Raw genomic sequence first — 72,089 nt, forward strand, 5'->3', positions numbered from 1 at the left:
ACATCCTGGCACATGGATGGACGTTGGAAATTTTGAAGACACTGTTGAAACAAGGATACTAAAAGTCTGGGTTTTCAGTCTTCCACAAGGATGTGTTGGGTGGCTTAAGTCACTTTTAATTCTGGTAATTTGCAAATGGGGTGTGTGCATATCGCTGTTGCACATGGAGCATCTGCTTGCTTCTCTGTGTAGAGTGGTTTTTATCTTAACTTTAAGCGATCCCCTCCCCCCCTCAACTGGGCATTAATGTGGTGTTAGACAAGGAGTCTCTTGGATTGCAATCCTAAATGTGTCTACTCAGAAGTCTCATAGAGTTCAATGACACTTCCAGGCAAATGAGCAAAGGATTGCAGGTGCATATCCTGACAAAACTCCTGTTCAGCTGTGATAAAAATCCATAAATATAGCATGTGAGTGCCACCCTGTCTCTGTCTCCCTCTGTAAATTGAAGGGCAGGTGTGCAAAGCGAGGAGCCCACTTCTACGGGTGAATATTTCCTGTGCATTTTAGAATCCAGGTTTAACAAGATTCTGCATCACTCAAGGAGCCTCCATTCAGGCGCCCCCCTTTCTTGCATTATATTTTCAGATAGTCCCACCTGAAGAGGGCTAAAGTTGGTAGGAAATGGCAAAACTACCATCCTTACTAGTAAATAAAGAAGCTTATTTACAGATGTGTTTACTAAAGCTGGAATTGGTGGTGGTGAGAGGACAAATTCTGAGCTGTTCCAGTCTTCTGGGTATAAATAATGCTTTTGCTTTTAATTTTAAAATAGGGACATTGTCATGAGAAAGACCCCTCTTTCCTTGTTTGAACTTGAGAAAAGTCCTAGTTATGGACCATCTGTCTTCACAAAACGGGCATAGTATCACTACCAAATGCATGAAACCGAAATGCACAAATGACACTCATTGTTCCAGCACAGGAAAAAAAAAGTATCTACTGTTCCAATTAGACATTTACTTTTGTGAAACATGTTTATGGTGTGACATTGTGCAAAAAAAGGTATGCTTTTGTGTATATTTGTACCACCACGTTTCTTGCATCACTATCCAGTAACTTCAACAACAAGCTATTGTTAGCAAGAGTTGACTTCTCTATTTTTAAATATCATGGTTATGCTTTTTCTTTTCTCTTTACTGTTTACCCTCAGGCATCTTGCTTGTACTGAGTCCTCCTTCACTGTTACTGGCCGCTATGTATTTTGTAAGCATGGAGCAGAATGCTTATTCAGCCCTGGGATTAGACTTCTCCTAGAATTGACCAAATTTGGTGAGGGTCCCACATCCTCCCTGCCTTTTGAAGCTTCTGGGGTTGGCGCAATGGTAGCTGTAGTGCTAGACCTGTTGCTTGATGGGAAAATGGCTCTGGCTCAACTTCCCTCAGGGTCGTCTTCCACCTTTGAAATGTGTCTCCCCTGCTTGAGCTGCCAGGGCAGACGGGAATATAAGCAATTGAGACCACTCGCATTTTAGCCTACTGAAAACTGTCTATACCAGATTGGCATTAAATATGGCTTCTAGATGAGAAAGTTACCTTCTTGATGTGGGAGGCAGCATCACCTGAAGCACAAACTATCTACTAGTTTATGTTTGCATACTCCTGCCTCCTTGAAATATGTTGGTTTGTGACAGGCTAGGAGTACCAAAACGCTGGTGTAATACAAAGAGCAACATACAGCCTAAAGCCATAAAGTGCGAGTAACCAGACCAAGCATGGCAGTCTTTTGAGCACGACTGTTTAAGGCCCAGATACTTGAACAGGTGGGGGCTATAAACTCTTGACTCTGTTCCTGTATGTAATTCCTATAATGTAAAGTTAAAGGTACAGGGAAGCTGCCACACTTAGCTTTTGTGAGCACTGAAATCACTTTAGATAAAAGCTTGGGGGAAAATAAGCTTGAAGCAATATGTGACTTAGAATGTGTTTTTAAATAGTGTGGGGTTTTTTTCTAATGTTCTTGTGTTATTTATATTTAATTGTACTTGCCATGACTTTGTACATGTGAATAAAATCACTTTGGGGGGAAAAACATTTTGAAAAAGCAGTTGTTGTGCTTTCTTGATAATGGTGAAATAAGTCTTATGACTCTTATGTAAGTTTTAGGGGCCTCGTGCCTCTGAGTCCTCAGTGGGTTGCCACCTTAAGGCTAGGAACTGCAAAAGACTATAGCAGGAATAGGGAACCTCTGACCTAGAGCCCAAATACAGCCCCCAAGGACACTATTTGGCCTCTGACCAGACCTGCTTGCACCTTCCTTGAGTAGTTTTTGGCTGGTTGTAATGTGTCATTCCACTTTGACAATCCCTCTCGGTTGCCTGTAAGATAGAGAGGGATGCATAAGAATGTGTAGAAATTAACCGCCTCTCAATCTTTTTTCTCTCTGCACCATGCATAATTTTATTCATCATGTCTCCTCTTTCCCTTTTTGCAAGCTAAAAACTCCCAATTGGCTTTTTGGAACACAAAAACTTTTCTTCATAGGGGAATTGCTGCACCCTTCCTTGATCATTTTGGCTGCCCTTTCCTGAACCTTCCACCATAGGTTTAGAAAACTATAGTATTTATTCCCACAAAATGCACCATCTTGGATGGCTTTTAAAGATTAGTCAAATTTGTGGTGAATAAGGCTATGTTTTACCTCAGGCCTATGGGTTGAATGTGGCCCTCCAGGCCTCTCTCCCTTTGGCATTCAGAATTCTTCTCAGGCCAGACCCCTCACTGGAACCACAAGTCATTTTGTGTGGCTGAAATGTGTTCTTAAATTCCACTAATTTCTCTTGTTTCGTCTGGATGGGTGATACGGGTTTTGTGTGTGTTGAAAACTAGCCTGCTGTACAAAGGCAAAAGTTACATTGACTCTGGCCACTTTTGCCTCTGGCTCCATCTACCACTGCAGCATGGGCCCTAAAGGTTGCGCAAACTGGAATGTGGCCATTGGGTTGAAAAATATTCCTCACTATGGACACTAATTTTAAGCTGCTTTCAGACACAACTGAGCGACACTAGACATCTAGGCACCTCCCTCATACACTTTATCTTTAGTGGTAGGCCCCTTTCCAGTCAGCAAAACCGTAAAAGATTGGATGGGCTAAGAAACTCCAAACATACTGGGAAATGCTTAAATGATTACTACATGTAAATAAGAGGTTTTTAGCGTGTCTATGGGTTTTGAAAATCTTAGGAATAAATTGGACTAAGGGGAATGATCCAAGTACTGCTTCAAACAAGTGATCAAGTTAGTAGACTCTTACCTTTGTTTTGGCATAGAATACCAGCTGTCTGAATAAACATGCCCAATAGGTTGTGGTTGCCAAGGCTTTGTCCCCTAAGTGAGCAGAGAACTGTAGCCCTGATGTAACACTGTGGAAAGATCTGACCATATATTAATCACCAAGTCTATCCTAACTTACTACTAAGTAGATACAATAGCTTTGAACACCATTTACACTAAGGGCTTATTCACCCTTCTGTTTGGTGCGTGACTTCTAGGCATTGGTCCGAGAGATTTTTCTTTTCTCCCACTGCTTTCCCAGGCAAAACCCGATGTTTACTGCTGAATCAGAGGAAACCTCAAATTGGGTTTTCTGCGGCTTAGTGCAGTAAACAGCAGGTTTTCCTCGAGAAAGTGGCAGGACAAAAGGAAAACCTGTCATGGGCTAGATAGAAGAAATCACAAGACAAAGCGAAGTATGTGGATGAGTCCTAAACTTTAGATCGTATGGATTTTTGGTCTGCACTTTATGAGGGAGGTAACACTTCCTTGAAAAAATAAAAAGACCTGGGTTGCAATACATAATTTTTACGATTTCCTTTCCACCTTAACTACTCATGTTTCCTAAAAAATAGATATTTTATTTTTAATGTTACTTCTCTCCCCAAGATGATAAACGGGTGTCTCATAATGTTGTATTCATTACCTAAAAACAGGGTAAGAACACATTAAAATTTGGGAAACTGGTGATATTTTTCAGTTCTCCATAGAGTATAGCTGGGTCAGCTTTGTAATATTAACAGGAAACATGCACTGGGCAGTTGGCTGCTGGATTATTCAGTAAGAAACATAGAAAATCCAATTATTACTGTCCAGAAATAACCTAAGTAAGACCAAAGCTTAAAATCAGGCATTGCACATGAAACCATTTAAAATCACATAAGCTACCTTATTGTGTGCTTGTTTCCACGGCAATCATGACACTTTGTTTTAGCAAGTCATGATTAAGATTCTGAGCATTTAATGTATGGGGGTGTCGAATGTATGCAGATAAATAAGATTATTGATATTGTTAAAATTCTGAACATCTACCCTTGGCAGGATTGAGATTTCATAGAGATGCAACAGTGCACACTGGAGACGTTAACAATGCAGGAAATGGTGGATGCATGAAAAGGCTGATCAGCCAGGGAGCACAGCTTTCCACCCCTTCCACCCACACCCTCCCCAAGCCTGCCATGACTGAAAAGAAACCTACAGTAAATACATTTAAATAAAACCTTTTATTTAGTAACATTTCTCTGGTGACATTAAGCAGCATAGTAAATTCTTTATACAGTATAGAAGTCATGCATTTAAAGTTTAATGTATACTAACACTGTGTAAAAGCACTTTTATTTTTAGAAGCAATTAAATGCCAAGAGCATTTGTCTTGAGGCTCAACTGTAATAATACTCCTTAAGCTCTTGCAGTTCCAACTTGTGGAACCAAGCCAATACAGGTAGCAACCTAGCACATTTCAACTGCATGAACTACAGTTCCTCCAACTCATGTTAACAAGGGTGTACAAGAGTACAGCTACAATTTTCAGAGTCTTGAAGTGTGACACTACACACTGCAAGGGATCCCTTAGAAACAGTAATATAGTGAAGGCAAGCCTTTATAGACAACAATCAATGACCTGGGTGTCTCTAATCATTTCCTGAACCAACTTTCCTCCTCGCAAAGCCTAGCTCTAATATTTAAATAAACCCAGTTTTGGGAAACAACCAGGAAGAAGTGTTGGGGGCAATCTGGGCACAGGAGGTATGAACTCTCATGAAATTTTCTGCAAAAACAAAAACTCATTCATGCTAATTTGCAGACACAAAATTTGGAAAGGAGCTTACAAAGATTAGTTTAGAACTGAAGCCACAGTACAGTTCTGCCTAAAGTAATTTTAGCCCCATAGAAATTTTAAGTTCCAATTGTCTTTCCCTTTATCAAAGATAAGCAAGTTTGTGAAGTGACATTTATTAGCTAAATCTGGAAACAAACAGCAAGACAGAGAGTTTATCGTGCCTGCATTTGCATTGATGTTAAAAACAAAACAAAACAAAACAGATCACTGGAGGGAAGTAGAGGAAACAGAACTCCCTCAGAACACACACAACCCAAACTACCTAAATACAAACAGTAAGGCACAAGGCCTTGAGTTCCCCAACCAACTATAAAGGAGGCTAGCAATAGAGACAGACCGGTTTTTGTGCTGTAGTACTAACTACCAACCATTTACATCAGTCTATGCTAACCTGGCACCTTCCACATATTTTGGACTACAAGTCCCGCTGGTTAAGGCTGATGGAAGGCCTAATCCAAAACGTCAGTCAGGCACCAGGTTGGCCCAGGGTGATCCATGTGTGGAAGATGAAAAGGGATTGTGGGAAAGAACTAAATGCAACAGGAAGATGTACAAAGACCTATGGAGTAAATACCTGAGTTTTCACTACATCATTAATCGGTTCACAATTAATAGTAGCATGGCACCTCCTTTTTTCTGCTATTCCCTCCAGTTTGAGAGAGGGCAGCAGTACAGTAGTTACTGGGTAGGGGGTGGGAGGGAGGAGAAAGGGGAGCTTCAAGTATTATGTAGAAGACTAGGAACAAGTTACAAGTTGGACTTTAGGACTTACTGACTAAACTTCTTTGGAATTGTTGACATTAATATATGTAATATTAGAAAAAATACATAATAAAAACACACACACACCAAATAATATTCTTTGAAAGTACGTCTGAACATTATAAGACATCCATGCAGTGCACCTCATAAACCCATGCTGTGAACCAAAAACGTTAATGGATACTGCATGCTAATCACTTTCTTTACTTTGAGTGGATGTTTAACTAGACTTCAAATTGACTTTTTTCCAGTACAATGCATGGAGGCATGTTATTTTGTTTACACCAGTCTACTTTATTTTTGGGAATTAACTTTTTTATGAATCAACCCCTTTTAAGTTAAAGGTTCTCATTTACCTCAAAGGATTACAGTATCCATTTTGTATACTAATGAGTAACGTGCTTGCAATCTGGGTCAATATTACTTTCCCTGAATGGTGGGGGGGGGGGAGGGGAGGGGAGGATGAAAAATGTACTCAAATGCCAACATTAAAATGTGTTTTTCATCTTGGATTCAAATGAATGAGCTGTCTCCCAACCATTATTTATTTACTGAAATGCAGCAACAGGCCTGCAGAGCTGGAGGACCGCCAGTTCCTGGATGAACTTGCCCATCAGTTAAGAGTCGTAGTCATGGGCCCTGCTCTGGGCACCCCTGCCACTGGAGCCTGACCTGTTTATCTAGGCTTATGGCATTCAGTTTACTTTGCTGACCTGTTCAGTTTTTGTCATTCAATGTGATGAGCTTTGACTTGGCACAGGACTGCTAAAGTCTTATTTGCATTATTTTAACTATTTTACCTGCACTGTAATGAAGCTTTGTTACTTTTATTTGCCATTTTGTATTTATTGCAATTGTTTTTTCGAGTTGTTCTAGACCACTTATTAAATTGCCTTAAATGCAATTTATGAGAGAAAAGCAGCATAGAAACATCAGAGCAGCTATGTTCTAGAAAGGGTGCTTAAACCATGTCTTGTAGATCCTACCCCCAGTTGCTCTGTATAGTTTCTCCTCAAGGATGTGAAACTAGCTGAGACAGGAGGAGCTGGAAGCAGTGATTTTATCAGAAAAATGTCTCACAGTTCCAATCAAATTCAGCCTCTCCTGCTGCCTGCATTTTGAGTAAATAAACATTCAAAAAAGAGACTGCTCATGTGTCTTGCCAACTTAGGCTCAAATACTTATTTGACAATAATGTCAATGTTTGCCCTCACTGTGTAACATCCTCAGATATGACCAACCAAAATGTTTTAAGCAATGTACATCCTTAGTTAAAACTAACACAATCTAGCTCAAATAGCTATATTTACACCTCCCATATACCGCTTCAATGTTTCCATATTTCAGAATTATCTGTGTATCAACAGTCATAAATGTTCATGTTCTGGAGTTTTTAGGTGTCAAGAACATTTAAAGAGGCTAATTCATTTTACTTTTACATACGCACACCTGTCTCTCTTAAGCAGTCAAGGTTTCATATTTCCAAGTGTCTCTATAGAACTCTCAGTTAGATACCATGAAGGCAGAGGGCAGTGTAGATCTTTCACTAGTTGCTGCCATTTACTGTATTGTGTTTCTAAATTACAGAGTAAAAGAAGCTGACTGCAATGCATTACTACAGATTTTGAAGCAGTCTATACAACATATGCTACTTTTCATAACAAATTGCTTCTTTTTAAGGAGGATAACCTGAACAGAGTCTTAGGTATAGAAATTACTTTAATTTTAAAAAAAGAAGTTAGATAACGATGATTCACAACTTCAAACACTGTTCTAGAATGGCAAAACAAGTAGGCATTATCTTTTCCCCAAAACATAAATTTTCAGTTACAATTTCAGATGTAGAAAACAAGGATTTCCCAAGGCAAGATCAGACAGCAGTAAGCTCTTAAGATCACAAATGAATTGTATAGCCTACAGTTGTCAAAGTGATTGAAATACATTTAAGAATTGTCAGGAAACAGTTCAGTTATGCTTCAATAAAAAACCCACAACATATTAGTAAACTTATGGCCTGTTTTTCAAAAAAATAAATCATATACCTTGTAGAATGTGGCAAATAAAACACTGACAATCAATGCCAGTAGCTTTCAATATCAAATCATAAATAAAAGCTATTGTACAAAAAAACAAAATAAAAACAAACCACCAAACATGATAAAGCCTACCAGTTACATTTCAGTTCTTATTTATAAAACAAACAAATGTTAGTGCAACAATATGTCAGTATATCATGCTTTGGAAATTTAATGACCACATTTTATGTACACAGGATACAGCAATGTCTTAAACTGGAAGAAATGAGCAAAAATATGCAACAGAAAAATTTTTACATACTGATATTTTACTCTTGTCCACTGAATTACCAAATTTTATTTTTTGCAATCTTGCTGTGCCAAGTGCACGCTTCTGGAAGCCATTTCACAGTACTTTTAAAAAATACCAGATGTGGTATGCTTTACTGAATAAAAAGCAGTTCTAAAACTGCAGTCTTGAAGCCATGGCAGTTGTTTCATTAATCGTCATTTTCAAGGACAGCTGAAAAAATAAGCAGCATTTCGTGTTAAACAACGTAGGCATTCTATGCACACTTCAGGAACAAACTCCATGCAATTTAGTGTGAAACCACAGAATTAATCTATTTTGTTTTTTGAGACAGAAACACAATTAAGCAGTCCTTCACAAGGTCATACAACATACACAGATTCTCCACCTTAGTGGATTTTTGTTATGCACTAAGGAAATGTTCTTGAGGAAAGGAGGGCTATAAATGAAATAAAACAATATTTCTCAAATTAAGAGGTTCGATATAGATTTGAATTTTCATTTCAGTGTAAATCGTTACTTGCAACAGGACTGACTTCTGAGTAGGAATCATGGTTATAGTTATGCTGTTACAGATTTACATTGTTTTTACAAGGTGGATATCAAAAACATAAATCCTGACAGTAAAATGAACAAACAAACAAGCCCTTGGGACACACAGAAAATTTGAGGAAAACCACCCCACCTGTGGAGCTGGTGTATGGATTTTCCTTCCCTCAATAATCAGTGTCTAAACAACGATGCTGATCTCCAACTGCTAACACTTACCTCTTTCCTTGCTCAAATGAATGTTTCAGTTGTCTGTTCCTAACAGCCACATTCTTGAACACTTTGAGCTTGTGCTCTTCGTGGAGATCTCAGCTGTCTCAGGGCAGCATCTCCATACTGAATACCTGAGCCCATCCTTTCTGGATCCAGTTCACCTGATAAAACAAAACACCATTTGTTCTTACAGATGTTGTAATTACATTTAAATTCAAGGCTGTTCTCTTCACGAACATGTAATGTTAAAATTTAACTTTTGCTGAATGTAACAATAACAGTAGTCATGAAAAGTTGAGAGTGCTTTACACACAAACACATGTACATATGCACACAAATATAATTTGTACTTTTTTTCTTTTACAGAGGGGTGCCTGTTTTATAAGTATTGGTAAGCAAACTTTTAATGGCCCTATCCATTATACAAGCTGCTGTGTCCTCCCCTTCCTACTAGTTGGAAGATGTACAGCAGATTGGAAGCTAGATGTCAGAGGCTGAGAGGCTTCACACCCAAGAAGCCAGTTCAGAGTTACAATATTATTAATAATCTAAATGTCAGACATCTCTTTCAATAATCACACATTTAGAAACATTTTACATTTTTACAGCAACCTGTAAAAAAATGCTTTGACAGCATCCCCTATCATTGGGTGATTATCCAATGATATACTCAAGCCAATCAATTTCAACGCGTCTACCCCACTGAAACTGCTGTTAAAAGGGTGCTAGTGGGGTGTTCAATGAAAACCAGTTACACCTCCTTTTGGATTGTGTTCTTCAGGGTCATTTGTACTTGCATTAAGGTATTTGACAAGTTAAGACACAGGTGAGAATTAGGTGACACTTTATGACAATAGAAGAACACATCTAGTTTGAGCGCAGTTTATCACATGTCAACATTTCACATACTCTAAAGTGTCTAATACTATAGAGGTGAAAATATTTTGAGATCACAAACATGAACTGTGATTACCTGACTCAATTTTATTAAGTATTTTTCTGGCACACTGTACAAAGGCCTCTTCAACATTCTCCCCTGTCAATGCACTTGTTTCCAAGAACATAAGTTCTGAAACAAATATGAACAAAAAAAAATATTTGCAATCATTATTATTATTTATTGAAATTATGTATCGCCCTATACTTGCAAGTCTCAGGGTGGTTCACAGGATAAAATCAGAATATAAAACCACAAAATACAGAATCAAAATAAAAACAACAACCCAATAATAACCCCTAACACATTTTAAAAGGGCATAGGATCGATCGATCAATCAATCAATCAATCAATCCATCAGTTTGAAGCGATATCCTGATTCAGTCTTCCCTGATTAGCTGCCCTCCAGATGTTTCAGCAGAACACAACTCCCATCATTCCCAACCACTGGCTCTACTGGCTAAGGCTGAAGGGTGCTATAGCCCAAAATATATGTAGGGCACAGAGTTGAGAAAGGCTACCCCAAAGAACAGTCAGGGAAAGCTGGTCCAAAGAATGGTCAAAAAGCACCTGTTCCACTTCTGAAGCTAATAAGCACATTCTGCCCTGTTTTTGCCACCCGTCCCCTACTGTACTCCTCCCCTAAGCACCTATTCCAAGCAAGAGAAGGGTTCCCAAACCACAGGAGTGTCTTTTCAGCTAACAACAAACCAAGATAAAAAACAATTAAACAAAATATTATCTATATCAAACAAAAATATGCAATGCATTCCTAGTTGTATCTGCCCAGAAGCAAGTGCTGTCAAGTTGAATGGTGCTTACTCCTAGATATAGGACTGCAGTCTAAATTAAGCAACAGTAAACAGATAAGATGTAGCAGAATAACTTCAACCAGAAGAATACCCAAAGCACTGAACAATTCTAAAACAATGCAGTCATAAACTGGTTTCAAGACACCAACAAAGAGGCGTGCGGAAGTTCTCAGATAATTGGTATATGCCCAATGGACATATTACCCAATTACAACCACACCAAAATTGGGGGATGTTTCATAAAGAGTTGTCTTCCAACTTCTTCGTCCCATTTTTGGAGACTGAGGGGGTTGCAGAATGGGGCAAAAATATTCACCCACTCAGAATGACAGAAGCACTGACCTCACTCTGACTTGACCTTACCCTCCATACTAGTAGCTTCCAATACCTGCGTGGGAGGTCATAATTCCAAATGATGGGGAGTTGTGGTCCAAAATATCTAGAGGGAACCAGGATGGGGAAGGCTGATACAGACTATCACCAGACTAAGATAGGTCATGAAAAATACTTACCATTTTCTTGAGCAAACCTGGATGCTTCCAAGAAAGTGACTTCCCGATCTCCATCAAGATCCTTTTTGTTCCCACACAGTATTATAACAATATTCTGACTTGCTAGCATCCTCGCATCTGTTAGCCAGTTAGTAAGCGCATTGTAGGTTTCTCGACTGCATCACAAAAGGACAAATTATTAGATGTTAATAATTATGCTTCCCCCCTTAAAATTATGTTTTAATTATCCTAGCTAACTAGATGATTTACACAACGATAGTTCATGTTCACTTTGATAGAAGATCAACAAAAACAACAACATTGCTGTGCTTTCTTTTGTCCACTGTAAAATACTACAGAGAAGTTATTGCCCAGCAATAATGGATTCAGAACACCTGCTGTCCGGACAGGTGGTAGGGTGCAGAGCAGGCAGGCAACACCAAAGAGCATGCAGTGTTAGTCCTACATTTGGACCTGTGCCAGTGCACTGTGGACACTGAAAGCAAGGGCAAGTGTAACCAGTGAAACTTGCCCCTTATACAGTTGACCGGAACATTACAACAGACTTGCTTTTTTTGTAGTGTGTGTGTATTTAAGTCTCCAGGAAAATCAGTTTTGAGTTAAAGGAACACCACTCTGTTTCTGAGGCATGGACTCTAAGACAACTGAAAGTAAGGGGGCCATTTCTATGAAGGAGTCATTGGTATCCAAGAATGCTGACAGAAAACACTCTCAGGAGTAAACGAAGCATGGTCCCCAGTGTTTCTTCATCCAGAAAAAAAATGATTCCCAAGATGGCTAATGGTGATGGTCTCTCACAATTTCAAAAAGTCCTTGATGTGCAAGACTCCGCACAGGACTTAGAAGAGTCCAAGTTTGGCATCATGGCCTACTGTATGTATATACTGCAATCAACTGCTAGTACCAGATATAAAAGCTTGGGCATAAATAAATTTTAAGGAAACATGGCTTCTGCATGTTGGGGATGGAGAGGAGAGAGATGAACTAGGAAAGAGGCTAGTCTGGCTCCTAAGCCACTGAAGTCAGATTTTGTACTAGATTGAACTTAAAATATTTTTATATGTAGGATGGTTTGAAAGGGGTTCTTTACTGTAAAATTAGACCCTCGTTTAAGATACAGCAGCTCAAATGAAATAGGGCTGGGAGCACACTTGTGTGAATTTTGTGTGCGTAACATCAAGAAGCTATGAAAGCTGAACTTATCCCATGATAATTGCTCTTATGTGATTAATTTATCTTGGCTGTAAAGGATTACATGTCTACCTAAGGATAACCACAGGAAGAGCAGAATAGTTTATCTGTACTTATATTTATAGCAGTTTTTCCTTTTACCTGGTGATGTCATAAACAAGTAAGGCACCCGCTGCACCTCTGTAGTAGCTTCGGGTTACAGACCTGTGAAGGAAAACATATACCACTATAAGATGACAATAAGCTATGCTCTACACAGTGCTACAATTACGAACAATACAGAAGCTACTGTGTCTGCTTAACAAGGCAGTACAGTCATGATTGAGCCAAAGTTGAGCAGCTTTAAGCCTCATCAGTTTTGAGGGGGCATATATTAAAACTCTCCAGAAGAAATGAATGATTTAACAATACTTACTTTTGCCTACAAGTTCTCCTATAGTCACAATACAACTGGATGTCACAGAACTAGTGAAACAGTAGCCAGTATCCAACAAACTTGCTAACAAAAAAGTCACATGCCACTTTCTTCAACTAACATGCCAACAAATTTCTGTGCTATGAAAATATACCTGAATCGCTCTTGTCCAGCTGTATCCCATATTTGTAGTTTTACATATTTGCCTCCAACATTTATTATCTTTGAACCAAACTCCACTCCTATAGTATGATTTGAGTCATCTTTGACTAGAATAGAAAAGGTGCCTATTAGTATTCAAGTACAATTTAAAGTACACAAGGATATTATATTAACAGTGACATTTTTATTATTTATCGATAATTTGTTCTGTACAGGCAGCAGTGTATTTGTTAACTTAACCAAGGGGAATTTTTATGGTAAATTCATACACACACACACACACACACACACAGTACTTTTCAACACATATTCAGGGGTATTAGAATATGCTTCTGTGAACACTTTGTGAATATGCTAGACAAGATATGTCAAAATGAAATGCATTATATAGTTGTGTGAATTCATCCAACATTGGATGGTGGGCTACGTGCATATACATATATATATACATATATGCATGCACAAATGTGACAATTCCCAAAATTTACTAGTGGCACCAGTCAAGGAAATTTCCTTATTCAAAGGTTGCTTTGTGACAAAACAAATGCCTCCTTCTCACCCACTTTTGTTAACTAAGATTTATGAGAACATGCTATCAATACCCATGCTTGAAGTTGTGGCTACCATGTTTTCATTTTGTGTAGGATCAAAATTTGTTATCACAGTGTCACATAAATGGAACGTGTGAACTGACCAGAAGAGCCTGGAATCTGCCTTGATGGAGTGCCATTGTACTGGCAAGGGGTATTATGTAGAATGGTAATCTATCAAGTCAGCTCTTAGGGCTATCCTGGGCAGTTCACACACCCCATTTATGTATCACTGTGATAGCAAATTTTGATCCTACACACAATGAAAACATGGTAGCCATGGTATCAAGGAAGATATTGATAGCATGTTCTCTCAAGCCTACATAGAAAGTGATTTGGGTAGATAATACATACCGAGGAGTAAGCTACACTGAGTACAATGGGATTTACTTCCAAGGAAATACATGGATTGCATTGCACATGTCCCTACTTATTCATACTACTGTCTAAGATCACTTCTGTCCAAAAAATGCTGTTAGCCAGGACCAATGTGGACCAGAGTTCTGTTGAGCAACCCCCACAAAAACTCCACCCCTAAGAACCCCACAACATCTGCATTCTACTTACATTTCTTCTCAATAAATTGATGAAGCAAACAGGATTTGCCAGTGCCTGCATTTCCAATTACCAAAAACTTAAACAGGAAATCTGAAAATGATAAGACAATCAAATGAGCATCTTCAAATGCAAAAGAAGCATGCTATTACTGCTTTTTCCCTTTGTCATAAAAAGAAATCACAAGGACAGATAAACTGTCTGCTTGCTATTCAGTGCCTGGCTTAGCAAGATATTGCAACAGAACAAAGGAATAAGTATGGCTATTTGTATTCTACACATGACATATGAATCTGTCTAAGACAAAATTCAGCATTTCAGATTTGAATTTTTCTCCCAGCCTTTGTAGTACTATTTTGGTAATAAAACAAGAGCTGATTTATTCCAACAATCTAGATTCTACAAAGTGTTGAATCAAACATTAAAAAAAACAGGACAGGTTTTCTGTGAGGCATAAGTAGCAAAGGACAAATAATAATAATAATATAATATAATAATAATAATTTATTATTTATACCCCGCATCTGGCTGGGCCTCCCCAGCCACTCTGGGCGGCTTCCATAGAAACCAAAAATACAGTAAAATATCACACGTTAAAAACTTCCCTGAACAGGCAGAAGATGTCTTCTGAATGTCAGGTAGTTGTTTACCACTTTGACATCTGCTGGAAGGGCGTTCCACAGGGCGGGCGCCACTACCGAGAAGGCCCTCTGCCTGGTTCCCTGTAGCTTTGCTTCTCGCAATGAGGGAACCGCCAGAAGGCCCTCGGCGCTGGGCCTCAGCTTTAAAGGTCAGCACCAACACTTTGAATTGTGCTTGGAAACGTACTGGGAGCTGCCACATTCTGGATTAGTTGTAGTTTCCGAGTCACCTTCAAAGGTAGCCCCACGTAGAGTGCATTGCAGTAGTCCAAGCGGGAGATAACCAGAGCATGCACCACTCTGGCGAGACAGTCTGCAGGCAGATAGGGTCTCAGCCTACGTACCAGATGGAGCTGGTAAACAGCTGCCCTGGACACAGATTTGACCTGTGCCTCCATGGACAGCTGTGAGTCCAAAATGACTCCCAGGCTGCGCACCTGGTCCTTCAGGGGCACAGTTACCCCATTCAGGACCAGGGAATCCTCCACACCTGCCCGCCTCCTGTCCCCCAAAAACAGTACTTCTGTCTTGTCAGGATTCAACCTCAATCTGTTAGCCGCCATCCATCCTCCAACCGCCTCCAGACACTCACACAGGACCTTCACCGCCCTCACTGGTTCTGATTTAAAAGAGAGGTAGAGCTGGGTATCATCCGCATACTGATGAACACCCAGCCCAAACCTCCTGATGATCTCTCCCAGTGGCTGCATGTAAATGTTGAAAAGCATGGGGGAGAGGACAGAACCCTGAGGCACCCCACAAGTGAGAGCCCAGGGGTCTGAACACTCATTCCCCCCCCACCACTTTCTGAACACGGCCCAGGAGGAAGGAGCGGAACCACTGTATGACAGTGCCTCCAGCTCCCAGCCCCTCCAGACGGTCCAGAAGGATGTTATGGTCGATGGTATCAAACGCCGCTGAGAGATCCAGCAGAACTAGGAAACAGCTCTCGCCTTTGTCCCTAGCCCGCCAGAGATCATCAACCAGTGTGACCAAGGCAGTTTCAGTCCCATGATGAGGCCTGAATCCCGACTGGAAGGGATCCAAATAGTCCGCTTCTTCCAGGCGTGCCTGAAGTTGTTCGGCAACCGCTCGCTCAATCACCTTGCCCAAGAATGGAAGATTTGAGACTGGGCGATAGTTGGCCATCGTGGCCGCATCTAAAGATGGTTTTTTAAGAAGCGGTTTAATAACCGCCTCTTTCAGCGGGTCTGGGAAGGCTCCCTCATGGAGGGAAGCATTCACCACCCCACAAAGCCCATCGCCCAGTCCTTCCCGGCTAGCTTTTATAAGCCAGGATGGGCAAGGATCCAGGAGACAGGTGGTTGGTTTCACTCGTCCAAGCAGCCTGTCCACATCCTCGGAGGTAACAGATTGGAATTGATCCCACTCAACTTGACTAGACAGAACTCTAGCACTCTCCCGCCCCGGCCCTGCTCCCACGGTGGAGTCTACTTCTTCCTGAATCTAAGCAATTTTATCTGCAAAAAACTTTGCAAAATCATTGCAGGAGAACATGTGGCCCGTACTGGGCCCCGATGTTGTAGGTGGTTCCGCTAAATTATGAACCACCTGAAAAAGTCTCCTGCTGCTGTTTTCTGCAGATGCAATAGAGGCGGTGAAGAAATTCTTCTTCGCCGTCGCTATCGCCACTTGGTAGGCTCGACGTTGAGCTCTAACCTGTGTCCGGTCAGATTCGGAATGAGTTATCCGCCACCGGCGCTCTAGCCGTCTCAACGATTGTTTCATTGCCCTCAGATCCGTGGAAAACCACGGGGCTGTCCGGGCTCCATGCAATCGGAGAGGGCGCTTCGGAGCCAAACAGTCAATAGCCCTGGTTAACTCCACATTCCAGCGGGCCACCAGGGAATCAGCTGAAAGGCCATCAACATGGGATAAAGCATCCCCTACCACTCTCTGGAAACCATTTGGATCCATTAAGTGGCGGGGGCGGACCATCCGAATTGGTCCCACCTCCCTGCAGAGGGGATGGGTCGCAGAGAAGTCCAATTGCACCAGGAAGTGATCTGACCATGGCACTTCTTTCGTTTCGCTTTTACTTAGTGTCAGATCACCAACATCCATAGAGGTAAACACCAGGTCCAATGCATGTCCGCGGCTATGGGTTGGGCCAGACTTATTCAGGGACAGCCCCATGGAGGCCATGCTTTCCACGAAGTCCCGAGCGGCCCCTTGTAAGGTCGTGTCGGCATGGATATTAAAATCCCCTAGGAAGACCAAGCTAGGTGTCTCCAGGAGAACATCCGCCACAACCTGAAGCAGCTCGGGCAGGGAATCCTTGGTGCAGCGGGGAGGTCGGTACACCAAAAGGAATCCTGTACTGCCCCTATTACCCAACTTCCAGAACATGCACTCAGAGAATTGGGTCTTCCCAATAGGACGCCTGGTGCAAACTAATGACTTCCTAAAAATCACTGCAACCCCGCCCACATGACCTGGGTTGCTGTGCGTAAGAGAAACCTGGCGGACAAGCAGCGGCAAGGACAGGCCCATCTGCTTCATCCAACCAAGTCTCTGTTACACATGCCAGGTCAAGTCCTCCATCCATGATCAAGTCATGGGTGGCAGTGGTCTTATGAATCATTGACCTGGCATTGCACAGCAACACTTTCAGGTCATGTGGGTATCCCTTGCTGATTCTAGTATCCATCCAGTCAGGACCAGACCCGGAGGCAGGGATAGTCCTCAGACAACGACTAAACCTGCCTCCTCTGTAATGACATGGTCTGGTCTTAGCGTAACTCCTCCTCCTACCCGTGATCACTGAGATCGGTTGTCCCAGTGCATCCCCCCCGTGGAACATGCCCCAGCCATTTTGTGGGCTGGGGCCCACTCCCCGGCAGCCCTGACCCCTCTCCCTAAGAACAAAATAACACCTTAAACAAACAAAACCAATAAAACAATACAAACAAACAAAAATGTAAAAATTACAAAAACATCAAAATAAAAAAAATAATTCCCCAAGCCCAACCAAACATCCATCCCATCCCCACCCCCACATACAAAAAAATCCAAAAGAAATTTTTAAAAAACATTTTAAAAACACTCTGTGCCCCTCCGGCAGTAACAACTGTCCTAGTGAGGCCTGTCAGGCCCCGCCCTAGGCCAGGTGGTAAGTGGCAAGAGCAGGGCCCTCAGGAACTCACAAGGGAGTCCTCCTAGGCAGCGGCAGCAAGCAGTCCTTGTGAGGCTTCAGGCCCCGCCCCAGGCCAGATGGTAAGTGGCAAGAGCAGGGCCCTCAGGCACTCACTCAGGGGAGTCCTCCCGGGCAGCAGGCAGCAAGCAGTCCTTGTGAGGCTTCAGGCCCCGCCCCAGGCCAGATGGTAAGTGGCAAGAGCAGGGCCCTCAAGCACTCACTCAGGTGAGTCCTCCTGGGCAGCGGCAGCAAGCAGTCCTTATGAGGCTTCAGGCCCCGCCCCAGGCCAGATTGTAAGTGGCAAGAGCAGGGCCCTCAGGCACTCACTCAGGGGAGTCCTGAGTGCCTGACATCAAGCTGGATTTTTCAGATACATACCCAAGTTTGGCATCTCTGAATGCCATGATAAAAAACTAACTGAAGTTATAATCCAATTTGGATGAATCAGCAGAAAAAATATCCCTTTCAAGTTTGCAAGGCACAATATGAAAAAGAGTAGGGCAGGGAGAGGAAGGACACAAACTAGCCAAAGCAAAGCACTTTTAAGTGGGAGATTTATGCTTTTAAAACAGCAAACATTTAGTAACACCTATAGCTGTGGCAGGGAACTTTTCTGCAGCCTGAGAAGTGCATTCCCTCATATGCAGCCATTCAGGGGCCACATGCCAGTGGTGGATGGTGCCAGAGGAAAAATTGGGAGGCACAAGGGATGTGATTTTTACTATTATATAGTAGGTAATGCTCCTGTACCCAAAAACCAGAGGTTTCTACACACACACACACACACACATTTTTTGGTCCTCTATCAAGGTACCGTAAATAAAAGGAATGTGACCTGAGGAGGGGCATAGCATGGGAGAATTTTGATGGCTGGACAGAGGTTTGGAGGGCTGCATTTGGGCCTGCAACCTAAGGTTCCCAACCCCTGATCTATGGGATCTTCAGATCTTTCACAGTCTGAAGCTATCTGACCACCAAACTTCTCAATTACGTCACATTCAAAACTGGCTTACTCTATACATACAAAGTAAAGTTTCTCTTGCAAATATGAAAAGGCTATCAGCAATGCCTAAGCAGTAATTTCTAAACTTTCCCAACATGCTCAAATCCACACTGCAGATAATATATTCCTTTTACAACTGGGGGGGGGGGATCATAGTGCTATAAAGTAGCATAGGCTCATGTGAATCGGATGTTAACCTGAAACTAGCTATTGTTATTCTAAACAACTGTGGGGAAAATTGTTTGCATGTTTTACTTCTGGCACAGTGTAGTGAAAGCAATTCACATGCCAGTTATTTCTTCAGCTTTACTTGCAGCTTCTTTTTTCTAGATGAAACAAAAAACTAAAAACAAAAACAAAGCCATGAAAGGCACTTCATTATAGGGCTGATTTTCTCTTTCTTCCTCACTGACAAAGAAGCTTTGAGCTCCAAGATTTGTTGAGCTGTCTGGCCTCTCACCCTAGAGAAGACTGTTGTTACTAGGAATGACGGAAGACAAAAATGCAGCCAAGAAGAGACCCACAGTCACTATTATCACAGCCAATCTTGAAACATTAAGGGCTATCTAGAGGCAAGAACCTCATAACACAAATGTGAATGCTATGAAATACACGACTATCAAAGCTTTAAGGATGCAATAAATGAGCATTAAAAATTATTGATTCAGGGTAGCTTTTATTCTTCAGTTGTTTTGAGAAATTAAAAATCCAACCATTACTTTTTCATGTTGTGTTTGGAGTGTACAAAGGCTCTATTATATTGTAAAGGTAAAAGGACCCCTGACCATTAGGTCCAGTCGTGACCGACTCTGCAGCACTCATCTCGCTTTATTGGCCAAGGGAGCCAGCATACAGCTTCCGGGTCATGTGGCCAGCATGGCTAAGCTGCTTCTGGCGAACCAGAGCAGCGCACGGAAACGCCATTTACCTCCCCGCCGGAGCGGTACCTATTTATCTACTTGCAGTTTGATGTGCTTTCGAACTGCTAGGTTGGCAGGAGCAGGGACCATGCAACAGGAGCTCACCCCGTTGTGGGGATTCGAACCGCTGACCTTCTGATCGGCAAGTCCTAGGCTTTGTGGTTTAACCCACAGCGCCACCCGCGTCTATCTATTTAGAAATTCTCAAAAATATTCCACTCTGTGGGCAATATAACAATTCCCCTAATAATGGTAGAATTAGACTAGATGTGATGGTAGATGTAAACTGAAAAATCAATCTTTTGTGCATGTACTATGGATCAGCAAATAAGAATGGCATCTAAAAACGAATGCAGTGCAGTACTTCATCTCCTGCAGTGTTCTTTCACAGATTTTCTTTATTTGGCGTAGATGTATTACTGCTTTTATTCTATGAATCTACAAAAATATTTTCTTCCTGGAATATTTTTAAAGGAAAAACAAAGACAATTACCATGAAAAAAATACGAAATAAACTAACAATTTAGTAATCTCATCAGGGAAATTAGAGCAGGAAGATCTCAACAAAAAGTCTCAAAGAAAGGGGAAGTAAAAATATATTTTTAATTGTGGGATAGTGAAGCCCAGAAAACAAGTTATTATGCCTGAGATATTCCAAATCATGGAGGCTCAAATTGGAGTATACTCTTCCTGCATCTCTGCCTCTTCTTTTATGCTGCCCTAAGTTTCTTCCCAGAAGCTCTTCAAGTCATCGTTCAATACATAATGAAGTTTATGGGATACTGCCAAAAGATAATGGTTTGGTATACAACAACCAGAATTTTTCACTTTATTTTAAGAAAATGGGTTTGACTCAAGCGAAAAAAAGCACCAACAGTAGAAGTGCAAACAAATTGGGTCCCAGCAGCTACTAGAAAGAAACAAGTTCCTCAATTAAAACAAAGGTGCTGCTAATCAGGAAGTTTAACTATGATGTGTAGCAGAAGAGTACAGTAAGCCTTTAGCTAAAACCATACATGCTCTTGATAACATGACCAGGGACCATCTGCTGCTATGTTGCTAGCATACACTACAGCTTGCGTTCAGTAAGGGGCATGCAACCAGTATGTGGTTGCTAACTCAAGAGAGCTCCCTGAACTTGGTGTCTTTATAGATGTAAATGGTATTACTTTGCCTATCCTTATTTTTTCACTAGCTCACTGGCTTAATCACACACCTGTAGTATGATTTCTTGTAGCATAGAGTTTCTCATAAACTACAGCTGTTAACTCTCCTAGTTTTGCATTATTTAACCCATTTTCCAGATTTGTAGAAATATGTACATTACTTGCTCCTTTATAAACATGCGGCAATTATTCACTTGGCCCTGGTATAATTCTCTTCATTTTTTTTTCAGGCTGAATAGCATTGCACTAGCTTCTCCAATCTGGTGCGCTACACATAAATTCCCATCAGCTCCAGCTAGCACTGCTGGGGTTGTTGGGAGCTGTAGTCCAAAATACCTCTTGAGCGTCTTTGTAAATGAAATTGTATGCATCAGGCATAGGCAAACTCAGCCCTCCAGATGTTTTGGGACTACAACTCCCATGACCCCTATCTAACAGAACCAGTGGTCAGGGATGAATGGGAACTGTAGTCTCAAAACATCTAGAGGGCTGAGTTTGCCTATGCCTGGCATACATCATACAACAGATATGGAGCACCACTATGTTTAAGCATGTAGTGAAGCATAAGCTGAGCACTGACAAAGATTGAGAACTGTGATCATTTACCAACAGAGTAGACTGACTGCAGTCTTGAGATAGAGAGCATATGCAGCCTTGGCTCCAGCTTTTGTCCCCAAGTAAAAAACGCTGCTTTTAGAGCATTTAATCTAGATTTGTCACATAGGATAGGCCTTCTTTCTCTTTTCAAAATCTGGGTGCAAGCAGATGCTATTAGTTCAGCAACACTGCTTAATGTTTCCCATGAATTTCCTAGTTTTTCTGTTTGTTTATTCCAGTTGCTATCAACACAGAAGAAAATTCTCCCACTAATGTTACTTTCCCCATAGCAAAAACCATTACCTCTCAGAAGCAGCCCTACATACAGCACCATACATGGCTCACTATTGCCTCACAGTCTGGCCTAATACAAGTCGTGACAGCATCCCTTGAAAAAGGTATGGTAGAAATTTAAGAAATGGGTTTAAAAATGCATGTTTGGCCTAATGTGGGTATCAGGTTAGAAAATGGTTAGAAACTAAAAGATAAAGTGCGAGACTGGCTTCATTATTATCAAATAAGGGAGGCCTACAATTTGGACAAAAAAATTGGCTTCCAGGTGGAAAAATCAAAATTGGAAACAGAATTGCTAGATCCCAAAACTAAGATACTTTCAAGAATGTATAACTTGCTGTTGAAATGGAATACTCAGGATGAAACGGTTAAATCTGCTATGATTAAATGGGCACAAGATGTTGGACATAACATTATGTTTGCTGACTGGGAACAGTTGTGGACCACAGGTATGAAATTCACGGCATGTAATGCCTTAAGAGAGAATATTATGAAAATGATATACAGGTGGTACATGACACCAGTCAAGCTTGCAAAAATCTATCATTTGCCCGATAATAAATGTTGGAAATGTAAAGATAATGAAGGTACATTCTTTCACCTTTGGTGGACGTGCCCAAGGATTAAGGCTTTCTGGGAGATGATATATAATGAAATGAAAAAGGTATTTAAATATACCTTCTTGAAGAAACCAGAGGCCTTTCTCCTGGGCATGGTCGGCCAATTGGTGTTAAAGAAGGATAGAACTTTTTTTATGTACGCTACAACAGCAGCAAGAATACTTATTGCAAAGTATTGGAAGACACAAGATTTACCCACCCTGGAAGAATGGCAGATGAAAGTGATGGACTATATGGAATTGGCGGAAATGACTGGCAGAATCCGAGACCAGGGAGAAGAGTCGGTGGAAGAAGATTGGAAGAAATTTAAGGACTATTTACAGAAACACTGCAAAATTAATGAATGTTAAAATGATGTCGGAATGAAATGAAGCGGTTTTAGTAACAATGTTAAAAAGGAGTATGTAAAAATGGTTTGTTAATAGATGAAAAAATAAGGCTATAATATGTTAAGATAAAGAACTAAGATAAAACAAAGAGGGAAAGGATTTGCTGAATTAACCATTCGAAATGGAATACAAAAAAGGGAGGTGTGAGGAGGTCAGGGAAACAAGTAAATGAAAGGCAAGACATTGAAAGATGGACTTATTTTTAACCGGTTTTTTTCTTTTTTTTCTATTCTGTATTTTGTATTTTTTGTTTTCTTTTTTCTATTTTCTTACCATCTTTGTAACCTTTTTTTGAAACTTTAATAAAATATCATTTAAAAAAAAGAAAGAAAATGGTTAGAAACTGCTGATCTATAATAGCACAGACATAAAAATGATAGCCTACCGAACAGGCCTGCTGTGAGTGTTATATAAAGAAGAGAGAAAGCTATACGAAGGGCTTTAATGTGCCAATTACAATTGCATAGGTTAAGATATATGTTTAAAAAGCACACGTAGTTCTTGAAAAAAGCCAGTGATCCATACAGCCGAAAAGCCGAGGACCTGTATGCAACACCACTACTACCTGGTTTCTCCATTCCTCCTGTCTACACATGGGTACCAAAAACAGGGGAAAGCAAGGAGGGAGGAGGGAGGGGCGAATACGAAGACATCTGCAAGGGCCTCCCCTGTGCAAGGTGTGCGTACCCACAAGCAATACTGGCTCTGTCCTTGCATTGATTTCTTTGATTTCTAATGCTGCGCGGCCGTTCCCCGCCCTGGGCCCCCACGGGAAGGGCAGGCAACAAATGCTATGAATTCTGCATAAACGGGGGCGAGAGAAGCAATAACGCCGCGCGCGCTTGTGCCATGTCCGTCTCCACCGCATCACGCCGCAGGTCCGAAGCGGGCCCGCGGGCGCCGTGTGCGGAAAGAGAGCGCCCACCTCCCTGAAAACAACCCCTCCCTTCCCTATCTCTACAGGCACAGCCGCCGCCCGCAGCCCCGCTTCACCTCAGAGCCCGAGTACCACCCACCCAGCCCAGCCCCTCCCTACCGTACGTCTCCGACATGGCTGTCTGCGACATTTTCCGAGCGACGCGGCCGCCCCTCTGCCCGCCACCGCCGTTGCCGTCGCCGCTCGGGGGGCACGCAGGACCTCGAAGCACCTCAGGGAGGCCGCAGCCTTGAGAACGGCAAAACACCTCCGGCGGCGGCAGCGGCGGCGCTGCTCCCCCTCCCCTCGGGCGGGGGAAAAGGGGAGGGGTGAGGAGAGGGAGGGGGAAAGCGCCTCGGCCAGCCACCCAGCGGCTCGAGAGCGCGTCTCACGAGGTTTGCGCCTGCGCAGGCGGCGGCTCCGCCCTCTCCGCCCGGCCCTTTGGCGGCGGAGCGGCCCGCAGCTGTGCGCAGGCGCGTTGGCGCGCCAACGGCTCCCTCACCAAAACAAAGCGCACGTGCGCGGCGGGCTTTGAAAGCCGAGGTCTCGGCGGACCTCGCGCCTCGCAGTTGGGCCTGGGCGCCTGCTTTTCGTTGGGTTTTCGAGCGGAAGCCTCTGGCTCCATCTTGGTAGCTGGGAACGAGGGACAGTGAAAGGGATTTAGGGCTCCCCAGGTTTGGGATATAGCAATGTGTCCTGCTTTGTAGAGGACAGGCCTCTTTACTTTTGAAGGGCTGGCAGGTGACCGTTTGATAAGGTCCCTCTGTTTGATAAGGAACCACAGGAGGGCAGGAGCTCTAGTCAACAGGAGCACCTGGTCAACAGACTAGGTTACCTGGTGTCTTCCCCACTGTGGTGAGGTGTATTGTACTGTTTAAATTACAGTACATTATTGCAACTACATTAAAAAATGCAAATTGGTGTCCTCCTTTTTTCAGTGATTTTCAACTGTCCACCCTATCCAGGTTCGGTTAACCCTTGGAAAACCAGGAACTCCTCAACTTTATTATGCTATACATTACAATAACTTTATTAACCTACATTAGGTGCTGCAAGACTTGGTTGAGTTGAATGTGCTTTTTTTACTACAAGTTTGCTGTTAGTCCTTTGTAGTCCTGAACTTGTGGGGGTTTCCCTTAATTACTGTTTTCTGTTTCTTGGTTGGTTGTTCAGCAATCTGTTTCCTGCCTTTTCGCCACAAGAACCCCAAGCCTTCTTAAAAACACAATTAAAACATGCAAAGTGTAAAATCAAGTAAAATGGGGCATTTCTTTGTTTAATGATCAAACTGTGAAGTTTGCCACCACATGATGTCATGACTATTGACTTGTATGTCTTGAAAAGGGAATTAAGCTAATGGAGAATGAGGCCATCAGTAGTGTTTACCACTGAAGTCTATATGTTCCTTCCAGTATCAGAGGTAGTATGTCTCAGAATACCAGTTTTTGGGGAATGTATACAGGAGAGTAATATTGCACTCACATATTGCAATAGGTTACTGGGGACAGAACGTTGGGCTGGATGGATATTTTCTGAGAAGTAAACTAGACAGATCAGTATTATTTAAAGGTGTCATGAAGAGCATAAAAAGAGTCCTGCGGGATCAGACCAAAGCTCTGGCCTCCAAATCCAGTCTGAAACCACTCATTCTTGCTCTGTTCACCACTGTTTTGTTTCCTGATTTTGCCTCCACACCAGCTTCCTTGTTACTGAGGGCTCATTCACACTTCTGCTTGTGTCCCAGAGGTTTTCTTCTTGACCTATGCTTTTTAGGCATGGGTCTGATAAGTTTCCCCCTTGCCCCACTCCTTTACAAGGTAAAAACCTCTCTTTAGCAAATAGCAATACATCAGAGCAAATGCCAATCCAGGAAAAACCTGAATTGCCATTTGTTCCTGCTGAGTTCTAAAGTGTGGTTTCCCCCAGGGGAATGCAGTGGGAAGAGGAAGTATGGATAAGCCCTGCCTCCAGCTAACACTGTAATGGTCATTGTAACTTCTTGCCAACACTGTTGCTACTTTTTATTCCTATGTACTGTACTTTCATGCCAGTTTTAGCTTTTATCGCCCAAAACACTTTTGGACCAGCTATGTGAAGGACCACCTATACCCAAATATGCCTACCAAAGCCTTAAGATCAGCATTTGAGGCCTGCTCTGCTGTAAGTAGGGACGCGGGTGGCGCTATGGGTTAAACCACAGAGCCTAGGACTTGCCGATTAGAAGGTCGGTGGTTCGAATCCCCGCGATGGGGTGAGCTCCCGTTGCTCGGTCCCTGCTCCTGCCAACCTAGCAGTTTGAAAGCACGTCAGAGTGAAAGTAGATAAATAGGTACCGCTCCGGCAGGAAGGTAAACGGCGTTTCTGTGCGCTACTCTGGTTCGCCAGAAGTGACTTAGTCATGCTGGCCACATGACCCGGAAGCTGTACGCCAGCTCCCTCGGCCAATAAAGCGAGATGAGCGCCGCAACCCCCAGTTGGCCACAACTGGACCTAATGGTCAGGGGCCCCTTTACCTTTACTGCTGTAAGTTGTAAAGAGGTGGATGCAGCCAAAGTTAGGCCTTTCAGTGGTGCTGTCAGGGAAGAACTTTGAACCAGGTTTCCAGGGCCTGCAGAATGAGCAGGAGGGACCCCAAATGCAGCAGGACTGGCTTACCTGTTTTGAAGCAAGTATTACCACAGCTTACCATCTAAAAAGGACTTTCCCCAGTCCAGAGTCTAAAAAGATGTAACAGCACCACTGGAGCTTGGAACAAATGCATTATTGAATAGAACTGTGTTCACTGGGAGTAGGGTGATAGTTTGTGAATGTTTTTGCCAGTAATACAGTTTAGTTCCATACTTCCAGCACACCCCATATTTACTAGTATTCCTCGGGAACAGGCTATTTTTTAAGAGAAAGCTTACTCCATATCTCTGACCATCCTGAGGGTGGCACCATACTGCTGCTTCTGAAAGGCACTCAGGAATTTTCATGAAACTTTCATGTGTGTGAGTGCTAAACTAGATATTATGAGGGAAACAGAAGAAGATTACTTGTAATTCTAATGTGGGTGGGTGGGGTAAGTTGCTTACATCAGCTGATGCTCCAGCAAATGCTTCCACGCTGGGGGAGATGGCCTCAGTGGGGCAATTGCAGAGAAGAATCGGTGGACCTAGAACAGGGGTTGGCAAGGTTTATCTTGCCTGGGCCGATCAGTCCTGCGGAGATCAAAAGGGTTTTCTTGATTTTTAGTCAGAACCTCCTTTCCTGTAACTTGAAGCCATTGGTTTGGGTCCTAGCCTCCAGAGCTGGAAAAAAACCCAAGCTTGCTCCATCTTTGATGTGACAGCCCTTGAGATATTTGAAGATGGCTATCATATATCCTCTCAGTCTCCCCTTTTCCAGGCTAAACATACTCAGCTCCTTCAACCACTCCTCATAAGGCTTGGTTTCCATGCAAAGCTCAGAATAAGACAAAATTAATCTATATCAGAAATATAGCTGATACAGTTTGTATTCACTTTGCCTATTTATTTTAAAAAGTGCAAAAGAAACATGGACGCTTCCAGGTGGGTATTTGTTGTAGGAGCCATGCTGCTTGTGCATGCATTTTTTCTCAGTGTCCACACAACATTGTGGTATCAAAATGACAGCCTGTATTTCTCCCACCCACCCCAAACTTGGACTTACTCTTTCCTCAAAAAAATCTAGTGTTTTTTAAAAAAAACTATTACCAGTGATTCATTTGCAATAATACCCCCTCCACACACATCCCTTGGCTTGAAATACCCTCTATCTTATTAAGTAAATTATTTGGCTACACTCGCCCCTGCCATGCATGCCCCCTCCCCCCAATCCTAAACACATTACAGTGATTAGACTTAATGTCTGGCAAGATGTGAATTTTGGCTGGTAGCCATTTCCCACGTAGAATATTTATGGATACTCCACCCCCCCCCATGGAGCCTCGTGTAACGTGTCCTTTGATTCTTTATAAAGCAAAAGATTGGGTTGATAGGAATACACAGCTGTAGCATAAAAACCCAACAACACAAAGAAAGTTATTATGAAGTAATGTCTTCGCCTTGACACACTGTTGTGTAACTCAGGGTTAGGGAAAAGGTTCTGTTGACCTTTACACAGGACATCAGCTAATCCACATTAGGGTAACAGGGTGCAAGTTGCTGGCTAAATTTCAACCTTGACAGACTGCATGTTCTTATCAACATTGTAAACGTCATCTATTGCTTTATTTTATGGGAAGGAAGGGAGAGTATCTTTTTTATTGTGGCTTTTGGGGTTACCCTTCTGGAAGGTCTATTTTATCTTTCCTTTACGTATGTATGTTCCCCATTCTGAGCCAAATTTTACCCTAGAGCATCTGTTTAGCTTTTAGCATGCTGTCAATCCTCCAGTATTTACTGGCTTCCATGCTTAGTCTAAACCTAAACAAACAGGCTGGGCAGAAGGAATTGTGTGAAGGCAATAAATGAAAATTCAAACCATTTCCACTGTAATCAGTTGTTCATAGTGATAATGGATACATTAGCATAACTCTTTGGGAGAATATGTCAGGGATGTCAGGGGTGGCCAATTGTTGGCCCAGGGGCCAAATCCAGCCCCCAAACAGTTCTGTTGGAATTTTGGTGCTGCACCAAATTTTAATCAACATATAGTGAATAGTTTTTTCATCTTTCATATAGGGGGAAAGGAAACTTTTTGGATGGTTAGCTTTATCCCACATTTATTGTTGCATTTCTCTTTGGGATTTGCATATAATAATATGCCTGAGTTCCATGACTGTAAAGGCCTTAAAACTAGATGGTGTTACCTTTATTATGAAACTTGACCATTCAGTTTGTGCAACAAAATACATTTAGAGCTTTTAGACCACTGATGGAAGAAAAGAGTGGCCCCAAGAATACAGCAGTTGGCTTCTTAGTTCCCATTGCCCCTTTCCCCACCCTACCCTGGTAGCATTTGAAATACCAGTTACTCATTTTTAGCTATACAAAACACATGGTAAGTTGGCCCCAGTAACTGCTAATATGATAGTTTTCATGTTAGCTACCTTAAACTAAAAGAAGACATTTCTGTTATATTTTTTATTGATTTGGCAAATTTCATTTATGGTATATTTAAAATTTAAGTCCACTGAAGAGGCTTTGAGTGGAGGGCTCTAGCTATTGAAGATGGAGCCTAATCTGAATGTGAGGATTGTGTTTACAACAAATGAGGTGTCATTAGGTTTCAAGGAGAGACAGTATTTGAATTAATCTGAACATCTGCAAATGTTGAAGAGCTAATTAGTAACCATATCCAATAGTGCAGTTGGGCTTTTTAGCTGCTGTCAGTTATACCTCGTCTTCAGAATGAAAACTTATAGCAGGTCAGTTTCAGGCTTGTTTTGAATGCCTCTTTTCTTATAAGCTTTGGTTTAGTGTTTATTTAATGCTTTTCTTAAGTGCTAAAAATACTTCATACGTGTTATCTCAGTGGACCTATAATACAGTCCACAATTATCATTACCATTTCATAGGTGGGGTGGAGAAGACTAAGAGAATGTGGTTTGTGTGGGAAATTGCAGTCAAATATAACCAGCAAGCTTAGGCCTAGTTAATGCATGAAAGACCATAGAACTCTATTGCTAGACTCAGTTAGCTCATGCTGCCTCACCTCTGTTGAAGAAGGAAGACAAGCTTCTTTGTTTACTTTCTTCCACCATGTGAAGCCAACCAGACCACATATTTGGGCTTGCCCACTTCAAGCCCAGACTGCATGCTCAGAAGTACTTTTTTGTATTTTGTAATCCAAGAATTTTCTGCACGTGTTCTTCTTGCTGCTGTATGGAATATCACATGAATATGATCTTTAGAGTTTGTAAGTAAAACCATTTCATAGAATCATAGAATCATAGAGTTGGAAGAGACCACAAGGGCAATCGAGTCCAACCCCCTGCAAAGCAGGAAACACCATCAGAGCACTCCTGACATATGGTTGTCAAGCCTCTGCTTAAAGACCTCCAAAGAAGGAGACTCCACCACACTCCTTGGCAGCAAATTCCACTGTCGAACAGCTCTTACTGTCAGGAAGTTCTTCCTAATGTTTAGGTGGAATCTTCTTTCCTGCAGTTTGGATCCATTGCTCTGTGTCCGCTTCTCTGGAGCAGCAGAAAACAACCTTTCTCCCTCCTCTATGTGACATCCTTTTATATATTTGAACATGGCTATCATATCACCCCTTAACCTCCTCTTCTCCAGGCTAAACATGCCCAGCTCCCTTAGCCGTTCCTCATAAGGCATCATTTCCAGACCTTTGACCATTTTGGTTGCCCTCCTCTGGACACGTTCCAGTTTCTCAGTGTCCTTCTTGAACTGTGGTGCCCAGAACTGGACACAGTACTCCAGGTGAGGTCTGACCAGAGCAGAATACAGTGGCACTATTACTTCCCTTGATCTAGATGCTATACTCCTATTGATGCAGCCCAGAATTGCATTGGCTTTTTTAGCTGCCGTGTCACACTGTTGGCTCATGTCAAGTTTGTGGTCAACCAAGACTCCTAGATCCTTTTCACATGTAGTGCTCTCAAGCCAGGTGTCACCCATCTTGTATTTGTGCCTCTCATTTTTTTTGCCCAAGTGCAATACTTTACATTTCTCCCTGTTAAAATTCATCTTGTTTGTTTTGGCCCAGTTCTCTAATCTGTCAAGGTCGTTTTGAAGTGTGATCCTGTCCTCTGGGGTGTTAGCCACCCCTCCCAGTTTGGTGTCATCTGCAGATTTGATCAGGATGCCCTTGAGTCCATCATCCAAGTCGTTGATAAAGATGTTGAATAAACTTACTAATTTAAACTTTAAACTTTTAATTTAAACTTTAAACATTTAAACTTACTAATGGTGTGGTCTGTTCACTGAAAGCAGGGTAGAAACAGGGAAGCACTGTAATCAAACTAAACTCTAACAGCCTTTCATTCCCACGCTTCTCTGTGCTGCATATTTTGTGTCTTTTAAACTTTGCTCAGTGGCACCAGGAGGGGCAAGGTGGTGGTGAGGTTGGTGCAGGGCAAAAGCACCAGTGGAGCCAATTTGGCATTTCTTTCATTGCATTTACAACAGACTGACCCCTTCCTGGATGCCATAGAAACAGTGGTGATGGGCGATTCAGTATGCAGCATTGCCTTACCAACCACTACTATCTTGTTAGCCAAGCAAGAATCAGCTGGAACAGAAAGCCCTTCATGTCCAGAATACTGTGATAGTTGTCAGCTACAGTTCCATGAGTCATCCTATGGGCCACATGCATACAAATACAGCTATTTCTGACTACACTACACCAGGTTTCTGGTTGAACACAGAAAGCTTTCTAACCCATACAGTGCAATTCTTACTATGCCGACTGAGAAGTAAGTACAATGCTTTTTTTCAGGGGGTCCTCGAGGGTGCACAGTACTGGCATCTCTTTTTGTTGTTGTTAAAAAGTGTGACACTTACTGTAACAACTTCATGGTGAGTACCAGCACCTATTTTTCTAGAAAAAAAGCACTGAGTAAGTCTATTGGCTTGTGGGGGTTACTCTCAGGTAAGTGGGCTTAGAGTGTCAGGAAATATGTTTCTCAGCCCTGCTAACTGAGATTTCATTTAATTAGAGAGGCTGGATTTTAAACTAGGGACCTTGTGCATGTAAAGTATATGCTCTACTGCTGCCTCTCAAACTTAATGAAAGTATGCTTTCTTATGCAGTTACTAGGTCTCCTATGCCCCTGCTCCTGAAACTTGTGATTCTAACACACGTCCTATCGCATCGCCTATTTCTTTCCACCCGGCACTAAGTAAGTTGAAAGAAGTCACAAAATGTAGCCTTGCTTCTCTTTCAGTGATCCCAATGGTGTAATAATAGCACACCTGGAACATTCACTGCTTAGGTCTATTACCTAAATGCGTCAAACTCTGCTGTGTTCCATTCCAAGTTCAGAAGTGTTTGATACATTTATTTCCTTGAATTATATTTTTGTTTTCTTAGGCAAATGTCTTGCCCCTTCATTTTGAATCTTATCCAAGGTGATAAGTGCCTTTTCTTGAGCTCTATGGCAGTTTGAGAGGGTCTTTAGAAAACATATTTTCAGTTTTTCCATTTATCTCCCTAGATCTTCACTTGTTTTTCTGGCTAAAAGAAACTGGTTAAAGATCCCATCCACAGGACCTGCTTATTAAACATTCACCCTGATTTGCTTTCACAAAGTTTATGCAGTGGTTAGACCAGTACTTTTTGTCTAAAAAAATGTTTAGGGGCACACTCACATTTTCCTACTTGTATTGAAATACTGCCCCTCAATGAGGCCAAACTTAGATTTACAAAATGTTTAAGGGTATGCATACCCCCAGAAAAAAAGCACTGGTTAGACTATGTCTAGTCTTTATCGAGGATTTGGTCTGATTTGTTTACATGGCAATTATATGACAGTGAGCAGTCATCCTGTTTTGCTTGTGGGGTGTTTGCGCATTTTCCCGTTATTCACTAATCCCAGTGCATTTCATCATTGTTTCCCAAACTTTAAAAGTTTTTTTTTTTAAGGGAGCTTTAATCCACTTAATCCACTTCCTCTCTCAGACAATGTTCTTGGAGTTTTTCTGAAGGCTCTATTTTTTCTTCTTCCCAGTGTTAAGCTATTTAGTAACTAGTACATTTTTTCCTATAGGTATTTTGAAGCTTGAAGTTAACAATGCTAATTTTTGATCTTAACATTTTTATTTACCTGGTTTATAAGGCACAGGCTAGAAAACCTATTCTTGGAGAGCATCCAAAGAGCATGATTATAAAGCTGAAGCCTTGGCAAATGCTGAGTAATAAAGAAATGAAAAAAATATTTTCCATATATCTGTAGTATCACAGTAGGTGATCAGGTTATTGCTCAATAAATATACAGCTGTTTTTAATCAGTGACCCTTCCTTGTAAATGGAGCGTCAGTTGTAGGCACGCCACATTTCTCTGGCAATATGTTGTTGCTAGAAAATGCCATTCTTCCTCAGCTACCAGATGTGCTGCCTTTGTTGAATGTGTTTGTGTGAACATCATGGGTATATATTGGTTAGTGTAGGGGGCATTAGCAAGGGACAAGCTGACTGCCATTAAACAAAAAATTGAGAGGTTAAGTGATTCTTAGGCACAAGTGCACTCATGTAACCTTTTCAAGATAAAGAGTAGGGAAACAGCTAGGGGAGGTGAATGTAGTATTGCTGTCTGCTATTTTGTAAATGTGAACCTTTATTATTATTTTTAATTAAAAATTTTAAGCTTTAATCAGTGTAATTTAATGGGCAGGTTAGTCAATTAATAAGCTTTAGCTGACCATCAAAAGTAAGTTTTATTTTTGGGGTTTGAGATTTATGGGAATGCATTTTCTTTTTCGAGGTGCTGTCCCTAACCAAGGTGCACAATGTGAACTGAGTGCCCATAACAGAACTGAAATTGTCATGAGTTCTTGGGGGGGAGTATGTGTGCACAGGTAGTAAAGGTAGAGTCAACCAGCTATTAAATGCTTTTGGTATCACCTTCACAAACGCCATTCCATATATTGCCTCCCATCACTCATTCTCCACCTCCTACTGTTTATTATGTTGTCAGCTGCATCCTGCATCTTTCAAGGAAGCCACACAAATAGCAACATTCTTGAAAACTATTGGAGCTGTGCAGATGCACATTGTGAGGTAGTTTTATCCCTCACTAAGGATATGACTATCGTTAATGTGACTGTTTGGTCTATGGGAATAAAATAGAGGATAAAACTTCCTTCTGAAAGATCCACTGTAAGGCTAAATATGAAGTAGGGGAGGAAAGTTAGGAAAAGCGTGCCAAATCAGTTGTGTGGGAATGAAACCATTCCCATCAATGCTAGTTTTGACACTGTGCAGCTGATGCGCATGAGATGAGTGGCAGCAAACTCAAAACACTCAGCATAAAACTAATCTGAGAAATCCCATAATAAATAGCCAGAAGTAGCAGTATCAACACAAGAGGAGGTGAGCACCATGTGCATTGTGAGGAGGGAATAAGTGATAATACCACTTGAAAAAAGCTTAGTGTGGATAGGCCAAGTCTCCCATGTTCATATCTACTTTTGGGCTTGAGAGAAACCATGATGACAAAACAAATTGATAATGACAAAAGCATGTCCTATCATTACAATAGGCTGATGAATAAATTGCCTGGATTACTTGGGATGCTAGATGGAGAAAGAAACTGACTGATTTCACATTTGGGAATGAGATCCAAATGAAATTAATGATATAAGTTTAAAATGCCATACTGTGGGGAGGTTCAGCCTTCTCCCCTGGGCATAGTAAAGTCAACATGTCCTGATCTCATTTAGAATTGCCCATTCTTCTTTCTAGCAACATGTCACAGCTGTGCTACTGTGTGCATCTGGGGAAAGTCAAGATGTTGTGCAGAATTGCAAACTGGGCAAGTTCTATGAAGTGTTCCTTTTTGGCATACAGTAGCCAAGACAGATGGCTTGTAGATTTTCAATAGCATGCTGGCCTTGCCTAATCTCATCTTGACAGTCTGCTTCAACATCATTTGTGTCTTGAGAGATTGAATGCAATTTTGAACAAACCCCTGGGTTTTGTACTTCTACATTTGAACTTGTGAGAATTCACTTCTCATGTTGGGGATATGGCGTTATCTTCAGTGGGATCAGTGCTATTTTTCTAGAAAAAGAGGTGCTGGAATTCACCATCAACACCTCCCTCAGTCTCTTAGAATGGCAATGGTGCCCACCTGAGAGGTGCCGGAACTGAGTCTCAGCTGGAAAAAAGCCCAAATTGGGGTTGCTAACAGGAAGGTGTGCTGACAGACAACGTTGGTGATAAATGAATACAAGAAGACTCAGCTTTCTGACATTTCCATGCTCATACACAGCTTATGTCACATGGTCGGAGGTCTTGTTTCCCAGCATGCATTGCTCTGCTCATGTGATGCACGCCACCAAGGTCAGCCCATCCCATTCCACCACCTGAGGTGAAACGGGAAGGTACCACCCCTGCCTTGCTTATCAGGGTCACACGGCAGTGGCAGGGATAGGGATGCCACCCCATGGGTTTCTGCCACCCAAGGCAGCTGTTTCAGTCCACCTCATGGGTGTGCTGGCCCTGCACACCACTGCGGCAGCCAATTAGTGAGTGGTAGTAAGGTTTGGAGTACAAAGGCCTGCCCTGTGCCCCCTAACCTAGCCTCTTGTCTTCTGGTGCAGAAGAGGATGGCGTCCCATTGTCATTTTTAAAGTAAGATTCAAGTGCCAGCCCACACAGAATAGAAGGGGGCCGTCATCTTGTCCTTGACTTGGATCAGCCTTGACTGTGGGGTTGAGATAGTGATCTCTCAGCCTGACCTACGTTATTGAGTTGTTTTGAGAACTAAAAGGGATGGAGGGGAGTCTCACGTGCTGCCTTAAGCTAGAAGGGATAGGATAATAAAAATGTAATAAAACAGTGAGAAAGTATCCTTTGACTAGAAAGTATACCAAAACAATTGTGTGCGTGCAACGCACAAGATGAAAAGCCAAAAGAAATTGGTTCTTAGAAACAGAAACATTTAATCTGATTTTGTATATTTCTTGGCCTAAGTTGCTGCTCATCTTTCCCAGCTCCTTAGCTTTCTTTCTGTATCAGTTGTAGTGTGTGTGTTTTTCCTCCTTTAGATCTTGCACGGTTGATTTTCCAGTTAAATTTATGTTCTATGTTATTATGTTCTATCAGTTATTATGCTATTCAGCCACATTTGCTGAAGAAATGGCACCATTCTTTTAACATTATTTGGTTACTGACATTCCTTCTGGATTGTTCTACTTTGAGCCAAATTGTTTTATTTAAGCTTCATTATTATCTATTTAATTTATAATCTCACCCTTCCTCTTTATGCAACAAAAAACATCAAATGCTTAGGTAAACAGGAATGTTTTAAAATTTCTCATGGAAGTCTGTAGTGAGGGAGACACATGAACCAACCACACCAATCAAAGTTTTCCACAAACAGGGAACGGCTGCTGATTAGGCCTTACCACAATTCAGTGCCAACCAGGCACCCACCAGTGGCAGCAACACCACTGAAAACAAATTTTGTATCTTATCCCTTCCAAATCTACAGTTCTATGACTCTAGAACACTACAGTCTCCACTGTCCCTCCATCATTCCAAGGAAATTGAACTTTGGGTGGGCGCCTCTAACCCCTGGAATCTCATACAACTCGGAGATCAGGGTGGCAGACAACAACAAAGCTCTAGATGAGATGTGGGGGTTTGGCCTAGACATCACTATGCAGGTTACTGAAGCAGACAGAAGGGACAAGAGTGAGAAAACCCTTTCAATGTATGGTGTGAATGTGGTCAGTACCATCTCTTCACATTGGCTGGCAATGCTTCAGAAACTAAAGTGTGCTATCAGAATAAAAATCAGTAATAGAATATATGAAAGGACAGGGGTTAAACATGTTGGGGGGGGGAAGGGTGGGGGGGAGAGAAAAGATAGATTCTTCAATGTGTGATACAGTGCAAGGGTATGTATAGAACTCGCTCGCAAGTTCTCCTCTTCAAGTAAAAACTTGCTAAATCAGGCATATAACTCTTAACTGTCTTGGATTGCAAACTAGCCAGGCTTCCCTACAGGAACTAGCTTTCAACTTTGAAATAGAACTGGCCTGGTTGGAATGAATGTTGGAAGAAATGATAAGGAGAGGTTTTATTTGGGGCATGGCATGAAGCAAGGTGGAGTCTGCAGCTGGGAATTTTTTTTTTATGGTAATCAGAGTAAATTTTTTGATGATAATCAGAGGGACTTTGAATTCCAAAGTCCTTTTGGTTTTTTATTTTTTGCTGCCTCACTGGAACACACCCAAACCTCCTGCAGTATAAAAATGTCCCTCTCTGATTTATACACATTTTTAAATAACAGTGGTCTCTCTTTTGCACGCTTTCTAGGGTTTGTAAAGAACTACATTTCAGATCAGCTAGCTTTGCAAAAGCAAAAGATTTAACAGGATAGAATCAATTGACAGACTCAAAAACATTGTATCAGAAAGTCAACCCTAGTTATGTACCACTGAAATCAATAGACTTAAGTTAGACATAATTATGGTGACTGAAGTCCTAATCAAGAGAGCATGTCTCACTAAATGCAATGAAACCAAAGCCCTCTCTATACATGCAGCTGCCACTATGTGGAAATTACAAATCCATGGGCTGATCCCATGTTACACGGAGCAGTAAATGGTGCAACATGGGCCCTGCTCATATCTTAGTACACATGGGTAGCTAATGCTGTAGGTCCCATTCCATTGCTTTCAATGGAAAAGCAACCTGTTGCCATCAAGACATGTGCTACTGGGGTTTACCTCTGACTGACTCAGCATTCATAGAATTGTACTATAGTCACACCTAAGATGTGATCAACTCATTTTGCAGAATGAGTTAGGAATGATATGATGGCAGAGTGGACTGGACCAGGTACAGAAATTCAAAAGTTTGAGCCCTTTCCAGCGTGCAAATACAATTATGGAAAAAGCTTTACTATGACTATACTCTCTAATTTCATGTTATGCCACCCCCCCCCATGGCATTAGTTTATCAGGCCCAAAATTCTTTCTCTGGACACAGTCAATACAAAATCATACAAAAGAAAGTAGTTTTAAAAAATACTGCGGCTGATAATAAATACAATAATACAAAAAGTCAGTTTTGCAATGCTCTTTATCAGTGCTTTTTTCCTATGCTTAAGACGGCCCTGCTCAAGGAGGATCAAGAATACACACTTAATTTATAATTCAGTAATCCCACTGAACGCAGTAGGAATTTCTTCTGTGTAAATGTTCATAGGAGTCTACTGTTGGTTTCCTTTCAGAATCTAATTGGAGAAACTGCATCAAGTGGTGTCCATAGGCATTAAGAAGAACTGCAAGAATGAAAACTGCAAGAAGTTGGAAAGAGGAGGTCTCATTAAACTCATTGAATGCTTCCAAACTTTTTAGAAAGCATTAGTAATGGAAAGGCTGACACACAAAGTTAATATCCATGAGGGAGTTTAAAAAAACAGTTTAGAAGTCCAGTGGAACTTTCTGGCATATAAAGGAAAAATAATAACTGCTAATTCATCATAATGAATCTAGCATAAATTGTATACTGGGGGCGGGGGCGGGTTCCCCATAGGTGATAAAAAGAATAGCTACAAAGCAGAGAGGTTCATAAAGTGAAACAGATGGAAAGCAAAAAGAAGTACAGTATGTAACAGCTTCACTTTGAAACAGAAAGCAAATTACACCCAAACAAGCATCAGGCAGGCAACAGTTTTAGCATAGTCAGTAAGAGAAATGCATGTTGACCATTTTGAAATCAGTAACTTAAAGGGTGTTGAAATGAAATTTCATGTGTGCTCTATATGTGTGCAGCTGTACATCCCTAGGGCCACTTTTTCATTTATGCTGAACAAATGGTTGTCAGGTGAAATCCTGGAGCGAAGCCTAATAGAGAAGAATGCTCCATATTTTTTACATGTAATTATTTTATGGTACGCTTGCTCATGATGCATCTATGGAAACAAAAAATGGATGACATAACAGGTAAGTTGGAAAAGGCAATACATCCCAGGTGAAGATGAACAGCATCAATTTGTTTTGTTAATTCTACAAATTCCTTTCAAGTAATGTACTTCAGTTGGTCCAATAAATATCATCTTACCTGTTTTTTTTTTTAAATGTTTTTTTCTGTTGATCAATATATCAACTATTGTATAAAATGTCCTAGCAAGGATCATACAAAACTGAATGTGAGAATGCCACAGAGAACATTCAGAAATCATAACAGAAGCTGCCAACCTATGTAGTTTTCATCTTCCATTTGCTAAACAGAATGGATACTGTAATTGTTTATACAAATTAATTAGTTCAGACATGTCCTGTGTCTGAACAAAGGGTATATTTTTAAGAGTCTCATTCCTGCACAAACATGTAGACTCTGGCTTTCTTCTGGTTTAACATGGATGCAAATGACTTGTGTGTTTTCCTTGAGTTGTCTTAGCACAAGAGAGAATCCGAGTATGCTGTCAGTAGTGACCATTCAGTTGGTTTGCTGGCAAGATAAGACCACCGCATCCACAGAATTGCAACATGGAGTAAGAGGTGGGAGTCTAATACTCAAGCTTTTATCAGCAGGCATTGTGGGGTGACAACAGAAACACTGGATCTGCTAGATAATGTTTACATTTTTCACAGTCTTATGAGAAGGTAAAAAATCCTGCTGCTCAAGATTGTTTCAAATTGTTTTAAACTGCTTGTGTGTTTTGAAATGTAGGGTTTTTCTTTGTTTATAAATTTTAGGATGTGCCCATTTGCAGTGGTTCTGGGCAAGAGGAGGTATGGTGGGGGTGGGGCAGGCTGGATAAGGGGCAGATGGCACAGGCATTTAATGGTGGTGCCGTGTGCCGGCCCCTCCTCCAATCTGGGGAATTCCAGTTGTCCTATCAGCCAGTCCCTGGGTCTGTGGCTATTGTTGCTGAATACCAGGTTGGCTCTGAGTAGGACCTCCATTACCCACGATCTAATTATGGATGAGGAGGCTGATCTGGCCTATACTACTGAGACCTGGGTGAGTGAGCAAGGTGGAGTGGCTCTCACCCTGCTGTGCCCACCTGGGTACAGCATCAGGGCAGACTTGCGGGTTGGGGAGGGGAAGAAAATTCTCTCTTTCTCTCCCTCCCAACTCTCTGTCCAGTTGGGGGGAATCTAGAGTGTGTGTTTACTTGGTGCAGAATTTGGCAGCCAGGTTGTTCATTGGGGCAAGACGGTTTGAGCGTATGTCACCAATCCTAGCCCAGTAGCACTGTCAGCCAATTAGTTTCCGGGCCCAATGCTGGTTTTGGCCTTTAAAGCCTTGAACAGCTCATGACTGTAATACCTCAAGGACCATCTCTCTGCATTTGAACCAGCTCTGCAATCATAAGCTGAGGCCCTTCTTCATATGCCTCCTCCATAAGTCTGGAGGGTGGCAACATGAGAACGGACCTTTTCTGCAGTGGCACCAGGTGAAATTGTTTCTCTTTAACCAGGCCTTGGGCTGATTAACATTCTATATCCTTTTTAATGTGTTTGTGGGAGGGGGTTATTGGTTTGTTTTCCTTTTCGTTTTCGTTCTTGTTTCTATTATGTATTTTGTGTTTTCATTTTGTAGTTTTACATTGTGAATCACCCTGTGATCCTTGGATGAGGGCTGGTATACAAATTTAGTTAATCATCATCATCATCATCATCCTCAAGTCCCAAGCAAGTGGCAACAGGTCAAGACATTTACAGTCCTTTAAGGTTTCTCACCTCTGTGCTTCAAAGAATAAGCAAGTGATATAACAAAGCAATGTATTCAAACACATAGCAATACATATTCCATGCCTGTTTCTCTCTTATGGAAAGATGTATGGGTCTGTGGGTCTGATATATTTTAGGGTAGAGGGACACTCGTCATCACAGCATGGCATTTTACTATAGCCATCTTGAGTCCTCTGCAACAGCTGCAACCACTGTAGAGCTGCCAGAACAGCAGGGAATTCTCCCACAAAGTGCCAAAATAATTGCAGAGATGAGGTGGGCTTATGCAGATGAAGAAGGTTGATTCTCTAAAAAGGAAATAAGTTCCCTGTGCTTGCCGCTAGGTGGCAAAGTCCAACAGGACTATCAATAAAAGAGTGGAGAAACCCCATTCTTCCCTGTTCCATCCTCTTGATCAGTTTGCGGAATTGTTTGTACAGGTGGTTAAAATAATGTTCAAGACCATCTAATCTGAATTTTAGCTAAACAGCGGTGTATCCAATAATTGCAGTTACTTGTTTGCTAAGAGTGAAATCCTGTCCTCAGGATATGCCTGCCAGATAAAGATAGGATTATTCCTAAATGCATTTGTGCTGGTGGAACCTGAATATATGCCAGTATTGGGGACCCAACATTATGAACTAGTGTGGCTGCTGTGGTTCCTCTGTGACCACCAGATTGTCCATAGCATGTGTGTTGGGGTGAGGAGATTCCATGGGGTTAATCTGCCATTGCCATTCATGATTGGTTCCTTCTGTGAATGCATGATATGGTAGTAAGGGTGTCCTTGGCAGGCACACTGTGAATAGTGGGTGCTAGTTGTGTTGCTATGGATGGTGTGGGAGTGCCTGTCAATGCTACTACATTATCTCTCATTTACTGTACAGTGATATTGTTTTACTGTCGACATTGCTGTTGGTGGTGTGTAGAACTGTGATTACATTACTGTGACATGTAGCAATCTGGTATAATGGGACCGTTGGATCCAGCTCCCCACATTTTTCCCTCTCCCCTATCACTTCTGAGGGGCAACAGGAATTCAAAAAATGTTTTCAAGCTGTTCACATTACATAGTTTACATATGGTTAAAGATTACAATTTTTTTTTCTTGCAAAAAAACAAAAACCTGTAAGTTTTCTTTGCACAATGCATTTTCTGGGAGGCAGAGTCCTTGCTCCTCTGAATACTACTGTAGTTAAAGCTATTTCAGATTGCAAACAAGCTGGTGGCCTACGGGGTTTGCAAAGGCACTTTGCTACTCAAAGCAAGTGATTATATGTTGCTTTATCAGATCTTCTCCCAGACCTTTGGTTAATTAAACAATCTACAGCCTTTGGGGTTTGTTTGCTTTGTTTGTTATTATGTTATGTATTTCTGTGTTTTTATATTGAAAACCACCCTATGATTCTTGGATGAAAGGTGGTATAGAAATTTAATAAATAACAATGAGAAGATGCTTTTCAGTTGTTGCCTGACTTACAGAACAGTCTTCTTATAAGCCTCTCAACCAATGATGAAAATTTTGTTTATTACATTTACATTTTATTCATGTATTTTAAGGATGGGATACCATAACTGTTGGAGCTAACAAACTCCCAGCTCTTAGTTCTTAAAAAGCTCTCCAGAGTATCATAAATAGAAATCTCACCCTATGAGGGTGCATTCATGTTCTTGCAATGTAATTTTGTGTGTGTGTTTTTCTATGTATTTTATTGTTTCCTGGATTTTAATGTTATTGGGAATCAGCAGTCTGTTAAAAGCAACTGTAACACACATATACAGGGAGAAGGAGAGGCCTTTGCTGCATATATTCATCAACAGTGTTGTGGTCTGAGAAATAGCTAAAACATGGGCAAGGTTTCCTAAGCATATTTCAACAGAAAGGAGCTGGAGAAGGGGTGGGGTTTTTATTCTGTCTATGGACTCATCTGGCCTTTTCCCTCCCCATCCCCCACCCATTTGCTGAATTTGGGCATTCTTTTTCAATAGGGTAGTTCTCTGAAACAGTGCAGTGTGTTTGCTGGTATCAGGCAGTGGGAAGCTCTGCTTTGCAATGACTTCAGCATAAGGCATTGTGTATGGGGGAGGGAAGGGGTGAAGATGGGAGGGAACTAGGGCAGGCATTCTCTGAACATTAAGTAAAAGCAGCATCCACACCGATTCTGAAGATTTGATGAGTACACTAAAAAATCTCACTGGGTCCCTCTTGGCTTCCAGAAACTGCAGATGCTGCCCAAGGGGAGAGCATGTTTTCAAGTTAATTCATATTGGAAGGTGCATTGTACCAGATCAGACAATTTGTCCAGATTAAGTCCGGAATCGCCCATTCTGACTGGCAACAACTCTTCAGGGTCTCAGGCAGAGGGAGGTCACCTGGTGCCCAGTGGGAGAGATTGAACAGGGACCTTCTTTATGCAAATCAGGTGCTATGGTATATCTCTAACTCCAGCACACATGTTAATATACCGCCAGCCTTCAGTGTACTGTTTTGGGCTTGATACAATCAGCTTGGGGTTTTGGGGCAGTCCTCATACAGCTTGCAGGCATTAGGCTCGCTGACCTAGCATGTCAAACACATGAAAACATTCCATCTAGGAATACATTTAGTTTTGTACTAATGTGTTGGCTTAATTCAGGACCCCTTTGTTCAGGGATCACGTTTTGGTGGCCCATGCTTACTCTTAGGCACACAGCCCTGGGCTAACAGGGTAATGTGACTGCCAACCAGCAAACTGATGGGGGTTTTGGACTTAAAACCAACTGCCCCAAAGTGGCAGTTGTGGATTAATGCAAAACCTGCTGTGCACAGAATCTGTATCACAGCACAGCTAAGAATCAGCATGCTTTTTTAAATGAGAACTGACTGTTATGGGCTGAGGCAGTTATATGATTGGGCTTTAATCCCTTTACAAACTGATGGGGGGGGCAGAGAAGTGGTAGAACAACTGCTTTAACATGGAACATCCCAGGCTCAATCACTAGCATCTACAGGTAGGAATAAGACCCATGTTGGAAACTCTGCCAGTCAGTGTTGACAATACCAAGCTAGATGGAGAATGGTCTCACTCAGTATATGACAGCTTCCTATGTTCCTGTGTGATACAGAGCATACAGAAAAAAGCTTTCTTGCCTAACAGTATTAGAATTCTGTTATCTCTGTTGTTGCCAGTTCAGCCATCCACGGTACAGTGGTACCTCAGGTTAAGAACTTAATTCGTTCCAGAGGTCCGTTCTTAACCTGAAACTGTTCTTAACCTGAGGTACCACTTTAGCTAATGGGGCCTCCTGCTGCTGCTGCGCTGCCGGAGCATGATTTCTGTTCTCATCCTGAAGCAAAGTTCTTAACCCGAGGTACGATTTCTGGGTTAGCAGAGTCTGTAACCTGAAGCGTATGTAACCTGAAGCGTCTGTAACCCAAGGTACCACTGTAATTACTGTGAATGGACCTCTTCTTATAGTTTGCCTAAAATATTAGTTGGTGGGTAGTTGGGTTTTAATATAATAATATTCCTTGATAGTTGGGGGGTGTCTTTTCAGTCTTCTGAATTTAATGCCCACCAGAGCTTAAAGAGAAGGATATTCCTCCAGCTAACTAAGAAAAGTAGCCTGCTTTCCTCCTTCCTGACTCCAGACAGAGCGAGCTGCTGGTCATGCATTGTTGGGGTGCAATTTCTCTCCTTAGAGATCTGAAGCAGGAGTTTGCAGCAGCGCTGAGTCTCTCTTCATTGTGGTATCCTTGTATGCTTGTAAATAAAACAAGTATTGCAGAAGCACTATATGTTTCTAGTTCCCTCTCACCAAAGGAAGTTAACTGGACCAGCACTATCCCTGCAACACCTCGCCACTCAAGGAAGTGGGAAGCATTGTGAACAGTATCACTGAACAGTGTGCATGACACAGTGTGGGCATATAAGCAACACCAGCATCTTGTTGGGACTTGGGGAAACCAGTGCTCACTCAGAGGTGTGGGGAAGAACAGCTGATCTTGAGTTGGCGGGGAGGGCTTGGGAGTTCTTTGGGGATTCAACGTGCCACATGGACAGATGGGATTGGTGAAAAGAGGCATCTGGCTTCAGGAGTTGGCATGTGTGAGAGACAAAGAGCATTAATATTTCACTCGGAATACTCAACATGACTAAGGTTAGCATTAGGTTTCTCTTTTCCTGCTTGGGAATCACTGCAAGTAGCTGAAGAGGGCAGGGCTTTATTATTCCATGATGGCCACTGAAATTAATTTCAAATTAATCTTGGTCTCAAAATTAACCCTAACACTAACGGCATCATCCTAAATATGTTTTCTCAGGCATAAATCCTATCTACTCCAAAGAAAACTCTGTTGTTCAGAAGTGTGCTTAGCATATTCACTTAGGAGTATGTGCTGTTGGACTTCGTGGAACTCTCTTCTGAGTAAATAAGCACAGAATCAAGCTGCACAAAACTCTTAAGTAAATAGGAATAGCAGTAATAGTAGACTCAAACCTGCTATTTCCAGATCCAGCCAATCAGGAAGCAAACAAACATTAAACGTAACAGCATCCTAAAGATGTCATGCTTGAGCCATAGTATCATAAATGTTGTGTGTATGTGTCCGTTCACTCGCTTTTTCATTTACTGTCCTGATTATTACTAGCCATTAGCTACAAAAGCTGGTGTTGTTCATTTGATTTCCTCTTCCAAATCTGTCCTGGCAGCATTTAAAATATTTTATACCCTTTTTAATGTCCCAATTACCTGTTTTTCTGGTTAGTCCTTAAATAGAATGTTTTCTTGGAAGCCCAATTAAAAATTTCCCAGAAATCTGATCTCCGAATTACCTAACTTACTTCTGGAATAAATTGTATTGTCTCTTTTTGTTGCCAATGCCTTTGAACTTCTCTATTTGTGTTCATGACACAAATTGGGGCATTTCTGTGCACCACTAATCCTTTCCTTCTCATTAGAGACACTTAAAAAATATTAGTGACTGTTTCTTAAAAGCGAAAGAATGCACAACAGAGAGAACAAGGTATTAGGATAATTATTTCAAATTTAACATGCTCTTAAATGACGTGACTCTGGTGCCAAGCATCAACTTACTTCAGTTCTTGCTGCTAAATCAGCCTGACTGATACTTGGGCAGCTGTTTGTTGTTTTCTGCAATGGTTTTCAAAAAACTATGGGGAAGCTAGTATGGGGCTGTCAGTTAAAATGAACCACCAATGACCACATTCTTATCATTAGTAGATTTACTCTTAAAGCAGAAATAGACTTCTTCAGTATTCTATTAGCTGTTCTTCAGATACAGTAGTTGTCTTGCTGCCAGAGGTGTGTTTTGCCACATCGCTGAAAGTCCTCATGGATAGTATAATAAATTTGTGCAGTTCTGCCATGAAAGAATTCTGAGTCCATGTGGAGAATGAAAGAACACACATGCAAAACCTAAAGTAAGGTAACACGTAAAATATCTCTACCTCCTTTGGAAATAGTTTCTGTTTCCCTACAAATATACTAGCCAGCAAAAGTTTAGCACACATCTTATGCAAAATTTGGTAGAACTGCTGGTGAAATCCAGAGCAGATGGCACTCTTGCTTCCTCACAGCAGTGTTGCTGCCGCTTACTGGAATAGTGTGGGACAGAGCAGCAGTGAGGGTGGGGTTGTGCAGGTATTGGTTCTGCCATATTGCCATATTGGTTTCTGCTGATGCATCTGCACAGCACTGACCTTGCCACCACTTGGTAACACACTGCTGTCAGGAGGACAGTGGTGTGACACCGTAGCAGCTGTTTGCGTGTAAAATTGCCTCCTTGGCCTGATCTGGCCTTCGTGACCCACAAGTTAAAAATCCATGCTCTTTACCGAGGAAAAGGCATATCTAAGGTTTGGTTTGGAGGTGCTATTCCCATGTTTCCTGCTTTAGTTTTTTTTCTTTTCTGGTTGCTGCTGAGGCTGACTTCCACCTGCACCTTTCAGAGAGACTCACTTCCAACTGCGTAATTAACAGTAGCCCACCTTATTATCAGTCCTGGCATTCTTTGGACAGATGTCATAATAAACCAGTTATAATTTACAAACCTAGACAGCATCTTAAAAAGTAGAGACATCACCTTGCCAACAAAGGTCTGTATAGTAAAAGCTATGGTTTTCCCAGTAGTGATGTATGGAAGTGAGAGCTGGACCATAAAGAAGGCTGATCGCCGAAGAATTGATGCTTTTGAATTCTGGTGCTGGAGGAGACTCTTGAGAGTCCCATGGACTGCAAGAAGATAAAACCTATCCATTCTGAAGGAAATCAGCCCTGAGTGCTCACTGGAAGGACAGATCTTGAAGCTGAGGCTCCAATACTTTGGCCACCTCATGAGAAGAGAAGACTCCCTGGAAAAGACCCTGATGCTGGGAAAGATGGAGGGCACAAGGAGAAGGGGGCGACAGAGGACGAGATGGTTGGATAGTGTTTTCGAGGTTACCAGCATGAGTCTGACCAAACTGCGGGAGGCAGTGGAAGACAGGAGTGCCTGGCGTGCTCTGGTCTATGGGGTCATGAAGAGTCAGACACAACTAAACAACTAAACAACAACAACAATTTGCAGTACAGGTACATCTTTATAAAAAAAAATAAAGAGCAGGGTGATACACTCTCAGATTGTGCTTTAAACCTGCAACAGAGAAGAGATTTCAAAAAATGTAATTCTGATGGATAATAGGGGGATAGAAATAGGCAGGATGCCCTGCTGCATTTTCAGCAGTAGCATGCCAAGGGCTGAAGGAGAGGCATTCTAGGGAAATGTCTTTCTATGGCCTTTCTCCATTAGAGATGGGTGAATCATTCTGGTTATGGTTTGTGTCACTTTCACATGTATTTATGCATATATCTGTTCATTCTGTTCCTGCATTGATTTTTTTTTTTTAAGTGCATTGCACTTTTAAAAAATCTACATGAACCTTCACAAAGCAAAAAAATAATACTAGCAAGCAGTTCTTTAAAACCGAAGAAGAAACAACAGAGGGAATCAGGCATTAGGATAATTAATTAAAATTGAAGTAATGTAAGTCTGTTGGGTCTCTGGACTCCCCTTCTAAATCTAGGGTGCCAGACATTGAATTCAACAAGTTAAAGTACAAGCTAGACATCAGCTTGGTAAAGGCCTGCTAAATATGAGTTGTTAACTGGGACAAAGGGAGTGGTTCTGTGCCAGAGAGCAAATAGGAGGGGGCCCCTCCCTCAAAGGTCAGTTAGAAAGACAAAAGGAGAGTTTTTAGGATGGAGTTTTGGCAGTGATGTAGTAGTCTCTCAAAGTCAGCAAGCTGGAGAGAGGGCCAGAGTCATGTTTTGGAGACTGTTTGATTTCTGTTTGAATCCAGGACTATGCCTAGGGGAGAAGCAAGACTCCTTTGGGGCGACAATGCTCTGAACCCCTCCATGGCAGGCTCAGGTTGTATACATGTGTAAATAAACCATATATCATGAAGACACCACAGTCTCCACTCTACCTCATTCCCAAAAGGCAGTGCTTTTTTTCTAAAAAAAATGTTTAGGGGTACTCTCCTTTTGACTCAAGAAAATCACTATTTTATAGTTCAAATCGGGGGAAATAAATACAATAAACGGACTAAAGTACAAAGATTCACAAAATGTTTAGGGGTATGCATACCCCTGTGTCCTGTCCCCCCAAAAAAAGCGCTGCCAAAAGGAAACACAAACCTTGGGTGAATGCGTGGACTCTTGCACTGCTGTGGAGGCTGGTGTGGCATGTCAAAATACTTTCAGATAACTCGGCTCTCACACATCAACATTTCAGCTCTTGCTGACATTTTATTTTCTCTCTTGCCGAAAATTTATTTTCTCTCAGAATTCACATTTTACAACCTATTTGATCTGAGCAAAAAGAAAACTGCACCAGAACATTGGGGGAGTGCAAAAGCCAGTGGATAACCGAGTTCCAGTCTAATTAGGCAGGAAGTGCAGTTCAGGTCAGTTTGTATCAGAATCCACAAAGATCAAATTCCTGGAGCACCTCTAATCTCCATATGTGGGCAGTGGGGATTAGAAGCATTGTAGTCATGTATCTGATCCTTGCTGTTCTCTGTGAAACAAAGGAGTTATTGTCACACTGCAACAAGAAATAAAATGTTCCAGCTCGTTGTTTATCAGTATTGCCAAAGTCTGTTTGCTCTCTAACTCGGTTGAAATCGTTTTGGGTTTTTACGAGAAAATTTGTGTTTAGAAAACCAGAGCCCATCCTTCTGCAACCTGGGACTCTTCGGGTGTTTTGAATGACAAATCCCAGCAGCCCCATCCAAGGCAACCATGATGTCTGGGGCAGGTGGGAATTTCAGTCAGCATCTGGAGATCTTCAGACTGGAGAAGGCTGCCTTACAGACACACAGGGTGCTTGGACACAGGAAGCTGAAAATGAGATACGACAATATGTTTGCATTCTTGAAAAGCTGGGAAACATTCTGAGTTCAATTATGATTAAATCAATGCACAAGCATCTAATGCGACGTTCACTTCTTGGTTATCTTCCATGAAATATGGTGAGATATGTCAGGTCCCCAATTCTCCCTGGGCCCAATTAGTTAGTGGTAATTTTCTTGGTGACTTTCATGCTGTTCACTTCCTTTGGGCATCAGTTTTACAAATAGGCTAGGATTTCTTTCTCTCCTTTCCCTTCTGAAAAAAAAAGCTGTTATTGCACTGGTTACTCAGAGTTTCTGATTTACTAAAAAGCTATGAATCAGAGATAAATCAACTTAAGATAGACCCCTATTCAACCATCAATATTGCCACAATAAGAAGTGGCCCTTTGAGTTCCATTATATGTGTATGAAAATACAGTGGTACCTTGGGTTACAGATGCTTCAGGTTACAGACGCTTCAGGTTACAGACTCTGCTAACCCAGAAATAGTACCTCGGGTTAAGAACTTTGCTTCAGGATGAGAACAGAAATTGTGTGGTGATGGCAGCTGGAGGCCCCATTAGCTAAAGTAGTACCTCAGGTTAAGAACAGTTTCAGGTTAAGAAGGGACCTCCGGAACGAATTAAGTTCTTAACCCGAGGTACCACTGTACTCATGTTTAGGCCCCATCTGTATCTGTCTTGTGCTGTGTGTGCAGGAGTTGGACAAGAAGCCATGGGATTCTCCATGTTGGACTTGACACCTGGGCTTTCAAGGTCAACAGTGTGTTGCATGAATATGACTGAAAATGCCACATTACGTGCATGATACAACACTATTTCGTATGCATATAGTATTTTCCGCAAGTGCTTGAAGGCTTCCCATAGGCATCTGGTTGGCCACTGTGAGAACAGGATGCTGGGCTAGTTGGGCCACCGGTCTGATTCAGTAACCTCTTGTGATGTTCTTCTGGTTCTTAATCCCTCCCCTGGCAGTACTTTTCTCAACTCCACCTCCCCAGCTGCTTTCTCCCCAGATGCAATCCAAGAGCAGAAATTATCCCCAAAGAGAGAAATGGGCCTGGCGGGCAGGTAGTTTCATGGGGGGAAATTTGGGAAAAAGAAAAAATTGGCATTCCTTTCCTGATCTGTCTGATTTCTGATCTTTTCAGTAAGATTCTGATCTTTTCAGTAAGACTCTGATCTTTTCAGTAAGACTCATACTGTAACATCCAAGATGTGCTGCCATCTTGTCTATTTGGGGACGTGGGTGCCACTGTGGTCTAAACCACTGAGCCTCTTGGGCAGGGTGAGCTCCCGTTGTTCGGTCCCTGCTCCTGCCAACCTAGCAGTTTGAAAGCAAACCAATGCAAGTAGATAGATACTGCTGCGGCGGGAAGGTAAATGGCATTTCCGTGCACTCTGGTTTCCGTCACGGTTTTCCGTTGCGCCAGAAGCAGTTTAGTCATGCTGGCCACATGACCCCGAAAGCTGTCTGTGGACAAACGCTGGCTCCCTTGGCCTGAAAGCAAGATGAGTGCCGCAACCCCATAGTAGCCTTTGACGGGACTTAACCATCCAGGGGTCCTTTTCCTTTATCATACCTGTTTGGATCTTTGGGTTATCTAGTAGCTACTTGGCTGAACTGAACCTTTAGTTCACTGTTGGTTGGCACCCTTAGCTCTGATAGTGCACCAGCTCCCAGCATGATAGCATGTATTCACTGCATAGCGTGCAAGAGGGTGGCTTAGATCGTATCCCCTTGTTTATCCATGTGTTCAGGTTTGGTTTCAGCAGCTGCCATGTCAGTATGATTATTCCACTGCTCTGCCAGAGGCCTCAGTTATGACCTCAAGGTAAACACTTGCTGTGAGTACAGCTTTGAAAGGTGTTGTGAATTAAAGCTGACACTTTACCTGGAATACTTAACTACAAATTGCCTGTGAAAAATCAGGGAGCCCTCAGAAGAGCCATCATGGCCTTATCTGGCAATTCATTGTGGTTTGTGATGCTTCACTGCTTGATACATGTGTAGTGTGCCGTTCTTGAGAATGGAGTACATGGCCGATTTATGAATCCCCCATGAAAGGGTGAGATTATGGGACCTCGGGTGAACTTTCCACTCCTGGGCTGGATTACTCTCAGCAAAATAACCAGCTCAAGAGGATTCATCATCAACACACTACCACAGCATTTAAAATGTCCAAGATTACAAAATTGGTACACTTCCACCTTTGCTAGTTAATTGGGGCTAGCTTTACTGTGAAGCAACATGAAGCTCTTTCTTGCTGACACAGAAAATGGGGCTTTAGATCGCAGACTTATGGGGCTTGATAATATGATCATAAGTTAATGAGTCCCAGTGATTTTCACTAGTGGTCCTGCTAAATACTCATGAACTGGATTCTTCCCTCTGATGAATCCATTTGGGGCCAAACTGGAAGCTTAAATTGCTTTCGTTTGTGTGTGTATACAAGGGAATGTGGTCTGCTCATAAGGAACTGGATCAGCTAAGTAATTTGCCAGGAGCAAAACTGATCACATGCCAATCCTCATCCATAGTGGGAAGATCCCTAACGTGCAAAATTTCAGCTTCTGTTCATAGTAAGCAAGGCGTCAATCTTGAGATTATAGAGACCTTTGAGGTCAGATGACCCAAATTAAAAAAAAAAAATCTACCACATTTCTTTCTCCTGAACCCTGTGTCAACTTTAATATATTCTGTTACTGTAGTTTTATTTCCTGCAAAGCCATGAACCTGACGAGCTAAGTCTGAACTGTTGGGGCTTACAAATTAGACAAAGTGGACTGCCATATGAGGAATTCAGCTAAATGAAAGTCACGTTAAAAATTAAAATCCTTCTGTAAAATGTCCTTCTTCCTCTTGACATATGCAATAAAAGCACCAGTTTAACTGCTTTCTGTTTCTCATATCTGTTCTCTTTGTGTGTTCTTGGTTAAATCAGACAGATGAATAGTTTCCCTTTCTGCCCATGTAAAACGATCAGGCACATGAACAATTTCCCTTTGCCTGACGCTATACATAAGCATGAATGAACCCTCTTTGAACTCTGGGGGAGTTTTCCCTCCAACTCCAAGTCCGCATCACATTCTTAAACTCAGGGTATGGAGAACACAGCTTGGAATAGCATCATGTAATTTACACGTTAGTGCAAATTTCAAATAAATCTATTGAGAGTTGCTTCTGCACAAGCCATCTTGAAATGAATGGAAGCTTGCACTATTCCATGCTCCTCCAAGAGTTTGCTAGAAAGCTCCCATTCATTTCAATGCCCTTTGCTGAGCAAAAGAAGGGATTTTTGGTGGGTTTTGATCCAGTGTTTTAATACAGTTACAGGACTGTAGAAGCAGCATGATGATTGTTCTTGCTGTTTTGTTGTTGCTTTTTTTTTTGTTACCCACTTTGGGAATCCATTTTAAGTTGAAATGCAGACTAAAAGTATGCTAAATAAATAAATAAAATAGTGGGAATGAAACAAAAGTATGAATAATACGGTATAAGGAGGATCCACTAGGAGGTGTGATTGGTTGCCATTGTGTAATGTGCCTAACTGGTTCAAGGTCTCCAGTAGACCAATATCAGGAAATGGCTTATCTCTCGCTCTTGGTTCTCTCCCTAGTTCAGAGGTCTTTCCTCTGCCAAGCCAGCTGCGTGGATTCTTACCTTCTTACGTTTAGATCTAGATGTGACATGCATAATTAGAAAGTATTGTAAGAGGCTGTGTTTTTAAAACAGTAACAGGTGTTGGGTGGGAAGGTAAACTTTAAGCACTCCCTCCTTAGCTGTGATTCCAATTAAAGTAGCTAGTATTAGCCTGGTGTTGGTGGAGAGCTCCCATTAGCACAAGCGGGAGATTTCTAAGGCTAATAGTACTGAGGTAGGGAATTTTCATCAGAATCATAGCTGGGGAGTTAAGCCTCCCCTCCTCACAAATGTTCCTGATGAAAATCACACCCATCCACCACATGTCTGCTATTATGTTTTCCCCCAAACAAACCTGACATGGTTTTTAATGATGTACTGTTTATCTTGGGACTCGGAAGTTGCAAATAAAACACTACCCCTTGCAAATGTAATAGAGGGAAGACCCGTCTTCTTCTTTTGAAGGGTTCTTACACTGTCAATAACTATGCAATAAAAATTCAACAGGTGCAGCTCTACGTTTTGAATTTCTGATTTGTAGCTATTGAATGTGTAGCTATTGAAGGCATGAGAACTTTGTGAAAATCTGTTTACTTGCCTGTTCACATCTGGAAAGGAGGCCTAAGGTCTTAATTTCTATCCTGGTTTACTCATCTATATCAGGGGACGGCAAGGTTTACCTCGCCTAGGCCAGTTCACTCCAGCGGAGATCCCTCCGTGGGCCGGATTACGTGCGCTATTTCTGGCATCTGCGTCTGCGCAGACGCGATTTCCGGCGCTGTGGAAGCGAGTCCCCGCGCCATGCTTTGCCAGTTTAGCGCAGAGTGCGAGGACTCGCCAAGCGGGCAGCTCGGTTCGGGGGTGGCTCGGGGGCCGGTTAAACGACCCCCGTGGGCCGCTTGTGGCCCATGGGCCTTAGGTTGCCTACCCCGATCTATATCCCCCAATCTGCAACATGGATTTAAAATGCATCTATAAATGAGGATAATTTTTTTAGACCTACTGAACAAATACTGTAAGAGATAAAGGGGGGGGGGACTTCATGGCCTTGTACAGTGTGGTAGAAAACAATAGCTTCGTTGATATAAAGCTGTCAGGTGACTGAAAGCCTATTCTGTAGCTGCCATCCCTTCACTTCCCCTGCTGTTACTATGGTTTCTTTGCATTCAAATAGACACTCAGGGAGGAAGGGCCATTTCCTACAGTTGTCAGTTTTCCAGGCTTTTCAACAATGCTTCCATTGTGACATATGGCCTAATTCTGATGCTACTGCATGCCGGACCCAAATTACCTAATGGCTTTTATCCCAGGTAAGATTGAGCGATTGGGGGGAGGTATATATGTTATTAAATGTTGCTTTCCAATCCACCTTAGTTCTGAGGTGACTTTCTAATCAAATCAATTTATCAACCACACTATATCACCCTGCTGTGCTACAGATTATATTTCTAAGACAGATAAACCCATTATTTCAAGCCTATTAAATGCATGCACACACAAGTCTTCTCAGGCCTTATTATTAGGTATTAACAGGGCAGAGAAGCATACAAGCAATTCTTTTGGCTCCAAGAAACATAAATAAATGTATGTATTTATGTATCCGTCTATATCTTGAAATGGAGCTTGCAGCCTAGAGTTGTCACTCTTTTCCTGAGTTCTGCTGTTAATAGTAGCTTCGCAAACAGCCATTCAGGAGGAGCACAGTTTCTGGAAGTAGTAGTAGTAGTAGTAGTAGTAGTAGTAGTAGTAATATAATAATAATAATAATAATAATAATAATAATAATAATAATAATAATAATAATAATAATTTATACCCTGCCCATCTGGCTGGGTTTGCCCAGCCACTCTGGGCGGCTCCCAACAGAACATTAATTAAAAAGCGACAACATCAAACATTAAAAACTTCCCTAAACAGGGCTGCCTTCAGATGTCTTCTAAAAGTCAGATAGTCTTTGACATCTGATGGGAGGGCGTTCCACAAGGCAGGCGCCACTACCAAGAAGGCCCTCTGCCTGGTTCCCTGTAACCTCACTTATTGCAGTGAGGGAACCGCCAGAAGGCCCTCGGAGCTGGACCTCAGTGTCCGGGTTGAACGATGTCCGGGTTAAACCCTCCAGGGCTTTAAAGGTCGGCATCAACACTTTGAATTGTGCTCGGAAATGTACTGGGACCCAATGTAGATCTTTCAGAACTGGTGTTATGTGGTCTCGGCAGCCACTCCCAGTCATCAGTCTAGCTGTTGCATTCTGGAAGGGATACATACTGTGTCTATTAATAATAATGATGATGATGATGATGATGATGATGATGATGATGATGCCCCCATCTGACTGGGTCATATTGTAAAAACAACAAACACTAAAATCTTTCCTGAACAGGACTACCTTTAGATGTCCTGCTTCATCAGGACAATAATTTCAGCTTGCTAGATGGAAAGATTTCCATTTTCCTATCCCCTTCCACTGTTTCAGGCATTCTCCCAATCCCCCTCAAAGCCAATTTTTGGGGGTGCACAAGTAGAGGGGGAAAACCCCATTCCGCAAGTGGAAGACTTTGCATGGTCTTCTACTGGTGTGACTCATTACTTGAATCCTGCCCTTAGTGATGAAAGCAGTAGGCGCTGATGAATTTTTGCATGTTATACTGCTGTTAATTACACAGCACCTCCATCAGTGTCAAGATGTCTTGGCAAATACTAATTGACATCACAAATATTTTAAGCTGTTTTGGTGCTGGTATATTACAGTACAATCCTATTCAAAAGTCTGTTCCACTCAGTTTAATGAGAATTACTCCCAAGTGTTTATATAGAATTACACCATTAGTCTAAAAAACCATTTTGTTTGTTTAATTTACAGGTGATTCACCCCGCTAAATGGAACTTGGCCCTAATTTCAAATTTCCCACAAGAGAAACTATGGGAAAGTTTCTGTATTATGTCAGTTTACCTAAATGCCACCAACCAATTAAAAGCCAGATGACTACAGGGGTGGCCAACTCCCAAGAGATTGTGATCTACTTACAGAATTAAAAACTGGCAGCCTCACTCAGTAAACTTCGTCTTCCATTCTGCAGATCGCGTAACAACGGAGGGCGGGGCAGGAATCAATTTTAGCACTGCTAAGGAAGGGGACCCAGCAATCAACCGCGATCTACTAAAACCTCCTGGGGATCTACCAGTAGATCGTGATTGACCTGTTGGACATCCCTGAGCTACAGAATATCAATTTGGGTGATAGCCTCAGATTTTGGCATGTCAGATCTTCATATTCCAAACACATTCAGGAGTCATAGGTGAGCAAAGGAATGTGTTTTAAAAAATGCTGTGGAATTGTGCAACAGAACTTGTGCAACCCTCCTCCTGTGTGTGCCCTCCCGCCTCCTCAAATTTGCTCCAGAGGATTGGGGAAGTCCTAGAACAGATTTAGGGGCTTCAGAGGGACAGAAAAGAGGGACGTTCTGTCACAGAAGCAGAAATCCTTACATTGTTACTTGCATACAACCCTATATTTTCTTTTATGGAGTTTAAAACATTAATAAATTCTGTTTTTCAAACTCCTATCATCATCAAACTGTAAGAACTTATAGTAAGACTTAACCATAAGAATCAGCTGTCTGAACAGAGAACCTCCTTATTTCTATGTTGATGCCCTTGTGGTTGTTGTCCACTTTGAGGCTACAAACAAGGTCCAAAGGTGCCCCCCACAGGTTTCACTATCTTCTGGACAGAACACTGGGCAACCCACAAAAATCTTCTGGGCAGGCCTGGGGTTGGGTAAGAGATAGCATGGTCTCATACTTGTGACTTCCTAGCCTTCTCCAAGTATGGCTGCATCCTGACTCCAGTCCTCTCTGAAGAACATTGGCTCAGACTTTTGACCTGTCCTTGACTCTTTCTCCAGATTGACCCCCCTGGGAATGGGGAAGTGTCCCTTTCCTCCAATCACCTCGTCTCAACCCTGCCAAAACTTGCATTGTAGCTCCCTTCATGCATGACTGCCTACAATCTGGCACTGATGCTAAATATGTCAACCATTGCAAATTATTGCTTTCATTTTAATTTGCAGAACTAAATTCTCCTCCTCGCCCCCCCCCCCCGCCAAAGCTGTTCTGGCCTATATGGAATTCTTTGGGAATTATCAACCGAGAGCAGAGATTGGCCTTTTTGTTGTTTCCATAGCAATGGCTCTAGGAACCTGTTTTCAAATTAAATTTCCATGTGAAAACAATGACATAAACTTCAGGGGAAATGTCAAACCTGTAGCAGCAGAAGACTGGTTCAACCATTGTTCACCCTTATATTTATCTAGATCAAGAATGGCATCTTTCTGAGATAGTGAAGGAAGTGAAGGAACAAAATCAACCATTCAAAGGAAGGTCATCTTTAAATAAACAAGTATCTCTTCAACATCAACACCACAAGTTAATCTGCCAAAGCAGGGGCAGGAAACCTGTGGCCCTCCAGATGTTAACAGACTAACATGTATATAATCCCTGATCACTGGCAGTGCTGCCTTGGTCTGTCGGGAATGTCCATCAACATCTGGAAGCCCACAGGTTCCCCATCATTGTGCTAAGACATAGTTTATTTTTGTCATTTTTATTGTTTTTATTGTATTTTGTGTTTAATTGCATTCGTATGCATTGCTGTGCACCACCATGATATTTTATATGCGTGGGCTATTTCTCAATTTTAAATAATAAATAAATATTGAAGGGGGTTCATACGGGGTGAAGTGCTTTCTGAGATCTGCCTCAAGAAATTCTCTGTGTACTGTTTTGTAAAATATTGTCAGAGGAAGAGGAAGAATGAAAAATGAAAAAAAAAAATCTGAACAGGGACAGTTAATCCCTTCATCTAGCAATCAGTATTGGACTTAAAATGGCAAAAGAGCTTAGAAGTAATTCAAAATTCAATTTCTGTTCCTTCCTTTGAAGTCATGACATAACTCTGCATTGCCACATACAGGCTTCACTTATAATACCCTTTCCGTTTGTTTTACTCAGTTATTAAATATCTAAGTTGCCTGACAACAGTTTAGGTCTTTCCCTCCAGGAGAATTTTTTTTTAAAAAAAATAAACAAAAGGAGGCAAGCCTTCAGAATAAAAGAAAAAATTGAATAAATACTTTTATTCATTTTATTTTACTTTTTACAACGCAAAATTGTAGTGTTTCTATTGCACTAGAAACCATGCAAATATGCACAATGGCACTCAGCAGCTATTTAGTTGCTGCACAAAGAATTTCAGAGTAACTATACAGCTGGGGAACAATTCTACTCTGAAATGTATTGCTTACACATAGCCATTCAGAATGGTGCACAGGGAACATAATATAAAGGCATGTTAATTGACTGATAGAGCACTACAGTACTAATAGGCTTCTTCTCCTCAAGGCAGTGCTCTTTGTATTTTCCAACAGGTAAAGCACCTTTTTGTAGGTACATGCCATTTTATTTTTGTTTGCTGAATGAAAGAGGAAGAAGCCCGAAATTATCAACCAGTTCATGCCTGTTTTATCAGCATTGTACAACAGGACTTGTGGAGAACCAGCTGACATCAGTGTGATTAAGAGAGAGACCCCCCCTTTTTATAGTTATTCCAGATTCCAAATGACATAATGCCGGAAGGAACAATTTATAATTACCTAGCCTGACCTGCTGTGTGTCACAGGTCACGGAATTTGACCCACCAATTTTTGTGTCTGCTTCAACAATTTCAGGAGGAGCAGCAAGAAATATTTTGGAGAAACAAAATTTTGTTTTGAGGATTCCTGGTGACCCAAGCAAGTTATTTTAATGTATTTTTCATCTTCATTGGAAGCTGCCCAGAGTGGCTGGGGAAACGCAGCCAGATGGGCGGGGTACAAATAAATTACACTGGTCAACAACAAATTTGTTGTCTGCGTTTTTTCAGTTGATTTAGGACGAATCTGATGCGCTGAATCCAAAAATTACATTGGTTTTGCTCAATCAGGTCAAGTTTTTGAGCTATGGGCACATGTCATTTTTTTACATTTTTGTTCACATGTACGCTTGTGTGGAGCATTTTAGAAGAAGTTGGTGGGGGTAAAATGCCATGTTGAATAATTGTTTTGATTGGAAATGATTATTTTAATGACAAGAAGTATTCAGGTCTGATAGTTCTGGGTGATTATGTCAAAAAGGGATCAGTTTGAAGTCATAAAACCTCAAAATCTTCCATAAATTGGTGCGGCTTCATAAATTGGTGGGATCAACAGAAAGAACCAGAGCAGCCTCAAGTATCCTGATCTTCAATCAGCACGTTGTCCTGTAGCTCATTGTGATGAAATTCCAGTGCCTATCTTCGGAGAACTTCCTGACATTAGTGACGAAGATGCCTCCAGTGTTGAAGGACATGAAGAAGAAGAAGTGGTTCTTGAAGATGATGCTCCACATCCATTTTCCCAAAAGGAGTTGAATGATCTAGTTCGCGACCTCAGCTTGTCAAAGGACTCTGCCAAACTGTTGGCATCCAGATTGAAGGGGAAAAAACCTCCTCTCTGACAGTGCTCACATCAGCTTCCTCCACAACAGGCATCAAGAGTACCTCTGTTTTTTCTCGGAAGAGAAGGACTTGGTGTACTGTGCAGATATTGCGCAGCTTCTGCTCAGGCTTGGAGTGCCACAGTATGAACCCAAAGATTGGAGACTGTTCATTGACAGCAGCAAGCTATCACTGAAATGTGTTCTGCTACACAACGGCAACCAGTTTGCCTCTATACCTCTAGCTCACTCGAGTACACTGAAGGAGAACTATGAAGCGGTGAAGTATCTGCTGGAGAAAATTGGTTATGATCAGCATAAATGGTTTATTTGTGTTGACCTGAAGATGGTGAACTTTTTGTTGGGACAACAGTCTGGCTTCACCAAGTACCCATGTTTTCTGTGCATGTGGGATAGTAGGGACCGTGCTCAGCATTACACCAAGAAGGACTGGCCTGTGCGGGAGGAATTGGTGCCTTGCAAAGAAAGGAACGTCATCAACGACCCTCTGGTGGACAGAGACAGAATACTCTTCCCACCGCTGCACATCAAGCTCAGCTTAATCAAGCAGTTCACCAAGGCTCTGGACAAGGATGGTGACTGCTTCACTTACTTGTGCCAGGCTTTTCCAGGATTGACCATGGAGAAGTTGAAAGCTGGCATCTTTGACGGTCCTCAGATCCGTCAGCTCATCAGAGATTCAGAGTTCGGAAAGTCACTGAACGAAGTGGAACTGGAAGCGTGGAAGGCATTTGTTCTGGTAGTGAAGAACTTTCTTGGCAACAATAAGGCCAGAAACTATGCAGAACTTGTCAACAACATGCTGGCTGCTTTCAGAAACCTGGGCTGCAACATGAGCGTCAAGATGCACTACCTATTTTCACATATGGACCGGTTTCCTGCGAACCTGGGTTCAATGAGTGATGAGCAGGGGGAGAGATTCCATCAGGACATGAAAGAGATGGAGACCAGGTATCAGGGTTGCTGGGACGCAGTCATGATGGCTGACTACTGGTGGACTCTGAAGAGAGACCTCCCTGCCGCTGAGCATTCCTAGAGTTCCAAGAAACGGAAGGCAAGCCCTGAAGTTTGAAAAATGGTGAAGCAACATGCAATTTATGTGTACTTACCTTTATCAATGCCCACCATTCAGTTTACAGTAAACCTGACCTGATGGAGAGAAACGGATGCCATTTCCTGATTCAGCAGTGCAAAAATACCCTAAATCAGTTGTAGAAATCTAGACAACATTCAAAAAGTAAAAAATTGTTGCCCAGTGTTGTTGTTGTTGTTGTTGTTGTTTCATCTTATACTGGAAACACTGTTCTGTATATATTATTTTGCTAGTACAGTGGTACCTCGGTTTACGAACAGTTTTTGCCTGGTGCCTAAAGGTGTACAATGAAGGTGCCAAGTGAACTTCCCTCAGGAGAGCATTCCACAGACGGGGAGCCACTGCAGAGAAGGCCCATTGGCATCCAGTTGGAACCAGTGGACTAATCAGGAGGGCCACAGGTTCCCCAACCCTGCTCTAGGTGATGTTAACAGCTATGGTTTAGTACTGATCATTTAATGCACCAGGAAGTGCACAATGTGCTTGGAATATATCACGCATCCTCCTAGCTCAATGAGTTGCATTTTTTTTTAATCTTAGGTCTTACCTTTCAAACTTCAGCCTTTCCCACTCTAGTATGTGTGTGTATCCCTGTCTTCCTAATCCATACCAAGCATTCAATGATGAAGGTTATTGGCTATGAAACCTCACTCAACAATTAACTCGTTTTTTAAACCGCATAGGATATGCTGCCTCTTCTGAAATGGGTTTAAACTGCTGTTTTTCAGAATTTGTTTTGAACAGCAGTTCTCATTGTGTCATTGGCCAATCTACATAGGAAGCCAAATCAGAAAAAAACACACCATTTAGATGAGTTCTGAAATAGAAGTTAAATGATGACCTATGTGAAGTTACCAGTCAACTTATGATGCTTTTGGCCAGTTGTTTAACCTTAATGTTACATTGACATGATATAAATTGTAGCCTTATGTGTTAATAACAGTATGCTGAAGGGTGCAATGGTACAATCCCATCAATGACTTTTAGTTTTTGCTAAAGAGCTTGACGTGATTGGGGATGACTTTAAATCTGTTGTTATAATTAGGAGTTGGCCTTAAGCTGCAGACCTTTCCCCTGAGAGGAGGGGAGTTTGATTGGAATCCAGGAAGCCTTGCATCTCAGCGTGATATTTCCCGAATCCTCTCCTATTCCTACTGTTAGGTTTACACCAAGCGATTCTAAGGGTTAAGACTGAAGATGCACAGGAACTGCAAAATCAGAGCCAATCAGACAACAGATGAGGAAAACAAACAAGAGCAAGACAACTGTCCCAGTGCAAATAACCTTATCTGTTGTTTGTTATTTTTCCATTGCCATAATCAGCATCACAGGAATCAATTAATGAATACCATAGTAAGAGTTCCCATAAATACAGTTTCAAATGCCAGGCACTTGTCAGCATTCCAGTTTTGTGATTAAGAGACTGAAGAAGAGATGTCTCTCCCAGAAGTGTGAAATATTGGAAGACAGAGATATCATCTTTCTTTCATCCATTGACAGAAATGATTAACTGTCCAGGCAGAAAATCCAAGAGAGGAAGAATGGCAGTTAGTAGCACATCTTATCAACTGGAAGGGATACCAAAAGCGGTTTTTCAGCTGGTCAGGAATGATTTATATGTGGTGTGGGTAGGGGAAAGAAATATGTAATATAAAATTCAATTAGAGCACATTCTAAGTAATGAAATAGTTCAGAGAACGAAATAGACCAAGGCTAATCCTAAACCCACTTACTTGGGAGTAAGCCCTTTTGAACTTGATGAGACTTGCATCTAAGAAGGTCTGAGAAGGGTGGCACAGTGATAATTGTGTGTGTGTATAAAATTTAACAATTTATATAATACTTAATTTACATTTTCTGTACTACTTAATTTACAGTCCTTTCTCAGTGGTGAAGACTCAGTATAATATAATAGAATTAAAATGATAAAATCAGAATTCAGTTGAAAAGGCTGCTGGAATAAAAATGGTCTTCAGCAGACACATGAAATTCAACAGGGAGGGTGTGTGTCTGACCTCAGCTAGAAGGGAGTTGCACAAAATTGGACCCACAACATCTCAGTAATGGGGACCCCCAAAACCCTCAGCAATCAAGTGAGAACTCAAGGGATTAGGTACTCCCTTAATTATCCTGGACCCAAAACTCTCAAGTCACTGGTAGGTTGGTCCTCAAATTCTGTAGGTCTGCCATCCTTGATGCTGTGACAGAAAGGCACAAGGAGAGGCTATGATAGATGAATCAGGACCGCACTTGTAGTTAATATGAAAATTTGCCTACTTTGTTTTGGCACCTCATACGTTGGCACTAGCAATGTTAAAGCACTGGTTTGCGTAGTAGGAGTTGTCAATCACCATATTGATTCCTTTCCTGGAAATATATCAAGCTACTGCAGTTCTTCCTAAGATCCAGGATTTGCCTGGTATAGACTTGACCGTAACATGACTGTCTACCTTGGTTCCCATTGTTTCCTTTAAAAGTCACTTATTTTAAGAGTGACAATATGTACTTAACAGGTCGTTTGGCCTCCCAGCATTCATAAATATTAGAATATTAAATAACAAAGTGCTAAATGCTTTGCGAGCAGAGTGAGAATTGTTTAGTTAATTATGTCAGTAGCCAGATGAAACAGTGTAATATTTATCATTGATGGGTTGCCTTACTTACATTTATCAGCACATCTGAAAATGGACTAGTCTGGGTTTCTTTTTTAAGCTCAAGTAAATAAATACAGCAAATGCAAGTGTAAATTGCTGATTATAGTCACTGAGGGACCTTAAATAGCTTTGGGGGATCATTAAATGTTGACTGTTCTTTCATGGAAGGCACTAATTATAATTATTATACTGTACTGGCTTTATTAATTATACTTGAAGACACATTGCCCCTTGGTTTTCAAAAATGAGAGCGCCAGTGCTTTCACAGAGACCCTCTTGAGTCTTCAACCTGCCTCCTTAGGGGTAGGTGGAAACAACTCCAGTCTCTGTCAGGATTCAGGAACCACAAGGTCTTAGTGACTGCCATCTTAAAGAGGAACAAAATCATTGCACATTATTGTTGTTTCATCATGAGGTTGAGGCCTGCCCTCAAACTGGCAGTTCCGTATGCTCTGAAAAGACTTGTCAATCCCTTTAACACAGCCTTCACCAAGCTAGTACCCTTCAGATGTTTTGGATTGCAACTCCTGCCAACTGCTGACTGGGTTGGCAATGGCTGCTTGCATGGTCATGCTGAAGTGTTATTTACAGAGGAGCAGCAGCATCTTCTTGGCAGTGGGTGACCCAAGTCTAGTCCAAAACTGATGGAATTTAATTGCCTTTTAGCCAGCTACAAATAGACTCATTTTCTTCTTCATACCCCATTAGAGTAACACCCAAGAACCAAAACAAATAAACAAGCATGCTTTTCTCTTGCCCAACCAATTTAAATGTGCCCTCAGTGTTTAAAATAGCCCCCCACTAATTATTCAAGTAGAATGTTAATTGATTAAATTTACCAACTAAAGCTTGCAAGCCCAGTTTTTTGAAGAGCTATTATCCCTCCTATAGGTACCATTCACGTTTTTGCGTATACACGTATGTAGAATATGGTATTTGAATAATCTCTTTGGTTATTGGCAGGAAGGGATGAGTTGAGTTCATTTGTGAAACTTTGAAAAACATACCATAAGATTACCCAATATCTCTTGTGAGCAGTGAATACCTTTCCAGTGACCTTTAAGTGATGTAGCTTTTGCAGACTGCTGGGTACTTAATACAAATAATTATTATTACCAAAAAGGAAAGGGAGAAAAGGAAAAACAATTTTCAGCTGCTGCTTTTTGTGCAGCTCTACAATGTGATTCTGGCTTTAATAGCAATGGCCTTGCATTTGGAATATTATTTCACACTGACATCAGAGTGAATTTTTTTCTATCCTCCTACACACCCTCTGTAATCTTACTGATTGAATCCAGCAGTGGGATTTAAATTAAATCATGGCCAGTTGTGGTCCAACTATTTTCCTACTGAGGGCACAGTGAAAACTCATCACTTTGTTTCTTTCGCTTTGTCCCACAGTAAGGTGCTTGATTAAATTAACAACTGTTCAATATAGTGAAATGCAAGAGACTACGGCTACACACTGAGTGCTGGAATTTCATTGTAGCAGGAGGTCATGTGGACAAAGTACAGCCAGCTTTTTTTTCTTCCCTTGCCAAAGGGCAAAAATATGTACTGTGTATAATATGACAAGGGCAATCAAAGTTCAAAGCAGAATTTGAGCACCCACAGAATTCAGGAAATCTTTTCCATATAGCACAGCAACCTCTTTGCCCAGATGTATTGTTCATTTTTAGCAGTGCTTCTCAATGTGTATACAGCATAGGGACACAGGACTTATGCTATCAGAACATTGGTCCATATAGCTCAGTATTGTCTATAGAGATAGCCAGTGTACCCTCTCAGATGTTCCTCATCCATGTTAGCTGGGGCTGGTGGGGCAGACCCATCCGCAGCCCGTAGTCACCTTTGACTAGACTTAACCGTCCAGTTGTCCTTTGTTGTTGTTGTTTAGTTGTTTAGTCATGTCCGACTCTTCATTATTCATTATTCATGAGGGGGTTTCTACAGAAGTGCCATTGCACCTCTATAATCAAGAACCAAAGAAACATGTGGCTATGGATCAAGCTATGGATCAAGAATAATCTGCCAAGTAGCAAGAAGGCTGATCGCCGAAGAATTGATGCTTTTGAATTATGGTGCTGGAGGAGACTCTTGAGAGTCCCATGGACTGCAAGAAGATCAAACTGATCCATTCTGAAGGAAAGCAGCCCTGAGTGCTCACTGGAAGTACAGATCTTGAAGCTGAGGCTCCAATACTTTGGCCACCTCATGAGAAGAGAAGACTCCCTGATGCTGGGAAAGATGGAGGGCACAAGGAGAAGGCGACGACAGAGGACGAGATGGTTGGACAGTGTTCTCGAAGCTACCAGCATGAGTTTGACCAAACTGCGGGAGGCAGTGGAAGACAGGAGTGCCTGGCGTGCTCTGGTCCATGGGGTCATGAAGAGTCGGACACGACTAAACGACTAAACAACAACAACATTCAGGCTCCAGAGATGGTAGGAGGTGTGGCACAGCCCTGCAATGTCAGTAGGTCTGCTCCAATAGGATGTGACCTGAGAAAGCACTCTCTGTGTGCACACGTGTGCAGCAAGTGCTGGAGAAGTATATTCTCAGCAGAGAAGGATTGTGACTGTTCCAGCAGAACACAGTTAGGATTGGTGAATATTATGGAGAGGGGGCAGGGATGACGTCAGGATTATGTTGTGTGTGTACCCCTTGCCCCCAAAAGGTGCTTGCATCCAGCACTGAATGCACATTATCACACAGTGTGTGCATGCCTTCAATCCCAGCTGCATTTGGAGTGCTTAATATAGGTAGACTGTGGTTTTCATTTCCCAACAAGCTGTCTAAGCCAGGAGTGCAGTGTGCAGTGTGTACTCTACCCATGCAATTCTGTGTGGCCTATAATTTATCGTAGGAAACCACTCAAAACATACAATTACTTGAGACAGGTGGTAACAAATGTCTTCACTAACAGGCAGAAACCAAATGATAGCCTCCAGTTTTACTTTAAAAGGAGAGATGAAGAGCAGTTAATAGGCGGAAGAGGTGGTTCTAACAGCGGCATTTTCTGTAAGGAAATGTTGGCATTTGACAAACTAATTGGGTGTTTTGTGAACACAAAGATATGTTTCTTTTTATAAAGTATTGAGTAGATGACCTTTGTAAACACACACGCAGGGAGAATTCGCAATAACAGCAACCAGCTATGGGGAGGGGGGAGAGGGAGGTTGTTTGTGTAATTGAAACATTATTATTGCACTGATACTGTTTTCTAATAAATAAATAAATAATCAAACAAACTTGCAGTGTTATCCAGTAGACCTGCATATATGTATATTTTCAATGAGGATGTCAGAATTGGAAAAAATGACTTCAACTTGCATCCCTTTCCTCATCTCCAGGAGGGAAATGAGACCAAAATGTTGCATTTCAAGCTCTCCCTTATCTTGCTTCTCAAAAATTTAAGATAAGGCTGTTCTCTTCAAAACCCTCCCTCCACCTCTTCATCTTGATTCTGATGGATTAAGAAGGCCTCCTGAACAATCCTGTTTCTGGCAGTGGGATAAAATGCCTTGATCACTGCTTTCCCAGCAGATCTTTCATGCTTGTAACCCACAGCAGGAGGCAATTGGAACAACTGATCCTAGGAAAGCACTGTACGGTGGCATAAATTTGTTTTGGTTTCTTAAACAAAATCTACTTTGGGCAGAAGTATTCCAAGCCGTTGGCTTTCCGCAAAGCCACTGAGGATTGTGGAGCTCTGCATCCCTCTGACTGGGATTTTCTCCAGACTTTCAGATGAGGATATTGGCAGGGAAACCAAACTAGCAGGGAAATAACATACAGGAATCCTATTAGTCTGAATTGTCAATAGGGATCTTCTTTCTCATATTCCTGCCTTGAAAGCAAACCAAGCACCATCCTGGTCATCAGACCATAAAACTAGATTAGGAAGGTGGTCCTTTTATATGAGACTGAGCTGCTGAACAGCTGAAGCTGAAAGAGAAAAGGGACGGGGGTTGTGGAGGGACAGTTATGTAAATGTGTGGCATATAATTCAGTTTGGAGACAATAACTAGACGAGGCTCCCAACTTCAACAGCATAACCTGGGGAAACCCAGACAGATGGGCGGGGTATAAACAACAACAACAACAAATAAGGAACACATCTTTCACCTCTCTCAAAAGAGTGTATTAAATGTTGTGATTAGTTTTTTTAAAAATCAAATCAAATAAAAAATTCAGATTTACCTTGACATTTAGAAGCTATGTGTAATTTTGATGCATTTTTTACATAAAATCATAGAATTGTTGAGCTGGAAGGGATCTTGAGGATCATCTAGTCCAACCCCCTGCAATGCAGGAATATGCAGCTGTCTCATATGGGGATCGAGCCTGCAACCTTGGCATTGACAGCACCACGCTCTAACCAACTGAGCTATCCATGAATAAGGCCTTAAGATGTATACTATGTTTATGGGCATTAGGGAGGACCAATGGGTGCCATGTTGGCTGCAGCTTTCTCAAATGACTCTAAGCAATAAGGACAAGGTGGGACCTGGAATCCACTCCTTAATGCCCAGGTGGCTTCTAAGTAATTTAGACCTAGCAATAGATGAATTAGTATGTTAACCCCAAAATCTTTTGTGCGGTCCACCTGCCTGGACAGGGCCACTTCTATCATTAGGTATAATGAGGCAGGAGGTGCTGGGGGGCAGTTCCCTTAACCAGCCATTCCTTCTAACCCGCCTACTGGAAATCAGCTATGCATGGCACAGGCTTTTCATGCACTCGCTAAAGTAGCCTATTACCTACAAGTACACTGGAGGACATTATCCCACAGTATGGAAGTAAGATTCAGCTGCCTGTCCAGTCAGCTTCTGTGCATAGAATCTTGCCACAGGGAGAGTGAGTGGTACCTATTTATCTCTTGCACTGGTATGCTTTTGAACTGCTAGGTTGGCAGGAGCTGGGACAGAGCTCGCTCTGTCGCGGGGATTCAAACCGCCGACCTTCTGATCGGCAAACCCAAGAGGCTCAGTGGTTTAGACCACAGCGCCACCCGCATCCCACCTGAATAAGCACGTCTAACACCTGTTGATTTGCATTTGCCATGCACATTATACAGAGAGAACACTCACCTTCATGTGCTCGGCAGCTGCAAACTGATGCCTCCCCAACTGCACCCCATAATAAAGATGTTGTTCCTTTTTCTGCCATACAAGTTGACAATGGCTGTTTGCATTGGAAGAAATGTCGGTAATCATGTTGCAATTTACAGGAAGACTACTGCTTCTGCCAGAGATGAAATGGCTTCAGACCAGTTCAGTTGCACATAAGCAGAGGAGAGTGCTAGAGCTGGCTATCAGTATGCGCAGCTTAAATAAATATTATTTCATACCTCAAGACAGCAAGGTGCAGTGTGGTGTTGTATTCACCAGAACGTTTAAATGAGGGCTATTCACAAGGTAGTGTGCTGATGTGAGCCGGGGACCAAAAGTTGGCAGTAGCAGGAGGAGTTTGCATAGGAAAGAGGAGCAAAATGGGTGAAAGAGGGAAAGCTGATGTTTATCCCAAGTGTGTTTACTGCAAGTTTGTCATAACACTCTGATGCTAGCCAGGATGGTGTAGAGGTTAGAGAGAGACTGGGGAGGTTCGGGTTCAAATCCTCACCAAGCCATGATGCTCACTGGGAAGACCCTAGGCTGGTCTATCTCTCAGCCTACCTACTTCACAGGGTTCTTGTGAGGATAAAATGGGGAGAGGGAAAGAAAGGTGAGAGGTAAGGATAAAACTGGAGGGAATGTGAATGTAATAAATATTACAGAACTTGGAAATAAATTCTTATATAGCCTAGTTATTTCTTTAAAAAAAAATATCTCCTCATCTGAACAGCACCAATTGACTAGAACAGGCTTCCTCAAACTTGGCCCTCCAGATGTTTTTGGCCTACAACTCCCTAGCTAGCAGGAGCAGTGGTCAGGGATGGTGGGACTTATAGTCTCAAAACATCTGGAGGGCTGAGTTTGAGGAAGCCTGGTCTAGAAGGACCTAGAAGCCTGAACTTCAGCTGTTGCTTGTGATACAGTCAAGATCTGTTTGGAAGACAACACAGGCATTCATTCCAGCCACTTAAGGAACATCAACAACTCTTCATTACAACAAACCCTTTGGCATAATTTGCAGTTCAGTTTACCATAAATTTTCTTTTTCCTATGTTCACAGTATCCTTTGAAGAATGATTCTATGCTTCTGTGTGACAATTTCGGCGTCAGCTGTTTTATTTCCTTCTAGCATGCTCTGTTCCACTGAGCTGTAACTACTTGTGCCCCAACCCTACAAAGCAGAGCTCATGATGGGAATGTGCTCTTTTGCATTGGTAAAAAAGGATGTTTGTTTTTAACACACCATGCTAAACAAGGGCTGTTTCATGTTTCCTATGTAGAAAACACATTCGTGTAGAAAATAGCGTGGAACATCCCGTTTGTCCCCTCTCCCCTCCTCACTACACCTCACAGGGTTGTTGCGAAGTTAAAATGGACATGAGGAGAACCATGTACTTGGAGAAAAGGCAAGGTATAAATGAAATAAATAAATAAACACAAATAATATGGGGAGAGTTTTGCATTAAAACCTCTCTTCCTGGCTGAGGCACACTGATGAACATAATATAGTTTAGCACAGATGAACGTAATATAGTTTCCTTTCCTTTTACTCTTCCTTATTCTGTCAGGCAAATGAACCAATAATTTCAGAGGGTAGGGAATGCATTTTAAAAAAAATCATACAAATAATGCACTTGGGCCTGCAAATGAAATGTCAAATTAGAAGTTTATTTATTTCCCATGATGTGAAGAGCACTTTGATCATTCACACTCTATGCTAGAACAGGCATTTAGTTCACAATTATCTCTAGCTTCCAGGCAAACAGACAAATGGGTATTTATTAGGCTGCATTTTATGTGTCACCTTCCTATATTTCCCTTTGTGATTCTCTGTTCTAATCTACTCATTGAAATTCCACAAGGGTATAGAAATTTCCTCTCCAAAATTGGGGGTGCTTTGCTCTGGCTTTCAAATTCTGACTTTTCTATGGTTGGGAGCTAGTTAGACTAATTTGTTCTTCTGAGGCTATTAAGTGGGGTTTCACTCTAGTTTAAGGGCCTCTGCAGATGACCTCCTGAGCATTCATCCCGATTCACCTGCGCAAAGCTCCCTTGGAGGTTGGACTATGCCCAGTCTTTACTGAATATTCATTCTGATTTGCTTGTGGGGTGTTCATACTTCTTTCCATTCATTCATCCCACATTTTTCAGTGCATTTCGCCATCACTTTCCAAAGCACAAAATTTATTTATTTATTTATTTTAAAAAAACAAAACCCCGGGATTTGGTGCGTATTATAAGATAGCAAAATGGCATCCATCTGGAAGCATCTCTGGTTCTAACCCTAATCCAAAATTCAATATTTAAAAAATTAGAAAATCCCCAGAAAGAAAAACTGGGAAGCAGAGAGTAATTCTATCCCTTTCTCCAGCTGCTACTCTAGCCAGTGTCAGTAGCTATTAACTCCCACCCTGGGCTGATCTCCACATGGAGCAGAATGAGTTGGGAATGAAGGGAATCCAGAGGTGGTAGAATGAATTGTACCACTTCAGACTGCAGGTAGGAGTATCTCATTTTTAATGCTTCCATATGCTGCTCTGGTTCGCCAGAAGTGGCTTAGTCATGCTGGCCACATGACCCGGAAGCTGTACGCCGGCTCCCTCGGCCAATAAAGCGAGATGAGTGCCGCAACCCCAGTGTCGCTCACAACTGGACCTAATGGTCGGGGTCCCTTTACCTTTATGGTAAAACCAAGCAAAACCTATCGGCATGTGGGAAACTAGCACAATAAGAAAAGGACTGTGCTATAAACTTTCACCTCTGCTTCTAATTTCAGAAAGGATTGTTTCTCTCTTTGTTTATATATAAAGGAGGATTCCAAATAGCCCTCTTCACCTGCCATCTGAAGCAGTACATCCACTACAGGCTGTTATCATCTCATTCTGCTTGTGTAGAACAGGATTTGTCTTCTGCGAGACCTTGCGGGAGCGGGTAAGCAGTGGCAGTGGCGCACCTGCTGCAAGCGATTCCTTTAACAGTGCAACAAGAAGCAATGAAGGAGGTGAAGCTTTTTCTGGGTCAAGCTTCAGCTGCCCGATTCCTCATGTGAACCCTCAGCCATGGTGGAAGTTGGTTTGACAACTGTAGTCTGTTTCTGTTGACCTTCACACCCTAGCCAAATAAGCTCTAGTCCTCATTCATCAAAATCCAAACAGAAAACATGCTAACAATAGGAGCCATTCCACAGCTGAACAGACTGCCTTGGAAGATGACAGGTTTTCTCCTTTGCTGAAGGTCTATAAGTTGACGCTGGCTGACCATCTGTAAGGGATGTTGTGGTTGTATCCTGCATTCAGAAGTGGGTTGGACTATATGGCCTCCACGTTTCCTTCCAACTGTGAGACTCTATTACGCTGCCCCTTAGCCTGCCAGAACTGTCAGGTGCTACCTGCAAGCTGACCAAAAAGTCAGGCCTCACCTTCTAGCCTGGTGGCCCTTGTGGGAAATGACTAATTTAGCAGAGAAATATATCTATCTGGGTTTTGGAGAGTGGTGTAGTCTCTCAGTACAGTGGTACCTCGGGTTACATATGCTTCAGGTTACATACGCTTCAGGTTACAGCCTCCGCTAACCCAGAAATAGTACCTCAGGTTAAGAACTTTGCTTCAGCATGAGAACAGAAATCGTTCTCCTGCGGTGTGGTGGCAGGAGGCCCCATTAGCTAAAGTGGTGCTTCAGGTTAAGAACAGTTTCAGGTTAAGAACTCCAGAATGAATTAAGTACTTAACCCGAGGTACCACTGTATTGTTTTATGCTCCCCAGCAAATATCCTCCTGTTAACTCTTGTTATACAAGTTGAACAGCATATTAATGTGTGTAATGGAGAGCCCCCTCCTATGCTTGCTAATCTGTGGTGTTGGTGTATGGCATCTCAAGGCTAATATACGATGCACGTTCCAAGAATCCCAGTGCTGAAAGAGAGCTCTGTTTGCAACCAGGCCGATCTTTTGCAAACACAAAATCATTTTGTTGTGAAACCTGAAGCCAGCGATGAATGACTCACAGTTGGCATCCTCTGCCCTACCAGTAGGCTTTCTCGAGGGGAACAGGGGGCTGATGTTTGATATCATCTCTGGCCTTTTTGCTCCCAGAATGGTAATGAGTAACATTACACTGGAGTCTCTATTGATCACTGCCTTATTTATTCCAGCTTTTACTGGTCACGGCACAAAATCTGCACGCAAACATGCAGACCACATTATTCCCCAGTCACAAAAATGCTCTCTTTCTTTTCATTATGTTCTTTTCTTCCCCCTTTCCTAGTTGCTGTTGGTTCTCTTAAAATTTATTTTTCGATTAGCCATACATTTTCTACCACAATAAAGAGCACAATGATTTGGTGCTGTATGCCTAGGAAAATAGAAAAGGCCGATAAGATAGACCACAAACCTCCAGGCCAGAGATTCAAAGCAAAACCTGGGTGTAGCTTGCTCAGCCTGGACGTCACCAACATAGGTTCATAAGTCTAAAAAAGATCTGCAGGTCATTG

The 72,089-nt window shown here is 41.9% G+C and overlaps 1 protein-coding gene across 1 annotated transcript; it reads right to left on the bottom strand.

Moving 5' to 3' along the window:
* Positions 1 to 7,577: 7,577 nt before the first annotated feature.
* RAB4A (RAB4A, member RAS oncogene family) lies at positions 7,578 to 24,216 on the bottom strand. Its single transcript, XM_053382520.1, has 8 exons — positions 23,961 to 24,216; positions 14,150 to 14,230; positions 12,985 to 13,099; positions 12,557 to 12,619; positions 11,225 to 11,379; positions 9,937 to 10,032; positions 8,970 to 9,124; positions 7,578 to 8,414 (listed from the first exon to the last, which is right to left on the bottom strand). Exons 1-7 carry the CDS (start codon positions 23,989 to 23,991, stop codon positions 9,009 to 9,011), a joined length of 657 nt encoding a protein of 218 aa, XP_053238495.1. The 5' UTR covers positions 23,992 to 24,216; the 3' UTR covers positions 7,578 to 8,414; positions 8,970 to 9,008.
* Between the last annotated feature and the right edge of the window lie 47,873 nt (positions 24,217 to 72,089).

This window comes from Podarcis raffonei, chromosome 3 (genome assembly GCF_027172205.1).
Source record: "Podarcis raffonei isolate rPodRaf1 chromosome 3, rPodRaf1.pri, whole genome shotgun sequence".
Taxonomy (NCBI): domain Eukaryota; kingdom Metazoa; phylum Chordata; class Lepidosauria; order Squamata; family Lacertidae; genus Podarcis; species Podarcis raffonei.

Bases quoted from the DNA above. Each gene is read 5' to 3' on its own strand.
- RAB4A (XM_053382520.1), bottom strand. From the start codon at position 23,991: ATGTCGCAGACAGCCATGTCGGAGACGTACG. The intron at 14,231-23,960 runs GTAGGGAGGGGC...TATCATTTTCAG, and splicing joins AGCCATGTCGGAGACGTACG to ATTTCCTGTTTAAGTTTTTG. The intron at 11,380-12,556 runs GTAAAAGGAAAA...TTTGTGATGCAG, and splicing joins CTTGTTTATGACATCACCAG to TCGAGAAACCTACAATGCGC.